The sequence below is a fragment of the Coregonus clupeaformis genome, unplaced genomic scaffold, assembly GCF_020615455.1.
Source record: "Coregonus clupeaformis isolate EN_2021a unplaced genomic scaffold, ASM2061545v1 scaf0754, whole genome shotgun sequence".
Classification (NCBI taxonomy): Eukaryota; Metazoa; Chordata; class Actinopteri; order Salmoniformes; family Salmonidae; genus Coregonus; species Coregonus clupeaformis.
The window spans coordinates 1-66,918 of NW_025534209.1; the positions used below are offsets into that span (position 1 = coordinate 1).

General features: G+C 43.7%; 3 protein-coding genes across 9 annotated transcripts; 2 read left to right on the forward strand and 1 right to left on the reverse strand.

Moving 5' to 3' along the window:
* Positions 1-2,912: 2,912 nt before the first annotated feature.
* On the reverse strand, positions 2,913-13,621 carry LOC121560177 (programmed cell death protein 10-like). Of its 3 annotated transcripts, none has more exons than XM_041873202.2 (9): positions 13,535-13,621; positions 12,433-12,620; positions 9,789-9,842; positions 9,512-9,629; positions 9,080-9,206; positions 8,902-8,980; positions 8,171-8,253; positions 3,947-4,028; positions 2,957-3,388 (listed from the first exon to the last, which is right to left on the reverse strand). In XM_041873202.2, exons 2-8 carry the CDS (start codon positions 12,520-12,522, stop codon positions 3,947-3,949), a joined length of 633 nt encoding a protein of 210 aa, XP_041729136.1. In that variant the 5' UTR covers positions 12,523-12,620; positions 13,535-13,621; the 3' UTR covers positions 2,957-3,388. The 3 variants fall into 3 exon arrangements, with proteins under 3 accessions (XP_041729138.1, XP_041729136.1, XP_041729137.1); XM_041873203.2 differs by having other exon boundaries at positions 13,547-13,567; XM_041873204.1 differs by lacking the exon at positions 8,171-8,253 and having other exon boundaries at positions 2,913-3,388.
* An 18,686-nt stretch (positions 13,622-32,307) lies between these two features.
* Positions 32,308-40,943, forward strand: LOC121560170 (inositol-3-phosphate synthase 1-A). 3 transcript variants are annotated; one of them, XM_041873188.2, is made up of 11 exons: positions 32,308-32,581; positions 36,081-36,203; positions 36,297-36,458; positions 37,235-37,367; positions 37,708-37,901; positions 38,023-38,172; positions 38,278-38,493; positions 38,767-38,931; positions 39,135-39,248; positions 39,326-39,543; positions 39,714-40,943. In XM_041873188.2, exons 2-11 carry the CDS (start codon positions 36,090-36,092, stop codon positions 39,907-39,909), a joined length of 1,662 nt encoding a protein of 553 aa, XP_041729122.1. In that variant the 5' UTR covers positions 32,308-32,581; positions 36,081-36,089; the 3' UTR covers positions 39,910-40,943. The 3 variants fall into 3 exon arrangements, with proteins under 3 accessions (XP_041729122.1, XP_041729124.1, XP_041729123.1); XM_041873190.2 differs by having other exon boundaries at positions 36,088-36,203; XM_041873189.1 differs by lacking the exon at positions 32,308-32,581 and adding an exon at positions 32,668-32,751.
* A 9,410-nt stretch (positions 40,944-50,353) lies between these two features.
* Positions 50,354-54,051, forward strand: LOC121560179 (protein ANTAGONIST OF LIKE HETEROCHROMATIN PROTEIN 1). 3 transcript variants are annotated; one of them, XM_041873207.2, is made up of 5 exons: positions 50,354-50,671; positions 51,487-52,035; positions 52,471-52,631; positions 52,815-52,944; positions 53,167-54,051. In XM_041873207.2, the coding sequence occupies exons 1-5, from the start codon at positions 50,507-50,509 to the stop codon at positions 53,497-53,499; spliced, it is 1,338 nt and encodes a 445-aa protein (XP_041729141.1). In that variant the 5' UTR covers positions 50,354-50,506; the 3' UTR covers positions 53,500-54,051. The 3 variants fall into 3 exon arrangements, with proteins under 3 accessions (XP_041729141.1, XP_041729143.1, XP_041729142.1); XM_041873209.2 differs by having other exon boundaries at positions 51,487-51,801; XM_041873208.2 differs by having other exon boundaries at positions 50,354-50,611.
* Positions 54,052-66,918: the final 12,867 nt, after the last annotated feature.

Below are 66,918 nucleotides of genomic sequence, written 5' to 3' on the forward strand. Positions count from 1 at the left end.
ATACACATAGCTTATGCTTCGGTTCCACCTTGACATCCCTGGTCTACTTGCCTCAATAAATGAATGCTAGAACATTGGTCACCAGGATTAGCTATTTGTAACAAGCCTCTTAATAATTGCATAATGGTGCAAGATAGACACGTTCATTATAGTCATACTGAGTTGTGATGCAAGGGTCGCTGCCTTGACTAAGATCCTCCAGAGAAGTACAGGGCCTGTTGCATTTATTCACATAATAATGAAGTCAGATTGATGAATGCAGTTTATTATATTCATCATCATTTTCATTAAATTACAGTATATACAGTATATCCTCTATTTTCATGTTGTGAAAAGTGTACTGCAATATACTTCATGAGCATATACTTGATTTTCATATCTCAATAAGTGTACTTCAGTATACATACAAAAAGTATACTTTCTTTTCATGTCTTCAAAACTTTTATTTAGTATACTTACAATAAATATACTAGAATATCATGTACTTCAAATTGTACTTCAGTGTACTAGATTTTCATGTAATGAGTGTGTTTACTAAAAGCAAGACCACCCTAGAAATCTGGAGAAGAATGGCATTTGTTGGTTCTTCAATGAGGAAATGCTTTCCAATATTCAACTACTTGTCTTTTCAAATAAAAAAAATATATCTGAATACTTACTTCGAAATGTATGTGAAAGTAATTGAGATATTTTAAATAGTATTTGAACCCAGGTCTGGTTCCACCTATACAATGCTTTCAGATATACAAAAGTGCTTAGGGGCTAGGGGTTAGGGGCTAGGGCCTAGGGGCTAAGCACTAGACCTCTGGAACAGAAAACATAACAAGTTTAGTTTTTATGCTGAGGCAAATGTCTGTGTAAACAGACAATAAAACGCTATCTTATCTGAAGTACTCCATTCATGGAAAATCCCATTGGGGTAAATCCCAGTAGCCTTAAAAGAAATCTCTACTTGTCTGCGTTCAATCAGAGATGAGAGGTTTTTAGAGTAAACAGTGGAAGGGCTGCACCACACTGCCATCAAGTGGCTAAAGCCTGTGTGTGTCTTCCCGTCATCGTTTGCCCAAATCACCCATCTCACCACTCTTCCTCAAGTACTCCTTTTTATGCATTCTATCCAACCCTCACCAATTCATCTCCACTCACCCACACTCTCCCATCTTCCCTAAAAACTACTCCATTTCAAAAACAAACTGCATCATTAGGAAATGATTTATTGAACATTTGCCACCAGACAAACAGTATCAGTTAAATACAGAGACAGCTTCAACCTGGAGCTGTTTCTATCCCTTCATCTTTAAACATCAGGGACAGACTCCTTTTACAAACCCTCCTCTCTCCTCAGTCATGCTCTCTGTACCTACACACACACAGTGTGGGAATGTTACTTTTTGAATCCCAAACCGATCCCTCCCTAGTCCATCCGTTCCTACCCCCACGTCCAGGAGTCTATTTGGGATTCAGCAACTCTGTGCTTTAAGTTTTTTGTTGTTTTCTGTCTTCTAATAGAGAGTAGAATAGGGGTGCATCTCAATAATCTAACAAGGTTTCCTCTCCTCGCACAGCTCCCTTCCCTCCCTCTGCACTCACCTGTAAAGACTGGACAGGTGAAAGGACATACCCAGTAGGGTTAGAACATCATATTGCTTTCTCTTAAGAGAGGGCCTAGACATTTGAGATGCACAGTAGGTAGTGAAAGCAGTCTCCGTTCTGAAAGCATGATTAAGAAGCTATAGTAGATGTAGGAGGAAGTTGCCCCTAAGCACTGGCACAGGGTCAGATACAGTGAGCTCCAAAAGTATTGGGACAGTGAATTTGTGTGTTGTTTGTTTTGGCTCTGTACTCCAGCACTTTGGATTTGAAATTATACAATGACTATGAGGTTAAAGTGCAGACTGTCATATAATAGAATATGGTTCTAAACACTTCTACATAAATGTGGATGCTACCATGATTACGGATAATCCTGAATGCATTGTGAATAAGGATGAGTGAGAAAGTTACAATGCACAAATATCAAACCCCTAAAACATGCTAACCTCTCACCATTACAATAACAGGGGAGGTTAGCATTTGGGGGGTATAATATTTGTGCGTCTAACTTTCTCACATCATTATTCACGATTTATTCAGGATTATCCATAATCATGGTAGCATCCACATTAATGTACATTAAAACATTCTATTCTTATTTACAATAGAAGTCACTCCAAAATGAAAATACATTATTTACCATTCATTTCTATTGGGCACAAAATAATCTGAAACACAACCAAAACAAACAGCAAATGCATCCAACAAATATGTAGTCACAAGCTTGATGTAGTCATTGTGTGCTATGAATATGGGACCAAATACTTAACCTTTTACTACACATACGTGAATTTGTATCAAATACTTTTGGTCCCCTAAAATGGGGGGGGGGACTATGTACAAAAAGTGCTGTAATTTCTAAACGGTTCACCCGGTATGGATGAAAATACCCTCAAACTAAAGCTGACAGTCTGCACTTCAACCTCATAGTAATTGTATCATTTCAAATCCAAAGTGCTGGAGTAGAGAGCCAAAACAACAACAAAAATGCAATACTTTTGGAGCTAACTATATTCTTCATCCCAGTAATAGTTAACATTAATATTGGGGAAAGGTAATCTGATCCTAGATATGTGGTTAGGGGCAACTTCTACCTTGAGCCTAATGTAAAGTAATCACATTAATATATATTATCAAAAATGGCAATTAGTCTGATAAACACCTCGTCTCCTCTACTTCTAACAAGACCAGGTGTGCGTTCAACAAGTAGGGCCGGGAAGATACCAGTATCACGATACTCGTTAGTATCGTGGTAAGGAAACAAAACACGAAGCGGATTTAACCTCTTTAGGAAAACAGCCCTAATGTTGGAAACAAATATCATTATGTTGTCACCTTTATTTATTTTCCAAGATATTGCACAGAATATTTTACATACAGCAGGTTTTTAAGGACCAAAGAGTTCTGTCTGCTTCATGTTTTCATTTTTGCCATGGAAAAGATATTGTCATACTGGTATTGTCACAGCCCAATCAACAAGACGGTCCCAAAACGTTAAATGTTGATTCAAACAATTAAACAGTACATAGGGATAACTAAAAAAGCTATCACATATTCAAATGTTTTTCAGCTTTTCGCCATTAAACATTCACTAACGTTAGCTAACATTTTAAAAGCTTACGTATTTCACTGCTAACATCAGCCTTGTTGAACGCACCTCAGGCGTATAAATTAAAACTGTCCGATAAAATCAAGCCTATATTTTACATTTAAATCTGGTAAAAGGTGCTCTACGATCATATGCCTTTCTGAATGTTGCTTCGTTGGAAGATCAGATGGCCTCTCCAAGGCATCCCTACACACACACGTGCAGACAAAGACAAACACAGGAGAGAGGAGGCTGTCAGTGGACATAGACACCAGCACCAGCATCATAAACAATCTCACACCATAGAGTTAGTTAGAGATCTAATCTTTGTATCTGTCCCATTATGGCTTCTGTGACAGCACGGGCAGTGCCATTGAGGCTATCTACATTTTGAAGTAGTCAATTTTCTTCTTATTATTTTGTGTTTAAAAAAAGCATAAACCTTATAATGGTGATTTACCGCCACCTGCAGTGCTGGAGTCTTGAACCAAATCTTGTGTGTCATTCATTTATTGTGGACACTAGATGGCAGTGATACAGCTTAAAGCCATTTACAAACCAGGTGACCCAATTTGATGAAGAAGTCATTGCTCTGATCATTGGCTGATCCCTCCAAACCCATAGGGATTGCCACCCTGTTGTCGACTTGAAAATGGTGGAAGCTCTCAATGGCAATGTCCATGCAAAAACAGGTTATATCCAACTAGAACTCTGTAACTATCTCCATGTCTCACACTGACACACACACACACACCACTAGTGTACCTATATGACGGTCTTGAAGGTCTGCAGAATGAGGTTGGTTTGGTGGATCAGTCTGTTCGCACTGATGAACACGTTGATCGCCCTGGAAACAAGGATGGTTCATTTATATTATTATTTAACAACTGCATATAAAACAAAAATACACTGTCAGCAAGAAAGTTGTTTCAAAATAGCCCTGATATTTTAAACCTGCTTAAATAATTGGTTTCTCGTGGACATAGTAAAATAAACAGTTAGTAAGAACATCCCCACTACTAATATTACTAGTATTAATGCACACTGAACAAAATATAAACTCAACATCGAATCAGAAATCAAATCAAATCAAATGTTATTTCTCACATGCGTAGGTAGACCTTACGGTGAAATGCTTACTTACAAACCCTTAACCAACAATGCAGTTCAAAAAATAGAGTTAAGAAAATATTTACTAAATAAACTAAAGTAAAAAATAAAATAAAATAAAAAGTAACACAATAAAATAATAACGAGGCTATATACAGGGCGTACCGATACCGAGTCAATGTGCAGGGGTACAGGTTAGTTGAGGTAATTTTTACATGTAGGTAGGGGTAAAGTAACTATGCATAGATAATAAACAGCGAGTAGCAGCAGTGTAAAAACAAAGGGGGGAGGTGTCAATGTAAATAGTCTGGGTGGCCATTTGATTAATTGTTCAGCAGTCTTATGGCTTGGGGGTAGAAGCTGTTAAGGAGACTTTTGGACCTAGACTTGGCGCTCCGGTACCACTTGCTGTGCGGTAGCAGAGAGAACAGTCTATGACTTGGGTGACTGGAGTCTTTGACAATTTTTTGGGCCTTCTACTGACATGCCTAGTATATAGGTCCTGGACGGTAGGAAGCTTGGCCCCTGTGATGTACTGGGCCGTACGCACTACCCTCTGTAGCACCTTACGGTCAGATGCCGAGCAGTTGCCATACCAGGTGGTGATGCAACCGGTCAGGATGCTCTCGATGGTGCAGCTGTATAACTTTTTGAGGATCTGGGGACACATGCCAAATCTTTTCAGTCTCCTGAGGGGGAAAAGGTGTTGTCGTGTCCTCTTCACGACTGTCTTGGTGTGTTTGGACCATGATAGATTGTTGGTGATGTGGACACCAAGGAACTTGAAACTCTCGACCCGCTCCACTACAGCCCCGTCGATTTTAATGGGGGCCTGTTCGGCCCTCCTTTTCCTGTAGTCCACGATCAGCTCCTTTGTCTTGCTCACATTGAGGGAGAGGTTGTTGTCCTGGCTGTCTCATCGTTGTCGGTGATCAGGCCTACCACTGTTGTGTCGCCAGCAAACTTAATGTTGGTGTTGGAGTTGTGCTTGGCCGCGCAGTCGTGGGTGAACAGGGAGTACAGGAGGGGACTAAGCACTCACCCCTGAGGGGGCCCAGTGTTGAGGATCAGTGTTGCAGATGTGTTGTTGCCTACCCTTACCACCTGGGGGCGGCACGTCAGGAAGTCCAGGATCCAGTTGCAGAGGGAGGTTTTTAGTCCCAGGATCATTAGCTTAGTGATGGGCTTTGTGGGCACTATAGTGTTGAACGCTGAGTTGTAGTCAATGAACAGCTTTCTCACATACAGTTGAAGTCGGAAGTTTACATACACTTAGGTTGGAGTCATTAAAACTCGTTTTTCAACCACTCCACAAATTTCTTGTTAACAAACTATAGTTTTGGCAAGTCGGTTAGGACTTTACAGCTTCCAGCAAAGTTTGATACTAGCCTACATGAGATTTCATAACTTTTAAAAACCATGATCAGAGAGCGACTGTCAAAGAATACAGCAAAGAGCTGCTGTTTTTATGAGTGAATTCATGTTAAAGTTTTTATTCAGCACTGTCAACACAGTTTTTATTCAGCACTATTACAAAACATAAAACGTACTCTGTACTACCACTCGCGCTGCAGCTGCAATGAATTAGTAGCCAAGTGTATCGATAGCCCTGAGTTTTTATTGTTATTAGCAGCTCGTCATGTCTATTTTAATATAGAGGAACATTTCTCTGGTCATAGGAACAACATGAATTTGTGCATGAGGCAGATGAGCTGCGACTGGTTTTGCCATCAGGTGGAAGACGGTGTTCCCTCTCTCTGGTCAGTCTCACCTGAGGCAAGGAAGGAGAGAGCATGGACCGTGAGAGGCGGACCCGCTGCTGCTCTCTCCCTCCCTCCGCTGAGACTAATGCTGTGTTCAAAACAACAGGGAACTCTGAAAAAAACTAGATCCGACTGGGAAGAATAGTTTTGAACTAGGAATTACAAATCGGAAACTCGGGTATCTTTCTAGAGCTCAGAATTTCCGACCTGAATATCATGGACGTCATAATTGTACCTTGTTTTTTTCAGAGTTCCCAGTTGTCTTGAAAGCGCCATTGACCATCAGACGCAGGTACCATCAGTCCAGTAAAATAAAAACGCTAATTATTTCAATTTATGCTCAGCTGTGCCTCGCAAGTGCTACACCAACTGATCCATTCTGTTATCAAAGTTTGAGTTTTGAAATATAATATGGTCTGAGAAGAACAATATTGTCAGGCCAAGCATATCGCCAATATGCTGTGATAATGTATTAGGCCTACTGCACAAACCTCATTCCTACAGAACTGTTTTTATTAGGTTGTTACATTTTAAGTAATGTTTAAAACAAATCTGAGCTTGCTTTTGACTGCAAAAGTGATCTTGACTCAGAAAAGGTTGGTGACCACTGATATAAGGAAATCAGTCAATTGAAATAAATTCATTAGGCCCTAATCTATGGATTTCACATGACTGGGAATAGATATATGCATCTGTTGGTCACAGATACCTTAAAAAAACAGGTAGGTGTGTGGATCAGAAAACCAGTCAGTATCCTGTGTGACCACCATTTGCCTCATGCAGCGCAACACATCTCCTTCGAATAGAGTTGATCAGGCTGTTGATTGTGGCCTGTGGAATGTTGTCCGACTCCTCTTCAATGGCTGTGGAAAGTTGCTGGATATTGGCGAGAACTGGAACATGCTGTCATACAAGTTGTTCCTGAGCATCCCAAACAGGCTCAATGGGTGACATGTCTTGTGAGTATGCAGGCCATTTTCAATTTCCAGGAATTGTGTACAGATCCTTGTGACATGGGTCCGTGCATTATCATGCCGAAACATGAGGTGATAGCGGCAGATGAATGGCATGACAATGGGCCAAGGTCTTGCCACCGTATGTCTGTGCATTCAAATTGCCATTGATAAAATGCAATTGTGTTCGTTGTCCGTAGCTTATGCCTGCCCATACCATAACCCAACCGCCACCATGGGGCACTCTGTTCACAACGTTGACATCAGCAAACCGCTCGCCCACACAACATCTGCCCGGTACAGTTGAAACCTGGGATTCATCCGTGAAGAGCACACTTCTCCAGCGTGCCAGTAGCCATCGAAGTTAAGCATTTGCCCACTGAAGTCGATTGCGACGCCAAACTGCAGTCAGATCAAGGCCCTGATGGAGGACAACGAGCACGCAGATGAGCTTCCCTGAGACAGTTTCTGTTTGTGCAGAAATTATTCGGTTGTGCAAGCCCACCGTTTCATCAGTTGTCCGGGTGGCTGGTCTCAGACGATCCCGCAGGTGAAGAAGCCGGATGTGGAGGTCATGGGCTGGCGTGGTTACACATGGTCTGCGGTTGGACGTACTGCCAAATTCTTTAAAACGACATTGGAGGCGGCTTATGGTAGAGAAATTATCATTAAATTCTCTGGCAACAGCTCTGGTGGAAATTCCTGCAGTCAGCATGCCAATTGCACGCTCCCTCAAAACATGACATCTGTGGCATTGTGTTGTGTGACAAAACTGCACATTTTAGAGTGGCCTTTTATTGTCCCAGCACAAGGTGCACCTGTGTAATTATCATGCTATTTAATCAGGTTATTAATATGCCACACCTGTCAGATGGATGGATTATCTTGGCAAAGGAGAAATGCTCACTAACAGGGATGTAAACAAATTTGAGAGAAATAAGCTTTTTGTGCGCATGGAACATTTCTGGGATCTTTTACTTTAGCTCATGAAACATGGGACCAACACTTTATGTTGCGTTTATATTTTTGTTCAGTGTATTTTTGCAATGGGATGAGTAACTTCTGTTTTGTGAAGAAGGAAAAAATCCCCCAATCACAATTCACTGCTTTCGATTTGCATCTATCTATTCAGCGTCCTTATGAATCTACTCTACACGACTCACTTTCCATCTTTGAAGTATGTTTTGAGGGTGTCGCTGAAGCTTTTGGAGTATTTGACAAACTCCTTCTTCTGGTGCTCAAGAGCCTGAACACACAGAAAAGAGACAGACAGATGTGAACATAGCCTTCACAATGATATCAGCTCTCCTTGCAGCCATTGATCACATTACAGATAAGGAAGAAATACTCTGAGTGTACAAAACATTAGGAACACCTTCCTAATATTGAGTTGCAACCCCTTTTGCCCTCAGAACAGCCTCAATTCGTCAGGGCATGGACTCTACAAGGTGTCGAAAGTGTTCCACAGGGATGCTGGCCCATGTTGACTCCAATGCTTTCCACAGTTGTGTCAAGTTGGCTGGATGTCCTTCGGGTGCTGGACCATTCTTGATACACACAGGAAACTGTTGAGCGTGAAAAACCCAGCAGCGTTGCAGTTCTTGACACACTCAAACCGGTGCGCCTGGCACCTAATACCATACCCAGGTTAAAGGCACGTAAATATTTTGTCTTGCCAATTCACCCTCTGAATGGCACACATTCACAATCCATGTCCTTCTATAACCTGTCTCCTCCCATTCATCTACACTGATTGAAGTGGATTTAACAAGTGACATCAATAAGGGATCATAGCTTTTCACCTGGTCAGTTTATGTCATGGAAAGAGCAGGGGTTCCTAATGTTTTGTCCACTCAGTGTATATTCCACTTGCACGTCCCTGTGTGTGTCTTACCCTACGGTTCTGGTATTGGTATTTCTTAAAGACGTTATTGACTGTATCCAGGAGCTCCTTTATAGCGCTGGCGATGTCTCTATGGAAACCAACAACCAACACCAATCAAAAGCAGGATTTCAAGGAAATGCTAATGAAGGTGTGTGTGTGTTAGTGTATACTGTGTGCGTGTACTCACTTAATTGTCTGTAGGAAGCGTACCCTGTCGTTGATCTCGTCAGGTATCTTACTGAGGATGTGTTTCAGAGCTCTGGCTTTCTCATTTAGGTCCTGAAACTCCTGCTCTGGCCTGTCCACTAAGAACTCTACACACACAAATACACACACAATTTTAGTCATTAGGACGCTCTTATCCAGAGCGTAAGTTATTTCATACCCCTGTGGAACAAACAAACCCTGATAATGAGTGCTTCCTCCCCTACCCTGGCGACGGCCCCATTGGTCTCCCTCGAAAGCTGGATTAACAAGTGGACACTAGCACTGCGATGCAGTGCCTTAGACCACACACACACAGGGGATAGGACATAGGAGTAAATGTAATAAACAACTACAAACATACTGAAGCCCTTGTAAGCAGATGCTTAGTGCTGGTACTTTTATACACACACACCTTCCACCTCATCTGCAGCCATGCGCAGCAGAGACTCTGTGTAGTTTATCTGAACCTTTTTCTTCTCCAGAATTTTCATTATGATGTCCTGAGTTAGGCCTGGGTTCTCCCTCTCCGCCTAGCAACACAAACACACAATTAGATCTGCTGATTATTCAAGCTGTCCATCCTTGATTTAGACTACTGAGATGCAAAAAGAGCCCAGGGGTTACGTAAGAGCAAAGGTCATATATTCATGAGGTAAGGGGTTAGAGGTCATGGGTCCTGTGTGTCTTACCTTGATGAAGGCTGCTCTCAGAGTCTGGGCAGCTGACAAGTTGATCCTCTCCAGCTGCCAAACCAACACACACACACATTGTTATTGGCTGCTGACAAGAACAAACACACTCGTCGAGGGGTCAACTTACAGGAATGCCCGCTGGTCCGAGGAGGTTTTGGAAACCCTCCGGGCCAGTCAATCATCCACGTCAGTGGCTATATACACTATATGTACAGAAGTATGTGGACACCCCTTCAAATTAGTGGATTCCGCTATTTCAGCCACACCCGTTGCTGACAGGTGTATAAAATTGAGCACACCGCCATGAAATCTCCATAGACAAACATTGGCAGTAGAATGGCCTTACTGAAGAGCTCAGTGACTTTCAACGTGGCACCGTCATAGGATGCCACCTTTCCAACAAGTCAGTTTGTCAAATTTCTGCCCTGCTAGAGCTTCCCCAGTCAACTGTAAGTGCTGTTATTGTGAAGTGGAAACCTCTAGGAGCAACAACGGCTCAGCCGCGAAGTGGTGGACCCCACAAGCTCACAGAACAGGACCACAGAGTGCTGAAGCACGTAGCGCGGAAAAATTGTCTGTCCTCGCCTGCAACACTCACTACCGAGTTCCAAACTGCCTCTGGAAGCAACTTCAGCACAATAACTGTTCGTCGGGAGCTTCATGAAATGGGTTTCCATGGCCGAGCAGCCACACACATGCCTAAGATCACCATTCGCAATGCCAAGTGTCGGCTGGAGTGGTGTAAAGCTCGCCGCCATTGGACTCTGTAGCAGTGGAAACGCGTTCTCTGGAGTGATGAATCACGCTTCACCATCTGGCAGTCCGACGGACAAATCTGGGTTTGGCGGATGCAAGGAGAACGCTACCTCCCCCAATGCATAGTGCCAACTTTAAAGTTTAGTGGAGGAGGAATAATGGTCTGGGGCTGTTTTTCGTGGTTCGGGCTAGGCCCCTTAGTTCCAGTGAAGAGAAATCTTAACGCTACAGAATACAATGACATTCTAGACGATTCTGTACTTCCAACTTTGTGGCAACAGTTTGGGGAAGGCCCTTTCCGTGCACAAAGCGAGGTCCATACAGAAATGGTTTGTCGAGATCAGTGTGGAAGAACTTGACTGGGCTGCCCAGAGCCCTGACCTCAACCCCATCAAACACCTTTGGGATGAATTGGAACGCCGACTGCGAGCCAGGCCTAATGTCCCAACATCAGTGCCCGACCTCACTAATGCTCTTGTGGCTGAATGGAAGCAAGTCCCCACAGCAATATTCCAACATCTAGTGGAAAGCCTTTCCAGAAGAGTGGAGGATGTTATAGCAGCAAAGGGGGGACCAACTCCATATTAATGTGGTCCTCTGTAGCTCAATTGGTAGAGCACGGTGCTTGTAACGCCAGGGTAGTGGGTTCGATCCCCAGGACCACCCATATGTAAAAATGTATGCGCACATGACTGTAAGTCGCTTTGGATAAAAGCGTCTGCTAAATGCCATATTAATACCCATGATTTTGGAATGAGATGTTTGACGAGCAGGTGTCCACATACTTTTGGTCATCTAGTGTAATTTTACTCGTTTTTGTTATTAGTTATTCACAGTGTATTTATTCCTTGTGTCACTATTTCTATATATTTTTTTTATCTTTAAAGCTGCAATATGTAACTTTTTGGGTGACCTGACTAAATTCACATAGAAATGTGTGTTATAGATCTGTCATTCTCATGAAAGCAAGTCTAAGAAGCGGTAGATCGATTCTATAGGCGATATTTCTATGCTTCCCGTTCTTAAGTTTCGTTTTTGCTTCTTTTTACTTTCGGTTTTGTACACCACCTTCAAACACTGCACCGGTACCCCCCTTGTATATAGCCTCCCTACTGTTATTTTATTTTACTTCTGCTCTTTTTTTCTCCACACTTTTTTGTTGTTGTTGTTGTTTTATTTTACTTTTTTATTAAAAGATAAATGCATTGTTGGTTAAGGGCTGTAAGTAAGCATTTCACGGTAATGTCTACACCTGTTGTATTCGGCGCATGTGGCAAATAAAATTTGATTTGAACAGCTGAAAATACATATTTTTGGTTATGGAAAATATATTTCACAGCGGTTTAGATGGTAAAATGATTCTCTACACTATACTTGCTTGTTTTGTCACAAACTGAAATTAGGCGAACTATTAGAATTTTAGCAATCAGGAAATGCGATTTCTGCATAGTGCATCTTTAACTCTGCGTTGTTGGAAAAGGACCCGTAAGTAAGCATTTCACTTTTAGTCTACACCTGTTGTTTACGAAGCATCTGACAAATAACATTTGATTTGTAGTTTATTTTTATTGTATGGTTTCCACGTGTTGCCATTCCAATCTGAATAGTTTGCGAAGTGTTTGGTCCAAGCCTGCTACGTTAAGTTAAGCACAAGCTGCACATCTATAAATTATAAATGATTTGTGTATGGAGGGTAGGTTATTATAGGTTATAGGCTAGCTTGCTCAGCCCGCAAATTAAAGATAAAATCACCTGATACTTAAATTATGCACGCATTATCCACTATTCTTTGAGATCAATATGTTTTTCATTTGGGCTAGTAGCTTACAGGTCGCACTGGCAAATTTACCTGAATCTATTAGACAAATACACTCACACACATTACCTCGTTAAAAACTGGGTACATGACAGCGTATAGCGTCATGGAGACCATGGAGTTTGTCTCGGTTTCAATCCTCATCTCTTCCATGGTCATCCTCCAAGGAGGAGCCGAGATAGGCAGCAACACACACTCACTTTTTCCTCTCTTTCACGCACTCACACACACAGAGAAGCTCCCAGAGTGACAAGAGCCTAGAGAGAGAGAGAGAGAGAGAGAGAGAGATTTGAAATGTCTTTATTCTTTTGAAACTTCTGAGTGTAATGTTTACTGTTAATATTTATTGTTTATTTCACTTTTGTTTACTATCTACTTCACTTGCTTTGGCAATGTTAACACACATTTCCCATGCCAATAAAGCCCTTAAATTGAAATTGAAATTGAATTGAGAGAGAGAGAGAGAGATTTGTGACCTGTTGCCACAAGGGCAACCAGTGAAGAACAAACACCATTGTAAATACAACCCATATTTATGTTTATTTATTTTCCCTTTTGTACTTTAACTATTTGCACATCGTTATAACACTGTACATAGCCATAATATGACATTTGAAATGTCTCTATTGCTTTTAAACTTTTGTGAGTAATGTTTACTGTTCATTTGATTGTTTATTTCACGTTTGTTTCTTATCCATTTCACTTGCTTTGGCAATGTAAACATATGTTTCCCATGCCAATAAAGCCCTTTGAATTGAGAGCGCTTTGTCTATGTTGTCACGTAGACAGACCTAAGGCGTTATTAACTTCCTCTTCTACTATGACATGATTAGCTACTGTACACAAGAACGTTACCATGTAAACATTTTCGGTTCCTAACAAGCTAGCTAGCTTAGCTGTCATACATGCTTGCTAACTTTGGTTACCAAAGTTTGGTAGCTAACTAGCTAGCTAGTTTGCCGATTATATGTGAATTTAGCCGGATCTTTAACTGTGAAAATCACCTAGGCATATGGCTAACTTACATTACCTATCAGTATCAGGCTACTGTAGCTAACATGTTAGTGAGGCTTGAGAAACTCGCAAATATGTGGCTAATGCACTGTGTCATTCAGTAGAGATGTGTCTAACGGTTAAATTGTGGTTATCTTAACTAACCACAGCTAGTTACCTTTCTTTTCACCTTTATAACTGTCTGGTTAGCTGCGCTGTTTTCATTAGCGTCTTGTCAGCGACACTAAAAAAGTACTTCCGGGTCACGGAATTTTGGAAACGTTCTAAATAAAAGTCCCCCACGTAATAGTAGAAAAGTGTCAATAACCTGTATTTATTCATGATATATTAAAAATAATCGTCTAAACATTAACAATGATTCATATTTGTTCATATTTATGCCCATGATTTTGGAATGAGATGTTCGACGAGCAGGTGTCCAATTACTTTTGGTAATTTCATGAGGATCTGAATAATATGGAGCATTGCTGGCCATTTACTGTGGTCAAACTGCTTAAAATGGAAACACTGGACACTATATGGTACAAATATTGCACTGTACAGGCAAAACAATCGACTGTGTGTCCATAAAACCATGGTCCAATCTACTCACTAGAGTGAGTATGAACAAAAACAAAGTCATAGCAAGTGTTGCTGGACTTTTAATGTGGTCAAATAGCTTAAAATGGAGCCACTGGACACTATCCAGTAGAAATATAGCAATGGGCAGGCAAAGCGATCAACAAACCAATCAGATCGCACGACATAAAGACTTGTGTCCAATGAGAGGCTATAGAGAGGCTGTTCAGTGTGTGTGTGTGTGTGTGTGTGTGTGTATGTGTGTGTGTCACTGTGTTACTGTGTGTGTGTGTGTGTGTGTGTGTGTGTGTGTGTGTGTGTGTGTGTGTGTGTGTGTGTGTGTGTGTGTGTGTGTGTGTGTGTGTGTGAGTGTGTGTGTGTGTTTGTGTTTGTCTGTTGCTTGGTTGCTCCTCTGGTGTTACATGGGTATGTGTTTTAAATGATTAATGGAACTGTTCTGGAAGCCAGTCTGTTTCTGCTGATTTACTTTCCCTTTTCTCTCTCATCCAGTCCTCTTTGTCCTGGACAGAAGATACTATCCCCACTGCTCCCTCTGCTGAGCCACTTGAAAAAGACCATTGGTCAGTGGTTTCAATAGCATACTCTGCTAGCCTACTCAAAAATGTTTGGCTATTTTTGTATTTTCTCCCAACTTCTGCCCTTCAACTAATTACCAACGGTCATAGGTCGACTTTGACTACACTGTGCTATATTTCCAGTCTGCCCTCCAGCACAGATCTAGGATCAGATAACCTTTCCCAAGTCCTGAACTCAAATCTAGCCATACTGTGAAAAAGCGCTAAACTGACCTTAGACTAAAGGAAAGGAATGGCTTAACATGACTGAACATGTCTCAGTGTCTCTAGAAGGTACCTGGTTAGTCTCCATACAACCTATTAACCCTTCACAACATCAGTCAGCATGTCAGCATTCCAGTTTACTGCCCTATCAGGTCACACAAGTAGGCCACTTGAAATACCATAGCAATCTATGGATCTGAGACTCACATGCACTAGGTCTACCCATGTCCTAACTTAACTAGATTCATGGTCCTCTGTAGCTCAGCTGGTAGAGCACGGCGCTTGTAACGCCAAGGTAGTGGGTTCGATCCCCGGGACCACCCATACACAAAAATGTATGCACGCATGACTGTAAGTCGCTTTGGATAAAAGCGTCTGCTAAATGGCATATTATTATTGTGTTATCTCAAGCCAATGTGAATGTGATCAGATTTGGTGTATATTCACACTTCAGTGGCTAGGCTACCTAGGCCTTTTTAATCCAAAAATGATTGACTGGAATTAATCAATCAACACAATGGAGATGACATGCTGTATGAGTATCTTTTTAATTACAGATGCAAAGGTCTACACCAGCATTCCCCAACTGGCGGCCCGCGGGCCGAAGGTGCCCGGCGGGTGGTTTTATTTGGCCCCCCATGTTTTCTGAGCAAAAAAATATATATATTTATTTGGGGTTATATTTTCATTGTTGGATATAAAAAACTGTAAAAACACCAGGAAATCAGCTTTTGGATCAGATTTTAATTTGGGAAATCTGTTCCCAAGTATTTCCAAGAATAATAGAGAGACACGTGATCATAAACAAATGTAAGCAAGGTTTGAAATTGTTATGTTTTATTCCAATATTATATCTGTTTGGGCTTCTTGCGGTTAATTTGCAGTCTACAAATTATTTGTAATTACGTTCCGGCCCCCTGACCATCCCTCAAGAAAAAATCGGCCCACAGCTGAATCTAGTTGATGATCCCTGGCCTACACCATGCAACCCTGCATACAGCTAGATCAGCCCTGTTCATTTTTGTCCAATCACAGTTGTTGTCAGGACAAGAACTGCGAGACCATTAAACCATATGACCTGATTAGAAAAATCATCTGGTTCCATTTTAGCCCATATAAAACCGTTTTTTTTGCAGCTGATTTATTACTATGTCATACACTACAACTAGGGAAGGGAGATAACTAGTCAGTTGTACAACTGAATGCATTCAACCCAAATGTGTCTTCCACATTTAACCCAACCCCTCTGGTGCAGGGGGCTGCCTTCATCAACATCCACAGCACAGTTGTGGGGGTTAACTGCCTTGCTCCAGGGCAGAACAGCAGGTTTTTCCACCTTGCCAGCTCGGGGATTCAAACAAGCAACCTTTCGGTTACTGTCCCAACGCTCTAACCGCTACTCTACCTGCCGCCAGAGTTGGTCAACTAGTCCGGAGTTGATTAGGTTAGCCTACTACCAGATCAGGAAAAACTCTGGAAAACAATTCCCCCCCACCACCACTCTAGGACCTGTGTGGTAGTGAAATCACCACACAATCTTACAAATGAGAAAACATATACTACTTGTATGATTTACATTTTACATGTTTTGGGTGGTTGGGATGGGCTTGAATAGTTTTAAGTGATTCAGTGCAGCCGGTGTAGCTACCCAATGAGCATGGGTAAAGATTATGGATATACTGACAAGATACATGTCTCTCTGCCCTAACAATGTGAGTCGTTGTCCACAAAGCGGCATGGGGGGCTGTCTGGCTCCCGCCTATACCTTCTTTGGATTGGTGGATACATCTCATTATTGTAATCCATTTTTAAATGAGGCTTGTTGACGTCAACCGCCTGTATTCAATGGAGAGAGATGCTATGCTGCTAGCCTCATGTCATGGATATGCATAGCCATCTCGAGACAACTCCGATATAAAGTGTTTTTTCTCAAAGTTGCCGGGTTGTCACGTGTCCTACTTATATCAGTACACTTGTAACAATTTAAGCATTACGAAACTTTTATTAGATCAAATAAACCTCTTTGCTTGGTGGGCGAAACAACAAAAAAATGCCACCTGCTGGAGGGAGACAGATTTTCCACTTCCTATCTGGCACAGGCTCCCCAATATACACAACACAGGAGGTTGGTGGAACCTTAATTTGGGAGGACGGGCTCGTGGTAATTGCTGGAACAGAATAGGTGGAATGGTATCAAATACATCAAACACATGGTTTGATGCCATTCCATTCGCTCCGTTCCAGCCATTATTATGAGCCGTCCTCCCCTCAGCAGCCTCCACTGATGCACGGGGTCCATTGTTAGCAAGGTTCCGTCAACCCTGTAGTGACGAATGACGTTGTTTTGATAGCTACGTTGCTCTACGTGGCTATATTAGCTTCAACTATGGGTAGCTACCGCAAGAGTTTGGACTTCTGTTAACGTTACATCCTTGCTAACAATGGACCACATGCAAATTGGGTAGCCCGTTATCATGCTACCCAATTCGCACAGGGTCAATAGTGATGAATGACTTCCTTAAGGCTAAGGAAGCTAGCTGTTATGGAAAACTGTTTGTCAACAACCGGAAAATAACTAGCTGCTTCCGGGGCAGGGCAAAGGACACTGTACCAGTGTCCTAGCTAGCTAGCTACTTCCCTCGTCATAACATTAACAGAAGTCCAAACTCTTGCGGTAGCTACCCATAGTTACTGCTACCGTAGCCACGTAGAGCAATGTAGCTATCAAAACAACTTCATTCGTCACTATGGATCCTGTGCATAATAGGGTAGCCGGTGCTCATTGGGTAGCCACACCGGAAGCTAGTCTACTGCGACAATTTATACAGCTTTTTCAGGTAAAAGTTCAATAAAACAAGTCTCAAATATTAGAAAAATGTCTATGCATTTCAGCTGTTTCAAAAAAGATTACCATTTATACTGTAGGAGTGTTGGCTCAATGATGCAATTCTGTTCACACTGCCCTGCTTCAAGTGGGGCAACTGTTGAATGTCCTGCGCTACTTCCGGAGGTAGTGGTCGAGATGTAGCAAGTACGCACATTTACATTTTAGTAATATGTGTAGCCGACTGTATTTTTATGACAATTGCAGTAAGTGTGAAGAAGCTCTATGTTAGCCCACTGAGCTACAGCCTAGACATTTTTAGGGAGGTTACTCATTATCATATGAGCATGGTTAGCGAAGGTGAGTGAAGGACAGCGTGTGTGGTCAGACCACATGTTGTCAGGGTGTGGTTGAGAGGCAGTAGGGAGGTGACTGGTTTGTCTAGTTTGCACACAGGATGGGCTGTGGTGGACGTGGACCTCAGTTGTGTGTGTGTGTGTGTGTGTGTGTGTGGAGGTTGGTGTAAATTATGTTTAATATAATAAGAAACTACAGTGAACAAAAATATAAATGCAACATGCAACAATTTAAAATATTTTACTGAGTTACAGTTCAAAAAAGGAAATCAGTCAATTGAAATTAATTCATTAGGCCCTAATCTATGGATTTCACAGGATGTTGGTCACAGATACCTTAAGAAAAAAGGTAGGGGCATGGATCAGAAAACTAGTCAGTATCTGGTGTGACCACCATTTGCCTCATGCAGCGCGACATCTCCTTTGCATAGAGTTGATCAGGCTGTTGATTGTTGTCCCGCTCCTCTTCAATGGCTGTGCGAAGTTGATGAATATTGGCAGGAACTAGTTGCTGAATATTGGCAGGAACTAGTTGCTGAATATTGGCAGGAACTAGTTGATGAATATTGGCAGGAACTGGAACACGCTGTAACATGTACTCTGGGAGTCGGAAAGCAAGTACAGGGAGTGAATTTAATAATAAATAAAACATGGAACAAAACAAGAAACACAAGTAGCGTACAGACATGACACACAGGAACAGAGTCAATAACGCCTGGGGAAGGAACCAAAGGGAGTGACAAATATAGAGGAGGGTAATCAGGAAGGTGATGGAGTCCAGGTGAGTCTCATAATACCGCGCAGGTGCTCGTAACGATTGTGGCAGGTGTGCGTAATGAACAGTCAACTGGCGACCTTGACTTGAGTGCCGGAGAGGGGGAGCGGGAGTAGCCATGACAGTACCCCCCCCCCCCCCGACGCGCGGCTCAATCCAACGCCGACCAGAGGGACGGTCCCGAGGACCAGGGTTGGATAAGTCGCTTCTCCTGAGACCCGGGAGCCAGTCGCTTATGCTGAGGCGTGGGAACCTGTCAAGCCAGCCGAGGCGCGGGAACCTGTCGAGCCAGCTGAGGCGCGGAAGCCTGTCGAGCCAGCTGAGGAGCCGCAGGACGACGCCGACCAAAGGGATGGTCCCGAGGACCAGGGGAGGATAAGTCGCTTCTCCTGAGACCTGGGGGCCGGTCGCCTCTGCTGAGAACCGGGAACCTGTAGAGCCAGCTGAGGCATGGGAGCCTGACGAACCGGCTGAGGCACGGGAGCCTGACGAGCCGGCTAAGGCATGGGAGGTTTGTTCGGCTGTGGCCTTCGGACCCGATGTCACCAACAAAAAACAAAACTCCCTGATGCTTCCCATTGGTGAGGCGTTATTCTGTAACGTGTACACTCGGAGTCGGGATGCAAGTACAGGGAGTGAATTTAATAATAAATGAAACATGGAACAAAACAAGAAATACGAGTAGCGTACAGACATGAAACAAAGGAACAGAATCAATAACGCCTGGGGAAGAAACCAAAGGGAGTGACATATATAGGGGAGGTAATCAGGAAGGTGATGGAGTCCAGGTGAGTCTCATAATACTGCGCAGGTGCGTGTAACGATGCTGGCAGGTGTGCGTAATGAACAGTCAACTGGCGACCTTGAGCGCCGGAGAGGGAGAGCGGGAGTAGATTTGACACACGCTGTCGTAGACATAGATCCAGAGAATCGCAAAAATGCTCAATGGGTGACATGTCTGGTGAGTATGCAGGCCATGGAAGGACTGGGACATTTTCAGCTTCCAGAAATTGTGTACAGATCCTTGCTGTGCATTATCATGCTGAAACATGAGGTGATCACGGCGGATGAATGGCACAACAATGGCCTCAGGATCTCGTCACGGTATCTCTGTGCATACAAATTGCCATCGATAAAATACAATCGTGTTCATTGTCCATAACTTTGCCATACCATAAGCCCACCGCCACCATGGAGCACTCTGTTCAAAACTTTGACATCAGTAAACCGCTCGCTCACACGACGATGTGAATCTGCCCGGTACAGTTAAAACCGTGATTCATTTGTGAAGAGTTCTCCAGCGTGCCAGTAGCCTTTGAAGGTGAGCATTTGCCCACTGAAATCAGTTACAACATCGAACTGCAGTCAGGTCAAGACCCTGGTGAGGACGACGAGCACGTAGTTGAACTTCCCTGAGATGGTTTCTGACAGTTTGTGTAGAAATTCTTCGGTTGTGCAAACCCATAGTTTCATCAGCTGTCCGGGTGGCTGGTCTCAGACGATCCTGCAGGTGTGGCGGTCCTGTGGCAGTACTGGGCTGACGTACTGCCAAATTCTCTAAAACGGCGTTGGAGGCGGCTTATGGTAGAGAAATGAACATTTCATTATCTGGTGGACATTCCTGCAGTCAGCATGCCAATTGCACGCTCCCTCAAAACTTGAGACATCTGTGGCATTGTGTTGTGTGACAAAACTGCACATTTTAGAGTGGCTTTTTATTGTCCCCAGCGCAAGGTGCACCTGTGTAATGATCATGCTGTTTAACCAGCTTCTTGATATGCCACACCTGTCAGGTGGATGGATTATCTTGGCAAAGGAGAAATGCTCACTAACAGTGACGTAAACAAATTTGTGCACAAAATTCGAGAGAAATAAGCTTTTTGTGTGTATGGCAAATTTCTGGGATCTTTTATTTCAGCTCATGAAACATGGGACCAACACTTTACATGTTGTGTTTATATTTTTGTTTCAGAGTACATTCATTAATCTGACTTAATTATTATGTGAATGCTATCTAGCCAAGGTAGCGAGCCTTGCGTCACCTCTGAATGCTACTAAGAGGCTAAGAGACAAAAGAGCTAATATCTTGCAGTCAATGTCCTAGCATTAAATGAGTTAACCTTAGCTGCACAGTTAGAGGCCAAGCATTTTGGATGTTTTAATTTACCTTTATTTAACTAGGCAAGTCAGTTAAGAACAAATTCTTATTTACAATGACGGCCTACACCAGCCAAACCCGGACGACGCTGGGCCAATTGTGCACCGCCCTATGGGACTCCCAATCACGGCCGGTTGTGATACAGCCTGGAATCTAACCAGGGGGTCTGTAGTGACGCCTCAAGCACTGAAATGCAGTGCCTTAGACCGCTGCGCCACTCGGGAGCCCACTCAGGAGATGTGTTGTGTGAATAACATTTACCATTAGACCATTCACCAAATAATAATACAAAGAATATTAGCTTCTCCGAAATATGAGGACTACGGTTCATATTCATTTAAAAGTAATCAGATGTATTACAGTTATGCAATAAGAATACAATTATTAAATGGTACATACCATACCAAAAGTCTTTAATGTCTTTAAAATATACAAAAATATCTAAAAGTCTATAGGCTAAGTTTAAAAAACACACTATAGTGTAACGGAATGCTACACCAGGAGTTGGTTTACAATGTTTCAGTTTCAAGTTGCAATGTCACATGCACCAATACAGTAAAATGCCTTTCTTGCAAGCTCTAAACCCAACAATGCAGTAATCAATATCAAAGTAATACTAAAAATAACATAAGGTAGTACAAAAACACACGAGAAATAGAAATAAGAAGAACAGGAGAAAGTAAGTCAGCATACTATATACAGGGTCAGTCAGTTCCAGTACCATATTTACAATGTGCAGGGATACTGGAGTGATAGAGGTAGATATGGGCTGCTCCAGTTTCCACTCTTCTGCCTGCAGCTATGGAACCCTGACCTGTTCACCGGACGTGCTACCTTGTCCCAGACCTGCTGTTTTCAACTCTATCTCTTTACCGCACCTGCTATTTCAACCTCTAAATGCCCAGCTATGAAAAGCCAAGTGTCATTTACTCCTGATGTACTGACCTGTTGCAACCTCTATAACCACTGTGATTATTATTTGACCCTGCTGGTCATCTATGAACGTTTGAACATCTTGGAGAAAAAGATTGCCTTAATGGCCATGTACTGTTATAATCTCCACCCGGCACAGCCAGAAGGGGACTGGCCACCCCTCAGAGCCTGGTTCCTCTCTAGGTTTCTTCCTAGGTTTCTGCCTTTCTAGGGAGTTTTTCCTAGCCACTGTGCTTCTACATCTTCATTGCTTGCTGTTTGGGGTTTTAGGCTGGGTTTCTGTATAGCACTTTGTGACATCTGCTGATGTAAAAAGGGCTTTATAAATAAATGTGATTGATTGAATTTGATTGATATGTATAGGGGTAAGGTGACTAGGCATCAGGACATACAGTGCCGTGAAAAGGTATTTGCCCCCTTTCTGATTTTCTCTGTTCTTGCATATTTTTGATACTGAATGTTATCAGATCTTCAACCAAAACCTAATATTAGATAAAGGGAACCTGAGTTTACAAAAAAAAAAAAAAGGTATACTTATTTTATTTATTTAATTAACAAAGTTATGTGACACCCAATGACCCATACACACAATAACTGGTTGTGCCACCTTTAGCTGCAATGACCGCAACCAAATGCTTCCTGTAGTTGTTGATCAGTCTCTGACATCGCTGTGGAGGAATTTTGGCCCACTCTTGCATGCAGAACTGCTTTAACTCAGCGACATTTGTGGATTTTCAAGCATGAACTGCTAATTTCAAGTCCTGCCACAACATCTCAATTGGGATTAGGTCTGAACTTTGATTAGGCCATTCCAAAACTTCAAATGTGTTGCTTTTTAGCCATTTTTATGTAGACTTGATTGTGTGTTTTGGATAATTGCCTTGCTGCATGACCCAGCTGCGCTTCAGCTTCCGCTCACAGATGGATGGCCTAACATTATCCTGTATAATTTTCTGATACAGAGCAGAATTCATGGTTCGGTTCCTTCTATTAAGGCAAGTCGTCCAGGTCCTGAGGCAGCAAAGCATCCCCAAACCATCCCACTACCATCACCATGCTTGACCGTTGGTGTGAGGTTCTTACTGTGGATGCTGTGTTTGGTTTTCACCATTCATAATGGGACCCATGTCGTCCAAAAAGTTGACTCAAGTTTGCCAAAAAGCACCTGGAAGCACCTGGATGATCCTCAAGACTCTTGGAAGAATGTTCTATGGACAGATAATTCAAAAGTATAACTTTTGGATGACAAGGGTCCCATTATGCCTGGCGAAAATCTAACACTGCATAGCTCTTTATGAACTTTTGAAACAATTCAAACATGACAATTTAATTCACACAGTAACATTCATTTCGTTGATTTCACGTTTTCATCTGTCTTCACACCTCCAACAGTGTCTGTGCTCCCAGGGTTCTGTGGGAACGTCCCTTCCTAGAGATTACCACAGATAAGGTGTGTTATACCCCTGTGATAGCCCACAGATGGTCAGCCATCCAAACAATGTCATAAATCATGATTGAGTCTTAACTCTAGGCCTCAGCGCTTGCAAGTCGCTAGTCGCGAGTATCACCTTCTCTCATTTTTCACTACGTGTGTATTGTGGTGGACCTCAGTGGAATAAACTAGAACAGGTGAGATGTCAATCTTTAAAGTTGTTCACACTTTAAAAGGGTAATATCCTTCAGCCCATTGTAGGGGATGGAAATTATCCAACCATTATGTAAAATGTATGTTGAATATATAGTAATAAACTACATTCATCAATCTGACTCCAATATTATGTGAATAAATGCAACAGGCCCTGTACATCTAGTCATGGTAGCTAGCCTTACATCACCTCTCAGCATGACTATAATGAACGTGTCTAACTTGCACCGTTATGCAATTATTAAGATAATCAAATCAAGCTTTATTTATACAGCACATTTCAGACATAGAATGCAATGCAATGTGCTTTACAGGAAAAACAAACAATGAAAAAACAATGAAAATAAAAGCTGAAATATTTACTACACAACAAACATAAGTTAAAAAAACAAAAGAATGACACAAACTGAACAACTAAAAATGACCTAAGGAAAAGCAAAGCTACAAAGATGTGTTTTAAGATGTCTTTTAAATATGTCGACAGTTTCGTCCCCCCTCAGGTTCTCTGGCAGGCTATTCCAGAGTATGGGGGTATAATAACTAAAGACTGCCTCTCCACGCCTCTTCGTCCTTGGCTTTGGGATAGTTAAAAGGCCAGTGGTAGAGGACCTGAGGGACCTATGGGTACATAACTTAAAAGCATGTCTGACATGTATTGGGTGCACAATCGTGGATTTAAAAACCAATAGAAGAATAATGAATCTTAAAATTAATTCTAACACTCACAGGCAGCCAGTGCAGATACCTTAAAACAGGTGTAATGTGTGCTCTCCGTCTGGTCTTGGAAAGTACCCATGCTGCAGCATTCTGTATGTTTTGCAGTTGACCAATGGTTTTCTTGGGTAGCCCAGACAGGAGAGCATTACAGTAGTCAAACCTGCTTGTATTAAAAGCATGGATGAGTCTCTCTATATCAGCCTGAGAGAGAAATGGCCCCACCTTGGCAATGTTCCTCAGGTGGTAGAAAGTTAGTTTGGTCACATTCCTAATGTGTGATTCGAAATTTAGTTCAGAATCTAAAATAACACCTAGGTTTTTTACCTGGTGTTTTATCTTTATTGTCTGTGAATTAAAATGTGCAGCTAGATTCTCTCTGTGCTTTGGCTCCAACAATAATTACCTCAGTCTTGTCTTGATTTAGCTGGAGGAAGTTGTGAGCCATCCAAGTATTTAAATCACTAATACAGTCTAATAATGTATCTGTGAAGCTGAAATCCTCTGGTGATAGAGAAATGTAAAGTTGTGTATCGTCTGCGTAGCAGTGAAAATGCTGTGCTTTCTGAAAATGCTGCCAAGGGCTAACATATATAAACTGAACAGTACCGGACCCAAAATCGAACCTTGTGGAACGCCATGTGATATGTATTTTCTCTGAGTTACGTTCACCAAGGGTGACAAAAAACTCTTGACCGGTTAAATAGGTCCTAAACCAATTTGGAACTGGACTGGGGAGGCCAAACCACCTCTCCAATCTGTCCAGAATGATATTATTGTCAACAACATTGAATGCAGCACTTAAATCTAAGACTACAAGGACAGAGAGCTGTTTGGCATCTGTGTTGACCGTTGGTGTGAGGTTCTTACTGTGGATGCAGTGTTTGGTTTTCGCCAGGCATAATGGGACCCATGTCGTCCAAAAAGTTGACTCAAGTTTGCCAAAAAGCACCTGGAAGATCATCAAGAGGCCAACCCACCTCTCCAATCTGTCCAGAAGGACAACATTGTCAACAATATTGAATGCAGCACTTAAATCTAAGACTACAAGGACAGAGAGCTGTTTGGCATCTGTGTTGGCTCTAAGATAATTTACCACTTTAGCTAAGGCTGTCTCTGTGCTGTGGTGGGCACGAGACTAGATACAAATAGCTAACCCTGGCCACCAAAGTTCTAGCATTCATTTATTGAGGCAAGCAGATCAGCGATGTCAAGGTGTTACCCAAGCATGTTCTATGTGTACAGTCGTGGTCAAAAGTTTTGAGAATGACACAAATATTAATTTTCACAAAGTCTGCTGCCTCAGTTTTTATGATGGCAATTTGCATATACTCCAGAATGTTATGAAGAGTGATCAGATGAATTGCAATTAATTTCAAAGTCCCTCTTTGCCATGAAAATGAACTTAATCCCAAAAAAACATTTCCACTGCATTTCAGCCCTGCCACAAAAGGACCAGCTGCCATCATGTCAGTGATTCTCTTGTTAACACAGGTGAGAGTGTTGACGAGGACAAGGCTGGAGATCACTCTGTCATGCTGATTTAGTTAGAATAACAGACTGGAAGCTTTAAAAGGAGGGTGGTGCTTGAAATCATTGTTCTTCCTCTGTTAACCATGGTTACCTGCAAGGAAACACGTGCCGTCATTATTGCTTTGCACAAAAAGGGTGTCACAGGCAAGGATATTGCTGCTAGTAAGATGGCACCTATCAACCATTTATCGGATCATCAAGAACTTAAAGGAGAGAGGTTCAATTGTTGTGAAGAAGGCTTCAGGGCGCCCAAGAAAGTCCAGCAAGCGCCAGGACCGTCTCCTAAAGTTGATTCAGCTGCGGGATCGGGGCACCACCAGTGCAGAGCTTGCTCAGGAATGGCAGCAGGCAGGTGTGAGTGCATCTGCACGCACAGCGAGGTGAAGACTTTTGGAGGATGGCCTGGTGTCAAGAAGGGCAGCGAGGAAGCCACTTCTCTCCAGGAAAAACATCAGGGACAGACTGATATTCTGTGAAAGGTACAGGGATTGGACTGCTGAGGACTGGGGTAAAGTCATTTTCTCTGATGAATCCCCTTTCCGATTGTTTGGGGCATCCGGAAAAAAGCTTGTCCGGAGAAGACAAGGTGAGCGCTACCATCAGTCCTGTGTCATGCCAACAGTAAAGCATCCTGAGACCATTCATGTGTGGGGTTGCTTCTCAGCCAAGGGAGTGGGCTCACTCACACTTTTGCCTAAGAACACAGCAATGAATAAAGAATGGTACCAACACATCCTCCGAGAGCAACTTCTCCCAACCATCCAAGAACAGTTTGGTGACGAAGAATGCCTTTCCCAGCATGATGGTGCACCTTGCCATAAGGCAAAAGTGATAACTAAGTGGCTCGGGGAACAAAACATCAACATTTTGGGTCCATGGCCAGGAAACCAGACCTTAATCCCATTGAGAACTTGTGATCGATCCTCAAGAGGCGGGTGGACAAACAAAAACCCACAAATTTTGACAAACTCCAAGCATTGATTATGCAAGAATGGGCTGCCATCAGTCAGGATGTGGCCCTGAAGTTAATTGACAGCATGCCAGGGCGGATTGCAGAGGTCTTGAAAAAGAAGGGTCAACACTGCAAATATTGACTTTTTGCATAAACTTAATGTAATTGTCAATAAAAGCCGTTGACACTTATGGAATGCTTGTAATTATACTTCAGCATACAATAGTAACATCTGACAAAAATATCTAAAAACACTGAAGCAGCAAACTTTGTGAAGACTAATACTTGTGTCATTCTCAAAACTTTTGACCACGACTGTATAGTGTATATAGCAATTACCAATAGACCTACAAAATTATAAGCTATAGTCATTCAAATAATTACTCAGTAAAACGAGGAATGCAATTACTCAACTCAACAAACAGCATTTTTAGTCATGAAATAATTAACACTCAAACAATTACAGTGTACATGAAATACATTATACATTACAGACTACTCAAGAGTAAATGACTATCACCAATAGGCTGATTTAACATGGTTACACATGTCTTCAATTCAGAATAATCTCTTAAAATAAAGAACAATGTGCATCAAATCAAATCAAATATTGCGACTCACTAACTGTAGGTCGCTCTGGATAAGAGCGTCTGCTAAATGACTAAAATGTAAAAATGTAAAATGTAATACACACAGGAGCTTGGTATCAAGTTCTCAAAGTATTAACAAATGCACTGTCCTTTAAATTCAAGCAGAAACTCACCCCCAACCTGAATTAACATTTCTTTGCACTTTGCTAGTAAAAACAAAAGACAGGAAAACACGCCCAGATTCTAATATAATCAACTCAATTTAAATGATAGGAGCGCACCGCTGTGTCGCTCCGTCTGGACTATCTGCCATCCAATTAACAAAATAACATAGTTTCTCTGTAGCAATATATCCATAGCACCTACAGTACAATAAAACATATACAAATTACTAGCTCTTTATGAACTTTTGAAACAATCCAAAAATGACAATTTAATTCACACAGTAACATTAATTTCATCTGTCTTCACGCCTCGCAGGGTTCTGTGAGAACGTCCTTCCCCGGAGAAAGACACAGATCAGCTGTGTTTGACCCCCTGTGATACCCCACAAATGGTCAGCCATCCAAACAATGTCATAAATCGTGATTTAGTCATCAGGCGGGCCTCCGGCGCCTGCAAGCCACCAGTCGCGAGTATCACAGCTGGAGGAAGTTGTGAGCCATCCAAGTATTTAAATCACTAATACAGTCTCATAATTTATCTGTGAAGCTGAAATCCTCTGGTGACACAGAAATGTAAAGTTGTGTATGGTCTGCGTAGCAGTGAAAAGCAATGCTGTGCTTTCTGATAACGCTGCCAAGGGGTGACATATATAAACTGAACTTTACCGGACCCAAAATCGAACCTCATGGAATGCCACATGTGATAGGTATTTTCTCTGAGTTACGTTCACCAAGGGTGACAAAAAACTCTCGACCGGTTAAATAGGTCCTAAACCAATTTGGAACTGGACCAGAGAGGCCAAACCCCCTCTCCAATCTGTCCAGAAGGACATCATGGTCAACAGTATCGAATGCAGCACTTAAATCTAAGAGTACAAGGCCAGAGAGCTGTTTGGCATCTGTGTTGGCTCTAAGATAATTTACCACTTTAGCTAAGGCTGTCTCTGTGCTGTGGTGGGCACGAGACTAGATACAAATAGCTAACCCTGGCGACCGAAGTTCTACCATTAATTTATTGAGGCAAGCAGATCAGCTATGTCAAGGTGTTACCCAAGCATGTGCTATGTGTATAGTGTATATAGCAATTACCAATAGACCTACTCAATTATAAGCTATAGTCAATCAAATAATTACTACGTAAAACGAGGAATGTATTTACTCAACTCAACTAATAGCATTTTTAGTCACGAAAGAATTAACACTCAAACAATTACAGTGTACATGAAATACATGATACATTACAGACTACTCAGAGTAAATGACTATCACCAATAGGCTGATTTAACATGGTTACACGTGTCTTCAATTCAGAATAATCTCAGAGAAAAAACTATGTGCATCAAATGAAAACTTGCTTCTGGGGCGGCAGGTAGCTTAGTGGTTAAGAGCATTGTGCCAGTAACCGAAAGGTCTCTGGTTCTAATCCCCGAGCCGACTAGGTGAAACATCTGTCGATGTGCCCTTGAGCAAGGCACTTAACCCTAATTGCTCTGGATAAGAGCGTCTGCTAAATGACTAAAATGTAATGTAAATGATGATACACACAGGAGCATGGTATCAAGTTCTCAAAGTATTAACAAATTCACTGTCCTTTAAATTCAAGCAGAAACTCACCCCCAACCTGAATTAACATTTCTTTGCACTTTGCTAGTAAAAACAAAAGACAGGAAAACACGCCCAGATTCTAATCTGATCGACTCAATTTAAATGATAGGAGCGCACCGCTGTGTCGCTCCCTCTGGACTATCCGCCATCCAATGAACAAAATAACACAGTTTCTCTGTAACAATATATCCATAGCACCTACAGTACAATAAAACATATACAAATTCGTAGCTCTTTATTAACTTTTAAAACAATCCAAACATCTGTCTTTAAGCCTCCCAGGGTTCTGTGAGAACGTCCCTCCCCGGAGAAAGACACAGATAAGGTGTGTTTGACCACTGTGACACTGCACAAAAGGTCAGCCATCCAAACAATGTCATAAATCGTAATTTAGTCATCAGGCTGGGCCTCCGGCGCCTCCGGCACCTGCAAGTCACCAGTCGCGATTATCACCTGCTTCAAGAGTGATGGTAACACACTTTTTGATTCACATCAGTTTAACATTATTACGACACCATGATCTGATTGTGAAATACAAAAAAGCACAACATTGTCAGATACACTGATCAATAAAGCCTAGTAATTGTTCTTCTGAATAACAATGTCCGAGAGTGTATTAGCAGTAGGGTGACATCAGCTAAATTGGGCCACTTTTTGGTAAATCGTTTGGGACAATAATACAATACCATATATGCCTTTTCCATGTGTTTTTTATGATTAATAATGACTGTTTTTGATAATTTTGTGTTGAAATTATTTAATAAAATATAATTATTTAGGCCCCTACAGTTCTTGAAACATCAGCTCTGCCAACATTTTGTTGCATGAGCAGTTTCAGGTAAAATGGGCCACAGCTTCCAGGTAAAATGGGCCAGTCAAACTCCAAAGGGAAATAGTCATTTATCATCAATTTTAATTTTAAAACACAGTTGCTTATACAGCCACATAACATTTAAACTGCATTAAACAAAAATTCATATGTGCCATTCAAAAACATTTTGGGTGCAAACCCACATATTCAAATGTGCAATTAAAAAAATCCATTTTGGAACAGCATAGATCAGTGAACTGTCAGTGGGTGTGTGTGTGTGTGTGTGTGTGTGTGTGTGTGTGTGTGTGTGTGAACAACACATTTAGAACAAAATGCATTCACAAAAATACAAAAATTCACATTCCAAATTATTAACTGATATGTTTGTGTGAAAACTTTTCAAACACAGTCTTTGCAAATAAAGGGTAGCACATGATGTGCACATTCTTGCTTTTCAGTAGCTTAATAAATTCCAGATTATAGACGTGGCTACTGTGGCCGTCAAGGAGGAGAAGATGGGGCCTGGGGTCATCCCTGGGGAGGGACTGAATGAACATTTGACCCCATTCCAGAAAGAGGTCAGAGGTAATCCAGCCATTGTCTGAACACCTTACGCTGGTGTTCTCCGGGCATCCCTGTAGCCACTCAGAACGAACACGCTTCCCCTTAAAAATAATTATTGTTCGACTGTATGTACCTTCTGCATTGAACGCTGCCAGACAAGTTGTTGTCTCCCCTTCTCTCCGGCACACACCTCCACACATGGCTGGCCAACCTGTCCAACAACCTTTGTCGAACTGAACTGGTCCTGAAGCCCAGACTCGTCACAGTTCCATATATGTGACGGTGTGCCCTCAATACCCAGCTCGACCAAAAGGTTCTCATACTGGTTAAACCACTGGCTAACCACCTCTTTGTTAAGTCCAGCAGCCCGTGCTGCAGACAGGACCTCTGGCTTGCGCATCCCAAGCTCTGGGTTTCGCTTTAGAAAGTTCTGAAACCAGTAATATCCGGCCCTTCCTGCTGTCAGGAGAAACCAGATATGTCGTTGTTGGCTGCAAAATCAAAGGCCACTTGCTGGACATCACGCTTTGTGAAGGGAAACCCCTCTGCGCCAATGTCTTGAGGGGTGGCAGCAAGCTCCCTTCCGCCTCCTCTGGAAGGTAGGGCTTCCGCCTGACACATGTTCACTGCCAGTCACCTTTCCGCTGATGCGTCTTTGCAGTGTGGATCGCGGCACACCCCATGCTCGTGATAAGAGTGCACACTCACTGTAATTCCTTTCTTCACTCCCTCCCTGTATTCATCTAAGGCACCCTTCATCCTCTCCTCTTTCCACAGATTGTAGTTGTTTGGCCTTCCTTTCCCTCCCTGTTTTATCTTTGTATCCTTTCCTCTCTGGTCCTTGCTCCTCCTCTCTTTTCTCTCGTTCTGTCTCCTCTCATTTCCTCTGCATTCCTTTCTCCTCACCTGTTCTCTCACTTCCTGTCTCCTCTGCTTGTCTCCTCTCTCATCCTTCCTTCTCCTCTCACTTCCTCTCTCTTTCCTTCTCCCTCTCTCCTCTCCTCTCGCTTCCTTCTCGGTTGCCATACTCACTGTAAATAAAATACTACCATTATTACTGTTGGGGGGTCATGGTGTGTGTGTGTGTGTGTGTGTGTGTGTGTGTGTGTGTGTGTGTATGCACGTACATACACATACAAACACAAACACACACCCTTACCACAAACTCACTCACACACACTCAAACACATGTGTATGTGTGTTTGTGAGTGACACAAATGATAGCCCATTTTAGCTGAAACCATGTGGCCCATTTTACCTCAAGGGGTTAAGGTAAATTGGGCCCCAAAAAAAGCATCACTTTTTCAAAAAAATATGTTCATATACCAAACTAACAACATTATTTCTGATTGATGCCATCAAGACAGATATTATGCATAGTTTTTTATGGGCATGTTGTTGTTTTTTACAGATTTATCATCCTTATAATAGTTTAGTTAGATTTGGTATGCCAGGCTACTCACCATGCAGCTTTCTGGTGCAGTCTTGATTTGAATTATTGCACTGCCCACCATAGCAACCATGAACCAATCAAATCACCTGTTACTTGTCAAGTACAGTTATGACAACAGTTTGAAATCCTTTGCAGTCATTGGCTCTAAATTCCAGAGGGCTGGGACCCCCAAACCTTAAATGGCCCATTTTACCTGATGGCCCATTTTACCTGATATCACCTAATAGATATTAGATAATAATAAAATATCCTTTATCAAGTATTATTTTCCATAAAGCACAAGTCAACTGCTGAAACACGTTAGGACTACTTGAATTATATGACATAATAATGTTTTACGTCTATTTTTTTCCTAATAGCAAGACTAGTCTAATTTTACTGGCGTGTACTGGGTGTACAGATATGTAAATGTGGGTATAGAAAATATTCGCCTCCCAAAGGTTATTTTGCATAGACACTCCTCTGCCTACAAGTAGCCAGTCCGGTTCTACAACTAAGCTATCTATATATGAACGGGGCTCTACATGAGATCCTCCTGCACTCGCAACGGCACTACTGGAACTTCACATCTTTATTTCACTTCGGCTTACTTGACGAATTGAAGAGGTCGGGCTGCGCATGAGAACAAGCGATTTACTAGGCTATTAGATTAAATATAACCGAAAATCGAAACAAGCAAGCCATCAAATCAACGAAGAACCGTCCGTAACCCGTTAGTTGTTTAGGAAGGGAAAGTTCCATCTTCATCTCCAGACTAACGCATTCCACGGTAGGTAGACTAAAGTGCGTAGGCTTTAAGTGCGTACTATCAAAGTTCCGCAATAGGATCTACGATGCTAATATCTGTGCATACATAGGCTACTCTCCAGAATTGTGTTTTGTAGGTATAGATGTCACCGATTAGGCTGAAACTCCATGTCATGAATTCACAATCTAAAGGTAATGATTTCACATTTTCAGCCATCAATTTTCTGTTTGTTTCCTGTAGCCTACTTGTCACTGGATCAATTGCTTTCATTTTACGCTGGCGACTCTATCCCAGTCTTGCCTGTGCCATTAGTTTTTCCCCGTTAAACACTCCAGTAATGGCTGACATAGGCTCAATGGAATACAATGTTTGTTTTGCATCTCAGACGATTTTGGGGGTAGCCCATACCGGCATTCGAACGCGGGCCCAGCGACTGTGAAGCCAACACCTGTAAACCGCTACGCCAAAAGATCCGAACCTCTTGACAAGGTGGCTAGGCATTTACATTTTACTCATTTAGCAGACGCTCTTATCCAGAGCGACTTACAGTTAGTGAGTGCATACATTTATTTATTTATTTTTCATACCCCCCGTGGGAATCGAACCCACAACACTGGCGTTGCAAACGCCATGCTCTACCAACTGAGCTACATCCCTGCCGGCCATTCCCTCCCCTACCCTAGACGATGCTGGGCCAATTGTGCGCCGCCCCATGGGTCTCCCGGTCGCGGCCGGCTACGACAGAGCCTGGATTCGAACCAGGATCTCTAGTGGCACAGCTAGCACTGTGCCCCTCGGGAGGCCCGAGGCATTCGTTAAGGTCGCTACATTACTTTCTTCTGGAGCGCTGTCCCCACGCTTCTCTATACCAGTGGTACCCAACCTTTTTCGGTTATCGGTTACCAATTTAATTTTGCTCCGCCCGGAGTACCCCTGAAGTACCCCCTCGTGCATTTTACCAGTAGGCCTATGGTCTCATGAGTCTTCTCAAGTACCCCCTCTAGAAAGGCCAAGTACCCCCAGGGGTCCTAGTGTAACAGTGTTGCTTCCGTCCCTCTCCTCGCCTCTACCTGGGCTTGAACCAGGGACCCTCTGCACACATCGACAACAGTCACCCTCGAAGCACCGTTACCCGTCGCTCCACAAAAGCCGCGGCTGTAGCAGAGCAAGGGAAACAACTACTTCAAGGTGAGTGGCGCAGTGGTCTAAGGCACTGCATCGCAGTGCTAACTGTGCCACTAGAGATCCTGGTTCGAATCCAGGCTCTGTCGCAGCCGGCCGCGACCGGGAGACTCATGGGTGGCGCACAATCGTCCAGGGTAGGGGAGGGAATGGCTGGCAGGGATGTAGCTCAGTTGATAGAGCATGGCGTTTGCAACGCCAGGGTTGTGGGTTCGATTCCCACGGGGGGCCAGTATAAAAAAAAAAAAATGTATTCACTAACTGTAAGTCGCTCTGGATAAGAGCGTCTGCTAAATGACTAAAATGTAAAAATGTCTCAGAGCGAGTGACGTCACCGATTGAAACGCTGCTAGTGCGCACCGCTAACTAGCTGGTTGGGAACAACACCTCTTTACCAAGTCCCTCCCCATTGGGCAAAAACTGGTTGAATCAACATTGTTTTCACGTCATTTCAACAAAAATAAATAAATGTAAAAGTTGAATCAACGTGGAAAACTGATTGGATTGCATTTGTAAAAAGTCATCAATGTAAGGGAATTTCATATTTTTTTCACGTACTTTTTCACCTAAATCCAAAGTCATGGTGAAATGTTTTGTTGATTTCACGTTAGTTGACAACTCAACCAGATGTTAATAAAAAATAGACATTGAACTGCTGTATGTGCCCAGTGGGTCACGTGTACATGCCTCTGCCAGGGCGCCATCCCACATCTGACACCAACTTTACCCCGGGTACAGTGACTGTCTAACAAACGCTTTAACCGTTAGGACAAGAGATCTGAACCTCTTGATGAGGTTGTGTTGGGTTAAGGTCATTACACATCTATTCAACCAGCTCTTGGTCGGGGATTTAACGCGCCATCTCGACACTTAGGCTAAATCACACACACAAAAAACAGAAGAATTATAACTTTATTTTGTATTGCTGTGTATCGATTTTTTTGTGCAATTGAAAAAAGTAATACTTTAATACATTTAAAATGTTTACAAATTAGGCTACATGCGTTGAAATGAAAGCACCTTCCGAGAAGGAACACTCGGAATTTAGTGATGATCTGATCTGGCAAACAATAGGCGTATGTAAAGTATGCCTATGTATGCTCTAGATAGGTGTAATCTAGAGCCAGGGGGGAAAAGGGGATTATAAAGAGAAAAAAGTTAATTTGACAATTTTGACAGTGTTCCGAAAATAACTTGAATATCTGAATTCCAACCAAAATGTCTGATCTCCACTCATTATTTGTTCGTGCCAGTAGGCTACAATGTTTTATGATATCTTACTCCATTGTCTTAACTGTTACATATGTCAGAATTGTATTTTTAACCTTTCAACAATTTAGACAGCGGTTGCTAATATACAGTAAGTAGGGCCATAAGACCCAATTCAATTCGGAAGACTATTAGGCCTACATCCACAGTGCGATTTCAACAGATTTAGCTGTTTATTCTAAAATTAATTAATTATTGACATTCCAACCATGTTCACCATTATCCAGTCCAATTGTGGCATGATTCCACTATTTATATCAGTTTGCATCAGTTTCAATGCAGGACTTTTATTTTGAAGGCGAACCGCTAATTCCACAATTGTTGCTAAACGCTACTGTTGCTCACTTTACGGTGGTGGCTTGTGACGCATCACTTTATCTCTACTCCGCCATGATACATGGTGCGTTCATATCCTGTCGGAGTTATCGGAAGTGCAGAGTTCCGACAGATGTTTCACTTGCACGACCCTCCAAGTCGTAATTATAAGTGGGAAACTCTGAGAAAATGTTGTTATTCAAGTTGTGACGTTTCACCACTGACCTTTCATATTTTTAACCAAAAGAAGACAACAAATCCGCTTTTGACAATTAGCCTCTAAACGTATCAATGTGGATAATGTAGATAGTTTGACCATATTGTCAATGTTAAGCAAGCTAGCTAACTTTTTTATTTGCAACATTGGCTCGCTTATCAAGCTAGCTAAAATCTTGTTGGTTGAAGAATTGGTCTGAATCCTAAAGCACTTGAAAACAGTCCTGTTGGATTTACAAATTCCCAGTTTCCCACTTCCCAGGAGCACATGAATGACCAATACAATTTCATGGGTGAAGGAAAATTCCCTAAAATGTGTTGCTTTTCCGATAGACCTATAATCAATTCAGTCTATAGTTATTTTTCATATTTTAATATATTTGTTATATTTAGGGAAATTACATTATTCAAATAAATCAATGAAGCCAAAGAACCCCTAGGCTAACCCTAGTGTTCATTTCTCCCCTAACTGTGCTGTTGCACACTCTCTCTCTCTGTCTCTATATTTGTCTCTCTCTCTGTCACTCTCTCTCTCAAGACTGCAGTCATGACTGAGAACATTCGTATCAACAATCCCAATGTGAAGTACACAGACACACACATCGAGGCTCAGTACAGCTACCACACTACAGCTGTACGCAGGGATGAAGACACACTCATAGTAAGTCTCACACACACTTACACAAACACACACTCCACCAACATCATATATCTCCTTTCTAACTGTGTAAATCTCTCCACTCCACCCTTCCAGGTGACCCCGTCCGTTAGTGAGCTGGCGTTCCGTACTGAGCGACGTGTCCCCAGGCTGGGGGTGATGCTAGTTGGCTGGGGAGGAAACAATGGGACCACCGTCACCGCTGCTGTCCTGGCCAACAGACTGGGACTCACCTGGAGAACCAAAACTGGAGAACAGGTAATGTGATGTGTGTGTGTGTGTCTCATTGATCCTGCTTTGTGACAGTTTTATGGCCTATTTTCCAAAGATATGTCTCTCCCCTGATACAGAGCTAGCTAGCAGAGCCTCATTATACCCCTGATACAGTGATGGGTTCACACACACACACACACACACACACACACACACACACACACACACTGATATGATGGGTTTAGTGGAGTGTTAAGGGCTTAACATTGACTGAGGTAAAGGCAGTCCTTTACCTTATATGTGCATCATTACTTCCCCGAATGTATCACTTTTTATAAGTTAAAAAAAAATCCCTCAAATCATTCTCCATTTAATGCAGTGATATTCAAAGTTGGAGCCATGACCCGAGTGGGGTCCCGGGGGAATTGCAGTGGGCTCGCCAAAACAAAACATTTAATAGTACAGATTATTGTATAGGATAATATACAAACGTTTTTGAGAAAGATCATTTGAAAAATAACATTTTATTGAGTAAATGTATTTATTGGTTCTCTTAATTTTGATAAGAGAGATGAAAATGTAGTGAATTGAAGGTTATTTGTTGATGTAAAAATCAAAATGTACCGATTTTAAGGTTGTCGTTACATTTTGGATGGGGTGGGGTTGGCCGAAAATCTGGTGGGAAAAAGGGGTCCCCGCTGAAAACGTTTGAATACCACTGATTTAATGTGTTGTTATTTTTCAAGACTTGTTATTTATTTTTGTTCTGTCTCTGTTTTTTTACCCTCTCCCCTTTTTCAAACCCCTCTCCCCCCTCCCAGAAAGCCAACTACTACGGTTCCCTCTTCCAGTCCTCAACGGTGTGTTTGGGGGCGGGGCCAGATGGAAAGGAAGTTAACGTTCCGTTCCGTGACCTCCTACCCATGGTGCACCCTGATGATATCGTCTTTGATGGTAAAGGAGTGTCTGTGTGTAATCAGAGAGGGAATGCTGACCCTAGGTCAGTTCTTCAGGGGCCACTCTGTGGAAAAGGAAAATATAAAAGGCTCCATGTGGAATGTCTTGTCTGCCAGGCTGGGTATTTAACCTCCTGTTTAACTCTGTCAGTCTATCTAGCACCATTACTCAGCACTGCCCTGGAGACAGAGGTGCAGTACACACCTCTGGTCCTCTAGTCTAACTGGTCCTCTGTGTGCACTTGGGCTTGTCTGGAGGGTTTTGTTTGAAGAGACATTAGGTGTGTAAACTTTAGCTAACAAATTCAACAGAGAGTGTGTGTGTGTGTGTGTGTCAGGCTGGGACATCTCGTCCATGGATCTGGGCAGTGCGATGGAGAGAGCCGAGGTCCTTGATTGGTCCCTCCAGGAGAAGCTCCGCCCACACATGAGCCACCTCCGACCCCGGGCCTCCATCTATTTCCCGGAATTCATAGCTGCCAACCAGGCGGGCCGAGCGGACAACGTTCTGACAGGGACCATGGCCGAACAGGTACGCCCAATCCAAAGTAGTGTGTGTGCCCCATGCTCCTTGTCCCCCTAACCCCCTATCTCTTACCCCATACACCCTAGACCCTATGTGTCTGAGTAGTGATTCTTCTATCTCCCTCCAGGTGGAGCAGATCAGAGCAGACATTCAGGACTTCAAGCATTCAAGTGGCGTGGACAAGGTCATCGTTTTGTGGACGGCCAACACCGAACGTTTCTGTGACCTCACAGCCGGGGTCAACGACACGGCCAAGAATCTCCTGGCTGCCATACAGGTAGAGATCTGACAGATCTATTATATCTATATACATCTATACTATTCTGTCTCTCTCTTTTTCTCTAACTCGGCTTCTCTCTCTTACACTCTCTCTCTCTCTCAGTCAGGTGGGGAGGTGTCTCCCTCTACTTTGTTTGCCGTAGCCAGTATCCTGGAGGGCTGTGCCTACATCAACGGTTCTCCCCAGAACACGTTTGTCCCTGGGGCCATAGAGCTGGCTGTGGAGAGAAACGTGTTCATAGCAGGAGACGACTTCAAGTCTGGTCAGACAAAGATCAAGTCAGTCCTGGTCGACTTCCTGATCAGTGCTGGGATCAAGGTGAGAGGTCGACCCAGTCCAGTCCATTTGATGTTTCATTCACTTTAATAGGACTTCTGTTATATGAACAGTCCCAGCTCCACTTGTATAATGTCAATGTACATAATTATACAATTACTAAGTTATTATGAAATTACTATACAACATGTTAAAACACTGTTACTACTAGAGTAATTACAACGTTACTACCCAGGTATAATGGCAATTTCGTGTGTAAATACTAGGTTAATACAAGACTGTACAATAACGTGTTGCTGTCTGTTGCCATGACAGCCCACCTCCATTGTCAGCTACAATCACCTTGGCAACAATGATGGTATGAACCTCTCAGCACCACAGCAGTTCCGCTCCAAGGAGATCTCCAAGAGCAATGTGGTTGATGACATGGTCAACTCCAACCCTATACTGTACCGCAAAGGGGAGAAACCTGACCACTGTGTAAGTATGTGCGTGGGTTCCGCGTGTGTGTGTGTGTGGTAACACAGAGAAACCTGATCTGGGTTAAGAGTTGAAAATGTGTATGTGTTTTTTCATACCTGGTAGCTATCAATTGCATTGCATTTATTTTACTAAGTGGCAGAAAGTATCCATAGTTTTTCTTGAGAAATACTTGACTCAGTTCTCTTGCTGTGTGTGTGTAGGTGGTGATTAAGTATGTGCCGTATGTGGGGGACAGTAAGAGGGCGATGGATGAATACACCTCTGAGATCATGATGGGAGGAACCAACACTATCGCAATGCACAACACCTGTGAGGTGAGTCACACACACACACACACACACGCACACTTACACCTCAACCTGCTTTTTCTAACAGAGGTGTCTCTCTCCAGGACTCTCTGCTAGCCAGCCCTATCATCCTGGACCTGGTCCTCCTCACAGAGTTGTGTCAGCGTGTGTGTGTCCGGCCCCAGGGATCAGAGACCTTCCAGTCCTTCCACAGTGTCCTGGCTATCCTCTCCTTCCTGTGTAAAGCTCCCCTCATCCCCCCTGGGGCCCCGCTGGTCAACGCCTTCTTCAGACAGAGAGCCTGCATCGAGAACATCATGAGGTCAGAACACATACCACCCTGTCTTGTTAGGGATTTGTCTTAGTGGTCACCTATCATAATGGTTGTTACTGAGCTTCCTGTCTCTCTTGTCCAATAATAACGTTGTGCCTGTCTCTGTGGTGATATGCATTCAGTTTTGCAACTGACTAGGTATCCCTTTTCCCTTTCAGAGCGTGCCTTGGTCTCCCCCCTCAGAACCACATGCACCTGGAGCACAAGCTGCAGAGGGGCTTCCTGCCTCGCCACGACAACCGTATTTACGAAGATGTGGCTACCAAGACCAAGATGGTCCTAAGCAACGGTTACCACGCCTCCCAACAGAATGGTGTCTGCACACACGTGGTGAAAGAGGCAACGATTGGATAATGGCTGCAGATTAGGTCTCTGTCATCATGGGGAAGATTCTAGAAGTGTCCACAGCCATAGAGAAACAATTACATCCATAGTTTAGTTTACTAACTGTAAGTCGCTCTGGATAAGAGCATCTGCTAAATGACTAAAATGTAAATGTATTAGGATCCCCATTAGCTGTTGCACATGCAGCAGCTACTCTTCCTGGGGTCCACATAAAACATAAAATACATGATAGAGCACAGAACAGTTATGGACAAGAACAACCTAAGATATTATTACATTAAAATGTAAAGTAACATATTGTAGAGGCACCAAGAGATAACAATGTTTTACTATTTACATACTATTCATATATACATATTCAGATACTTATATACAGTGCAGTTAAATTAGATCCATAGAAAGTTAACCAAACTCTTTATACAGCATACTGTATGATGATCATGTTTTATTTAGCCTATTTGTGTAAGATACATACAGTAGGGAAGAAAAAAAAAACTATAGTTGGCTCTAACGATTGTAACTTTTGGATGACCAGTTTAATATTCTGTGGTTTTAGACTCTTATTGCTCATATACATACAAACTGAACCAAACTCTGTTCTTGTATTTGTTCCAATGACATGTAACATGCAATGTTACCCTACCATCCCCTACCATACCCTACCATACCCTACCATCCCTACCCTGATTGGAGTAAACTAACGGACAACACTACTTATACTGCTACGTACAGCTATTTTCGCTCACATCTACGGTACCTGTATTTAAACAATTATACATATATTCCTAATTTCCTCTTTCTGTAAGTGCTGGATTTTCACCCACAGTGGCCAATCCGCCATTCATTCTGACCTTAACTCCAACCCTCCAATGTCCACAGGTTAACTAATCTTTCCCAGTATAACACCATTTTGCTATTTCGTTTTGCAGTACATCCCTCCATTTTACTATCATGTCTTATGAGTGTCCTGAACCTCCCTATTTGTAACATTTCTAACGATATTGCCCCAAAAATAAATACTTTACCTGAGAGTATAAATTATATTTCCCCTTGACTGATCGTGGTTTTTCCAGATCTAACAATACAGTTTGCAGGTCCCTGATATTATGACATAACAACCATGCCTGGATCTGACTCCAAAAGTGACCCACCGATGGACAGTACCAGAAAATATATTCTAGTGATTCTGCTTCCTCGTGCACAAGGCTGACTGTTCAATGCATCAAATATTGAGCATTCATTTTGTAGCAAGTATTTTATGTAATAGCTTAAATTGAAATGAACGGATTGATGTGTCAATTGTTGTTTTATATGTCAGTTCATAGACCCGATGCCAAGTGTGATGTCACGAGAGGCTACACAGCTTTCAGCGGGATTGCTCAAGTAGTGCCAGGAGACCAGGTTCAACCAAAACAAGGATTTTATTAAAGGTCTTGGGAAACTAACGAAAGTATAACACAATTCTGTTCTCTGGTGGCTCTTTAAGGGTTAACAGTTCAGGGATGTCTCTTCCACATCCAAAATCATAACTCTCCCTCGCTCAAATAACTTTTCCCCAGTCTTACTGTATTCCACGTTGCAGCTAGTGGCCAACCCAGCAAAACGTCCTTCCAAATGTCCCACACGTATTTCCACAGGTGCATATATCCAAAGGTGAGTATTTCCCAAAGGTAAGTATCTCCAAATCCTTATATTCCTCATGGAAGTGGACGTGCAGCACTCTTGTCCTCCAGAGAGCCCAGGTTGGAGACCGTGTGTCTTCACCCCCACCCACTCACCCCCAGTGTGTCTCTTCCCTTCAACTCATCAGCTCCTCATTTGTTTCAGCTGCGTGGGAAGATTGGCCATAGAGGGGTGGAGTTCCCGACCATACCAGCAGATGGAGCCATAGCTGTCTGGGTTTGCAGCCACCTCAGGGGGATGTAACGTCCCTCCAGGACACAGCCTCTCGTGACATCACACATCCCCCTCCTCGGGACCGACGTCCTCGTCGGGGTAAAGGCAGCGAAGAAGGCATCACGCCGGGAGAGGGCGTCCGCATTGCCGTGGTGCTTGCCAGACTGCTCTCTCTTCAACTCCTCCAACTCTAGGACCAGGGACTCCGCCTCCTGTTGTCTCTCCTTGAGTTTCTTACTGAACGCATCAGCCTTGGTTTTAGCAGAGTTTAGCTTCTGTTGAGCAGCTTTCAGTTCCTTCTCTCTCTCTGCCTCCGCATTCTTCATCTTGTTCTCCAACACCTTGTACTTCTCCTCTGCCTTCTTCTGGACCTCCTTACTACTGCGCAGGGTCTCCTCACACTCCTCGATGGTCCTGCGCAGCCTCTCCAGCTCCTCCTGTTGCTTAGGGAAGGAGCTCTGTTGGAGTTTAGCCTGGAGGATATCTAACTCTTCTGTCTTCATGTCTAACTGTTGCTTTAACAAACGATACCTCTCAGCGGTCCCCTTCAGACCAGACAGTTCTTTGTCCAGATTCTGTAGCTCCGTCTCTGTGTCGGTCTGGGCACCTGCCATCCCAATCAGAGCCCGGGCGGGAGTGAGTAACTCGGAGGATTGCACCGGAGCCTTCCCAGGATGAGTCTTGCCTCTCCGTTTCCGAGGTACTCGGGTTATCCTCTCCTGAGACTCTCTCCAGAGTGGGTAAAAGGCTGGGCAGTCTCGTCCAATTAGGACAGGGACGGGGAGGGAATCAACCACCCCCGCCGTCGTGTGTATGGTTCCCCGTGTGCTGGTCATTGTAAGTTCAGTAATGGGGTATTCTCTGGTGTCCCCATGGACACAGGAAACTGGGAGGACTTTCCCCGGGGTCAGACACGTTGGGCCCACCAAATCCTTACGCACCAGGGTGGCCCGGCTACCAGAATCCAGTAAGGCCTCCACATCATGGTGATTCACAGTTACCGGGCAGGTGGGGGGTCGATCGGGCCGCCATCTACGACTCCCAAGAGCGAGGCAACACGGTGTGTGGGTGCTGAGCTGGAGGACTCCGCAGTGGGCATAGGTTCATCGGCTGGTTTCCCACACTGCCAGGAGATATGTCCCATCTCCCCACACCGGTAACACTGTCGAGTTTCCCCCTCCTGGTGTACTCTTCTTGGACCCGCCTGGTTTCTGGCTCCCCCTGGAGCCGGGATAAGTCCTGACGTGGCTGAGTTCGAGACCTTGGGGTCCTTTGGACGGGTTCTTCCCATTTGTGGTGGGGCCGCCCTCCTGGGGTCTTTTCGGGAAGCATTCAGCATCTCCGCTGTGGCCTGGTACTTTTCCACAGCTTCCACCGTCAGATCAGCCGTGGTCAAGGCCTGTTGACTGATGAACCGTTTTGCCTCATAAGGCAGGGCGCGTAGGTAACGATCCACCACAACGGCCTCCACCACCGCCGCTGCTGTATTCCTCTGCGGATCCAGGACAAGTTCATGCATCTGCGCCCGAGGAGGTTGGTCTGGTTGGAAGGTCCAGCTGTGAAAGCGCTGGGCCATACCAAACTTTGTGAGTCCATATCTGCTGAGGATCTCAGACTTCAGGGCATCATAGTCAGTAACCTGGTCAGGGCCCAGGTCCCGGACAGCATTCAGCGATTCCCCGGTTAGAAAGGGGGGCTAACAGACCAACCCACTGTTGCTTGGGCCAGGCTTCCCTAGTGGCCGTGGCCTCAAATGCATGCAGGTATGCCTCAATGTCATCGGTAGCTCCCATCTTAGATATAAAGTCACTTGCCTTTATTGGGCGGGTATTTTGGACCACCCTCTGTCTCTGCAACTGCAATTCCTCTGCCTTCAGAAGGTTGGCTTTCTTTTGCTCCTCCAAGAGAGCCACGTTTGCTTGCATCTGGGCTTGCTGGCCAGCAACAAGGGCTTTCAATATGTCCTCCATTTCAGTCGGGCGGGGAGCCTACGGCCAACTTGGAAAACTGGGTGATCAAACCTTCGGTATCCTCCTCTGACATGCACTATTAACGCTTGAGCGTGCCTGTATTCTCCACCATCTGTGATGTCACGAGAGGCTACACAGCTTTCAGCGGGATTGCTCAAGTAGTGCCAGGAGACCAGGTTCAACCAAAACAAGGATTTTATTAAAGGTCTTGGGAAACTAACGAAAGTATAACACAATTCTGTTCTCTGGTGGCTCTTTAAGGGTTAACAGTTCAGGGATGTCTCTTCCACATCCAAAATCATAACTCTCCCTCGCTCAAATAACTTTTCCCCAGTCTTACTGTATTCCACGTTGCAGCTAGTGGCCAACCCAGCAAAACGTCCTTCCAAATGTCCCACACGTATTTCCACAGGTGCATATATCCAAAGGTGAGTATTTCCCAAAGGTAAGTATCTCCAAATCCTTATATTCCTCATGGAAGTGGACGTGCAGCACTCTTGTCCTCCAGAGAGCCCAGGTTGGAGACCGTGTGTCTTCACCCCCACCCACTCACCCCCAGTGTGTCTCTTCCCTTCAACTCATCAGCTCCTCATTTGTTTCAGCTGCGTGGGAAGATTGGCCATAGAGGGGTGGAGTTCCCGACCATACCAGCAGATGGAGCCATAGCTGTCTGGGTTTGCAGCCACCTCAGGGGGATGTAACGTCCCTCCAGGACACAGCCTCTCGTGACATCACACAAGGTATTGGGACTTCAAAAACCTGTTAGCAACGTGACTTGAATTATATACGGTATTGCTGTCAAACCTTTTGACTTCATTCAATCATTTTAAGCCATTTATGATTTTTTTATGGGGACAGACCGACTAATTCGTTAATTTCTTGTTTAAGTAATTGTCTCTTCCAATTGTGTATTGAGCATACACCTCCATACACTGTTGTTAGTTGTTTGTGTGACAATTTTATCGTTGTTGTTTACAATGTCCTTCATAAATATTATACCCTTGTACATTTCTTCCAAAAAAAAAGTCTATATCTCTATCAGTACATTGGAGTTCAGCCATATTATTTGCTGTAATATTAGATCTGCCTTTTCTGGAGGACGAAATTGTAACCAACTCTGTTAGACTTCATTTAAAAAAGGAGGATACTTTAAACAGGGATCCATTGTCAATCCAACAAAAATGTAAGGTTTTAATATGTAAAAAGACAAAGAGCCCACTCAAAAACATTGGATGGCCCTCTCTTAGTAGCTTGCTAGAAAACCAATTTGGATTTAGATACAATTTCTGTACAATGGAGGCTTTAAGAGAGAGATTTAATGCCGTAATAATTAATAGTTTTAACCCTCCAAACTCATGTTCGTTATACAAATATGCTCATTTAACTATCTGGTTTGCCATTCCAAATAATGTAGGAAAAAAGTTTTTACGCATGGTTTGAAAAAGTATTCTCCTGGAGTTGGTAGAGCCATGAATAAATATGTAAACTGCAATTTTACTAGATAATTCAATCAGGGTAATCTTCCCTTAAATGGATAAGTGATTCCCTTTCCACGGTTTCAAGATTCGATCTATTTTGCTTTCGATCGAAGTTAATAGTTGCAAGATCGCTCAACCTTTCCAGGATATGTACATGAAGCACATAAACTTCACCATCCGCCAATTTAAATCGGGAGACCACATGGCAATTTAAAGTTTGTATCTTTTAGAGACCCAATCTGTAATATAGTTGGGTTTTAGTCCAGAGAAACTGGAGAAATTATCCAGGTCCTCAATGAGTCCTTTCAAGGTTGAAGATTGAGGACTCAAGAGAACTTGAGTCATCAGCACACATTGATACTTTTGTCTCTAATCTTAACTTCTAGCCCCTTAATGTTATCATTAGATCACATTTTTAAAGCTAACAATTCAGTGGCAATAATAAATAGGTATGGTGACAAGAGGGCAGCCTTGTTTTATGACTCTTGACAATTCAAAGTTCTCAGAGCAGTAACCATTATTTATTATTTCAGTAGTTCATAAAAAGTTGATATCTATATTGGAATGCCAGAGACCAGGGGTTTTCCCTATCTGAAAGGAATCAATTGCCAACCATAGTTCATCATGTGTAATTAGACTGTCACAAAAACAATTGTGTTGCAGATAGTTTAACATGATTTTTTGGGAGAAGGATATCACAAAACATATCCTCAAGTGAGGTTGGAGAAACTTGACAAAATAACATTTGTTTAAACTATTTTACATCATCATTCAAAATCTCTATTGGTGAGATAAGGATTTCTCCATGTTTCTAAGAAATTGTTGTAAGTTATTTTTGGTCACAGTTCTATATTGAAGGTTTAGGGAAAAGTTGGTGCATTTTTTGCCATTCTCCATCCAATTTGCAGTTTTTTAGATAAATGAAACGCGATCTTTCCTGAATAAGTTCCTCAAACTCTTTTTGTTTTGCATCTGGATTATTCAGTGCTTCTGTATTACATTTATTTACACTATTGACCGATACTGTTTTTGGGATGAAAATGTAATTGAATGGCCTCTAAGGGTACATTTAAAGGCATCCCATAAGATACGTTGGTCCGCTGAACCTGTATTGTGCAAGAAAAAGTTGGTTATGAATTCCTTAATTTTTGTTAAGAAAGTAGTGTCAGTCAATAAATCCTGGTTACATTTCCAATATCCCTGTCCTCGTGGAAAGTCTGTCATAGTTACATGGAGGCCTATAAGATTATGGTCTGATCGCATTCAATCCCCAATCCGTACTTTTTTCACTTTTGGCACCATATAAAAGGATACCAGAAAAAATATATATCAGACTAGATTGATTAAGCCTCCTCCAAGTACAGTGCCTTCGGAAAGTATTCAGACCCCTTGACTTTTTCCAAATTTTGTTAAGTTACAGCTTTATTCTAAACTGGGTTAAATAAATACAAATCCTCAGCAATCTACACACAATACCCCATAATGACAAAGCAAAAACAGTTTTTTTGATCATTATTTACATAAGTATTCAGACCCTTTGCTATGAGACTCGAAATTGAGTTCAGGTGCATCCTGTTTCCATTGATTATCCTTGAGATGTTTCTACAACTTGATTGGAGTCCACCTGTGGTAAATTCAATTGATTTGACACACACCTGTCTAAGGTCCACAGCTGACAGTACATGTCAGAGCAAAAACCAAGCCATAAGGTCGAAGGAATTGTCAGTAGAGCTCCGAGACAAGATTGTGTAAAGGCACAGATCTGGGGAAGGGTACCAAAAAATGTCTGCAGCATTGAAGGTCCCCAAGAACATAGTGGCCTCCATCATTCATAAATGGAAGAGGTTTGGAACCACCAAGACTCTTCCTAGAGCTGGCCGACCGGCCAAATTGAGCAATCGGGGAGAAGGGCCTTGGTCTGGCAGAGCTCTAGAGTTCCTCTGTGGAGATGGGAGAACCTTCCAGAAGGACATCCATCTGCATCAATCCACAAATCAAGCCTTTATGGTAGAGTGGCCAGACGGAAGCCACTCCTCAGTAAAAGGCGCATGACAGCCCACTTGGAGTTTGCCAAAAGGCACCTAAAGACTCTCAGACCATGAGAAACAAGATTCTCTGGTCTGATGAAACCAAGATTGAACTCTTTGGCCTGAATGACAAGCGTCACGTCTGGAGGAAACCTGGCACCATCCCTACGGTGAAGCGTGGTGGCAGCATCATGCTGTGGGAATGTTTTCAGTGGCAGGGACTGGGAGACTAGTCAGGATCGAGGCAAAGATGAACGGAGCAAAGTACAGAGAAATCCTTGATGAAAACCTGCTCCAGAGTGCTCAGAACCTCAGACTGGGGCGAAGGTTCACCTTCCAACACGACAACGACCCTAAGCACACAGCCAAGACAACGCAGGAGTGGCTTCGGGACAAGTCTCTGAATGTCCTTGAGTGGCCCAACCAGGACTTGAACCCGATCAAACATCTCTGGATAGACCTGAAAATAGCTGTGTATCAACGCTCCCCATCAAACCTGACAGAGCTTGAGAGGATCTGCAGAGGAGAATTGGAGAAACTCCCCAAATACAGGTGTGCCAAGCTTGTAGCTTCATAACCAAGAAGACTTGAGGCTGTAATTGCTGCCAAAGGTGCTTCAACAAAGTACTGAGTAAAGGGTCTGAATACTTATGTAAATGTGATATCAGTTTATTTGTAATAAATTAGCAAAAAATTCTACAAACCTGTTTTTGCTTTGTCATTATGGGGTATTGTGTGTAGATTGATGAGGGGAAAAAACAATTTAATCAATTTTAGAATAAGGCTGTAACATAACAAAATGTGGGAAAAAGTCAAGGGGTCTGAATACTTTCACTGTATATCTTACGAGATCCGGGTTTTTAAGCTTCCAAATATCCATCAATTCTAACATGTCTATAATATTCGTAATCTCTTTGAGCGCCAGAGGGTGATAGTTGGTAGTAGTGTGATTGCCTTTTGTCACGCCCTGGCTCTGGGGACTCTTGTATGTTGAGCCAGGGTGTTAGTTTCTTTGTGTAGTGTCTATGTTTCGTTTTCTATGTTCTGTTCTAGGTTATGTGTTTCTATGTTGGCCGGGGTGGTTCTCAATCAGAGGCAACGAGAATCAGCTGTTGCTTGTTGTCTCTGATTGGGAACCATACTTAGGCAGCCTGTTGTGCACTTGTGTTTTGTGGGATCTTGTTCTGTATAGGTTTGTGTTGGTGAACCTGTAGACTTCACGTATCGTTTTGTTATTTGGTTAAAGTACTCATTAAAAGATGTACGCATATCACGCTGCGCCTTGGTCCAATCATTATGACGATCATGACAGAAGATCCCACCAATACAGGACCAAGCAGCGTGTCCAGGAGCAAACGCCGGAGGTAACGTTAGTGGATGTCCTCCTCGGTTGGGGGCAGATCAACTAGATGGGCCTCCTGAGTGGCGCAGTGGTCTAAGGCAGTGCTAGCTGTGCCACTAGAGATCCTGGTTCGAATCCAGTGGGGCGGCGCCCAATTGGCCCAGCGTCGTCCAGGGTAGGGGAGGGAATGGCCGGCAGGGATGTAGCTCAGTTGGTAGAGCATGGCATTTGCAACGGCAGGGTTGTGGGTTCGATTCCAGTAAAAAAAATTATGCACTCACTAACTGTAAGTCGCTCTGGATAAGAGCGTCTGCTAAATGACTAAAATGTAATGTAATGTTGATCACAGGGCCTTATAATTAAAAAGACCATACACACATGGAAGAAATCATATAGGTGTCCAATATGCAATAAATGCTTTGCCTACCTGAGCCATTTAAAATACCATATGACTGTTCACACAGGGGACAAATGTTACTGTGGACAGAGTGGCAATTGCTTCTCTTTCAAAGTAAACTTGAGAAGACATATGAGATGCTTTCACAACAAATAGAAAACTCATTGTGTCATAATTTTCTGTATTTTCTGTGTTCGCATATCACAACATGAATACGTTATGAATACATGAGTAAAGACGCTAAGGTCTGAACTCAGCAGGCCACTAATTTATCTCTTTCTACTTGTGACAACACAACACTACAGATGTAGCAAGAAGATGACAACTTGATAGTGCCCCTGTGTGGAGGGAAAAGCATCAGCTAGATCCAGATTTGTGTGGAGGGAAAAGCGTCAGTTAGATCCAGATTTGTGTGGAGGGGAAAGCATCAGTTAGATCCAGATGTGTGTGGAGGGAAAAGCATCAGTTAGATCCAGATTTGTGTGGAGGGAAAAGCATCAGTTAGATCCAGATGTGTGTGGAGGGGAAAGCATCAGTTAGATCCAGATGTGTGTGGAGGGAAAAGAATCAGTTAGATCCAGATGTGTGTGGAGGGAAAAGCATCAGTTAGATCCAGATGTGTGTGGAGGGAAAAGCATCAGTTAGATCCAGTTTTGTGCGGAGGGAAAAGCATCAGTTAGATCCAGATGTGTGTGGAGGGAAAAGCATCAGTTAGATCTAGATTTGTGTAGAGAGCAATGCATCAGTTAGATCCAGATTTGTGTGGAGGGAAAAGCATAAGTTAGAACCAGATTTGTGTGAAGGGAAAAGCATCAGAATCAGATTTCTAAGAACATTCTACCTTCCACTTGTAGTGACACTGCTGGCTTCTGTTAGCCCACACCACTGTGTCTTACTCAGAATATTTAGTGATTTCTTAAGACTGCAGTTCCTGCGACATATGTACAGAAAGCCCACCAAAATGGCTATTTGTTTAGAATACAGTATTTAAATGTCACATCTGTTTTTGACTCAATTCAGCAAAGTACATATCTTGTTTTATTAAAGTTGCTTTTTAATGGTTGTCGTTTGAATGCCCCCCTTTATTGTAAATTATTACTATGATGGATAACATTGGACATGTTTGATCATATCTTTATTATTTGGTGTGGTTGGTTAAAACACTGAGATCTACATCCTATTCCTAAACTGTTCGTCTTGTTATGTTAAAGCAAATCAATCAGATTTATTCAAGTACTTTTTGTGCACAAAAATAGTCTAATCTGTTCGCTATACATTTTTTGCATTAGCAGTAAAACGTTTATTTTGAAATTCATGGGAAAAACCTACCGGAAGTTCGACCTGGTGTTGTTCTAATCTTCCTGCAACCAAGTCCACCGCCCATTGCACGTTAGAACGTTATATACCTCAATGGTTAGAACCTACCTCTATGGTTAGAAATCATGTTTGCTTTTGTCCATTTGTGAGAAGCTCTTCAACTGTTGAAAGAGATTAAAATGGCAGATGAAGACAAGCTTCGGCCGTTAATGTTCCTAATGACCTATTTGCTGATGAAGCGCCGAAGAGACATAAACAACGCGGATACACAGAGACGCAATGAGGTGCAGAGACTTATCCGCCACAGACAGTACTTCTTCCAAAGGCAGAGGCGAATGCTCATGGTACTGTAATCTGATAAAGCTAAACCAAGCAATTTCTATTACAAAGTCCATTAGACTGCATTCCACGCTAACCTGGAAAGCTCACGAATAGCTAAAAGGGGGAAAGCACACAAACAAAGCAACAAGCTCTTACAGTGTCACGTCAGACGTTCAACCATGTTTCTCAAACGTCAACTTTCGAAGTGTTTAAGGTTACGTTTAGGCATTAACTCCGAATTTGTAAGGGTTAAGTTTAGACATTAACTCTGAATGGTTAAGGTTTTGGATAGGCTTAAAACAAAAATATAAAAAGCAACTTTCTATCACTGGATTAAAACATCCAACCTTTAGCACTAGAGGCAGATACTTACCCGTCCACAACGACCCAGCAAAACCTACTTAAAGGTAACAGCGCTCACTGTTGCCCATATCGGCCAATTTCCACGCCATCTCCCGACGTCCTCAGACATGGATGGACTTCTAATTAAGCAATAAGGCCCGAGGGAGTGTGGTATATGGACAATATACCATGGCTAAGGGCTGTTCTTATTCATGACTCAATGCGGAGTGCCTGGATACAGCCCTTAGCCCTGGTATATTGGCAATATACCACAAACCCCCAAGGCGCCTTATTGCTATTACAAACTGGTTACCAACATAATAGAGCAGTACAAATAAATGTTTTATCATACCCGTGGTATAGGGTTGATATACCACAGCTTTCGGCCAATCAGCATGCAGGGCTCAAACCACCCAGTTTATAATACTGATTTGTATCAAGGGTGACCTGGCTGAAAGCCGTGGTATATCAACCCTCTCCCTTGCTCTCTCTCCAGATGCTGACAGCTCGAGACGTGCGCTGCAGCTGTGACATCCGTACCCGACCCTGGACCAGCACGGAGTGCACCGATTGGTGGGAGCGGGTAGTGATGACAGAGTTCCAGCCCTCTGATTGGCTGGAGAAGTTCCGCATGAGCCGGGAGACCTTCTTCTTCCTGTGTGGCAAGCTGAAACCCCGCCTGGCTCGCCAGGACACCCACTTCCGCCGGGCGCTTCCGCTGGAGAAGCGTGTGGCGGTCGCCCTGTGGCGGCTGGCGTCCAACATTGAGTACCGCACCATCAGTGGGCTGTTTGGCGTGGGCAGCTCCACGGTGTGTAAGTGTGTGAGGGACGTGTGTCACGCCATCGTCACGCTACTCCGACCCGTCTACCTACGCTCGCCCAGCGAACAGGAAGTGGAAGACTCTGCGCGTCACTTCCTGTCTCGCTGGGGCTTCCCTCACTGCGTGGGCGCCGTGGCAACCCTCCACACCGCCATCCTCACGCCATCCGCTAACGTGACCAACTATGCCAACCCAGATGGGTGGCTCTCTGTGGTCTCCCAGGTAGGACAGGACCTCTGCTGATGCTGCTAAAGAATTATAAGCATCTTGCTAATTACTGAAAAATTCAAATTAATAGCCCGGGTGTTTATTTGCTTCAATCGCTGAACACAACCGGCAACAGGCTTCTATTTGAGTCAGGCATCTATTTTTGCTCAATAAAATGTTGAAAAGGCTACCACACCGTTTATTGTGACCAGTATGACCAGTATAAACATTAGAATAAAAAATCCTTCGCAGATCAGACTTGCAAAGACTAGGCTGCCTATCATACACCCCCCGATTTTGCGGTTCAGCACCATGGAGAGCGTGTGCCGATAAACAATTCATTTGGACACATATTTGCTGAAATGTTTGCCGATGCCCGGCTATTGAAAGGGACAGGTGGCTATTTGGGACTGTCTGGTAGTAACACTCATCTGTCTGTCTGTCTGTTAGGTGGCTGTGAATGGCCTGGGTCAGTTCTGGGACGTCTGCGCTGGTTTCCCCGGCAGCACTGAGCCGACGGCCATCTTGCAGAACTCAGCACTTTGGGCGTTGGCCTCCGAGGGCGGGCTGTCACCTGACCCACCCCCGAGCTTCATGGGAAAGCCCCTGAGGTATCATTGATGCTATTATTATTATTATTATTATTTACCTTTTTAGATAGTGCTATCATTATTACTTGCAGTAGTATAAGCAGTAGCAGTAATAGTAGTCCAGTGCTACAATTATTCTGGTTATCCCTCCGGTGACCTGTGTCGTACCAGCTGAGTTGACTGAGAGCACATTGTCTTGTCCAGATATGTGTTGTTGGGGGAGCCAGGGTACCCCCTCCAGCCCTGGCTGATGAAGGCCTATTCCATGAAGGAGGAGGATGATGTGGAGGAGGAGGAAGGAGGGCTCACGGAGTCCCAGAGGGTCTTCAACCAGGCAGGTTTTATTTTCAACAACGCAAAACAGAATCACTCCAGGATTAAACTCAAAGAAGTAACGTGTTTAAAATAAAAAATTCAGTGAACATTTCACACGTTTTACACAGTTGTGAGCTAAACTTACACATTAGACTGTAGTAGACCGAGTTTTGCTGCAGTAAAGCAGTTTTAAAAAGGAGTTTATCAACATTTAACCTGGTTACTTTGTGTCCTGCTGTAGCGATTTGTGCGGGCGTGGTGCGTGGCGGAGGTGGCGCTGCTTCGCCTGCGGGCGCGGTGGCAATGCCTGAGCAAGAGGAACGACTGCAGCCTGGACGTGGTGCCCACCATGATCCTGGCCTGCTGCATCCTGCACAACGTGTGTGAGGCCCATGGAGACGTGCTCCAGGGGGAATGGCAGGGCGAGGTGACCCAGGGAGAGAACCCCCAGCCTGGTCACACTGCGGCCCGCGCCCCCTCCCCCCCTGGAACTTCAGACCACCTCCAGGGTGAGGAGGTCAGACAATTGTACTGTGACTTCTTCCAGCAGCCGCAACTACAACAACAGGACTAACGGAATGGACGGTGTTGTGATGTGGAAGGAGGGAACATTTTGTTTTGGGGGATTCACAAGATTCTCACAACAGTATACATAGCCTTGGCCAGCATTCCAGTTACTGTTCCTACAATCTCTATCAGCCTGTATTCATAAAGCGTCTCAAAATAGAAGTCCTGATCTAGGATCAGCTTGGCCTTTTAGATCATAGTGAACAAGAATATATGGACGGGGGGGGCCTGATCCTAGGTCAGCACTCCTATTCTGAGACACTTTCTGTATACGAGCCCTGATCTCTCTCTCTTTTCAGTGTAACTCCTCTCTGTTCTGTTACTGTTTTTTTGGTTTTGTTCTCTCGTAGGTTGTTTTTCTATCTAAATAGTTTTGTAGCACAGTGTTTATGTGCATTCTGTACATATGGTGTATATAGTCATGCTTTTTATTGATGCACAATACAAGTTAAATTTTTTATCAAAATGTATTCTGTTCTGTCTGTCACTACATTTGTTTCTACGGCTGGTTACATTGACATTGTTGTATGCCCTGATTAAAAAATACAACCTTTTTCTATTTACCTAGTACCTACACTATACTTTCTGTAGCTGTAAATAAGATCTATGGTCTCCAATCTCTGTCTCTCCCTCTACTGGAAGAAATCCTATGGGAAACACATAGCAGAGAATGTGGACATTCTTGTCTTTCTGAAAAATAACTTTAAAGTAGAATATAAGCTGAAGCTGAGCAGGCCTACAGTCCATTCGGAAAGGATTCAGACCCCTTCACTTTTGCCACATTTTGTTACGTTACAGCCTTATTCTAAAATTGATCCCCACATTTTTTTTACTCATCGATCTACACACAATACTCCATAATGACAAAGCAAAAACAGGTTTTTATAAATTCTTGCACATTTATTAAAAATAAAAAACAGACTCAAAATTGAGCTCAGGTGCATCCTGTTTCCATTGATCATCCTTGAGATGTTTCTACAATTTGATTGGAGTCCACCTGTGGTAAATTCAATTGTTTGGACATGATTTGGAAAGGCACACCTGTCTATATGAGGTCCCACAGTTGACAGTGCATGTCAGAGCAAAAACCAAGTCATGAGGTCGAAGGAATTGTCCGTAGAGCTACGAGACAGGATTGTGTCGAGTCAGATCTGGGAAAGGGTACCAAAAAATGTCTGCAGCATTGAAGGTCCCCAAGAACACAGTGGCCTCCATCATTCTTAAATGGAAGAGGTTTGGAACCACCAAGCCTCTTCCTAGAGATGGCCGCCCGGCCAAACTGAGCAATCGAGGGAGAAGGGCCTTGGTCAGGGAGTTTGCCAAAAGGCACCTAAAGGACTCAGACCATGAGAAACAAGATTGAACTCTTTGGCCTGAATGCCAAACGTCACATCTGGAGGAAACATGGCACCATCCCTATGGTGAAGCATGGTGGTGGCAGCATCATGCTGTGGGGATGTTTTTCAGCGGCAGGGACTGGGAGACTAGTCAGGAACGAGAGAAAGATTAACGGAGCAAATTATAGAGAGATCCTTGATGAAAATCTGCTCCAGAGCGCTCAGGACCTCAGACTGGGGAGAAGGTTCACCTTTCAACAGGACAATGACCCTAAGCACACAGCCAAGACAACGCAGGAGTGGCTTCGGGACAAGTCTCTGAATGTCCTTGAGTGGCCCAGCCAGAGCCAGGACTTGAACCCGATCTAACTTCTCTGGAGAGACCTGAAAATAGCTGTGCAGCGACGCTCCCTATCCAACCTGACAGAGCTTGAAAGGATCTGCAGTGAAGAATGGGAGAAACTCCCCAAATACAGGTGTGCCAAGCTTGTAGCGTCATACCCAAGAAGACTTGAGGCTGTAATCGCTGCCAAAGGTGCTTCAACAAAGAACTGAGTAAAGGGTCTGAATACTTATGTAAATGTTATATCCGTTGTATTTTTTTTATATATACATTTGCAAAAAAAATTTAAAACCTGTTTTTGCTTTGTCATTATGGGGTATTGTGTATAGATTGAAGAGGGGGAAAAACTATTTAATTCATTTTAGAATAAGGCTGGAACGTATACAAAATGTGGAAAAAGTCAAGGGGTCTGAATACGTATGTGTATGTGCTGGTGATTTGAATTGATTGTGGTCTACTGCAGTTAAATGTATGTTGTAATGAACATGATTTCCCTCCTGTACCGTACACCCGTTATACACCTAGACTAGACCTTTTTACATTTGAGTAATTTAGCAGACGCTCTTATCCAGAGCGACTTACAGTTGCAATTAGGGTTAAGTGCCTTGCTCAAGGGCACATTTTTCACCAAGTCGGCTCTGGGATTCGAACCAGCAACCTTTCGGTTACTGGCCCAACACTTAACCGCTAGGCTCCCTGCTGCCCCAAAGCTGTAAATAAGGTCTTTGGTCTCTAATCTCGCTCTCTCCCAGGATTGAGTACAGCATATTTGTCTATTATATTTCTCCAGCATGAATCTGGCCTCGACCCCAGAAGACATGGTAATACTAGACTGATACACATAGACATCATAGTTTGGTATGTCCCCCCAATCCTCCTTGGAGAATTTCACTGCCCATTGGTAGGTCTCATACTCCTTAAAGACGAGTTTGCCTTTGGAGTAGAAGCCAATACAGGAGTAGTAGAAAGCGTCCTTCCATTGATCAAAGGACTTCCTGATGTAGAGTCGAGCGCAGGCGTTTCCATCTTTAGCACAGCTGCAGACTGGCTTCACAGAGCGATAAATAAAAGGGATCCTCCCCACTGGCATCGTGAAACTCAGGACCTCTCCATATCGCCTCCCTGGGGGTGGACCACCAGAACCAGTGAGAGTTCTCCTGGTGCAACCTGACCTGCAGGCCGGGATTCAGGAGCACTGAGGTGCCGTAGCTCCCAGGGGCCCCACCCCTGACCGCGGTGTAGTCAGCCTCTCTTGTTCTTATAAAGCACCAATATTACGACATGGTCCAGGAGCCTTCTAGGGATGTCCGTCCATCTGATCTGGGCTCTCCCTCTTTGTGTGGTCTTTATTACCATAGTGCACTATAGGTATGCAGGTGAGTTACGTCCTCTTAATTCCCATTGCTCTAACCCCCAAACCTAGTGGCCTATCATAGCTGAACTAGGTGCAACTCCTTTGCCCATGAGGCCCTGCATGATAGTCCTAGACCTAGAGGGTTGCTACAATATATACAAATATATAAAGAAGTATAAACTATATAGAAAATATAATACCGGTACCCTGAATCTCTTACCTAGTTTATGTCTGTAGATTGTATACAAATAGAACAAATATCATACCCAGGTCCCATACCCATCATTGATAGGTTTATACACACTGCGTCTTTCACTTGGCCTTGATTCAAATGTGTTTGTGTGTGTGGGTTTGTTACCTTGACTCAAATGTGTGGTTTATATTTTATAGCTCCTGCTGTTAATATTCAATTTGTTATTTATCTCAGCTTTTTCAGGGACCCCCGAAAGCTCTCGAGGTCCTGCCCCGTTCGAGACTGTAATTATGCAATATGGCCACACGATGTCATTACATTTATTCAAACATTTTTGCTCACTACATTTGCTTTATCTTCGTTATGATTCTGTTTAATTATTTATTCTGTGTTTGTTTTTTTATTTGCTGTAATGGTCTCCACAGAAATTGTCATCAGTGTTCAAACCTTTATTAATAATAGGGTATTAGGGGGTAACTAGCGCCCTAGGGTAACTTTTTTATTTATTTTTTATTTAACCTTTATTTAACTAGGCAAGTCAGTTAAGAACAAATTCTTATTTACAATGACGGCCTACCAAAAGGCAAAAGGCCTCCTGTGGGGAAGGGGGCTGGGATTAAAAATAAACACACATCAAGACAAAAGAGACACCACAACACTACATAAAGAGAGACCTAAGACAAAAACATAGCATGGCAGCAACACAACATGACAACAACATGGTAGCAACACAACATGGCAGCAGCACAACATAGTAGCAGCACAAAAAATAGAACAAATATTATTGGGCACAGACAACAGCACAAAGGGTAAGAAGGTAGAGACAACAATACATCACGCAATGCAGCTACAAGTGTCCAGTAAGAGTGTCCATGATTGAGTCTTTGAATCAAGAGATGGAGATAAAACTGTCCAGTTTGAGTGTTTTTTGCAGCTCGTTCCAGTCGCTAGCTGCAGTGAACTGAAAAGAGGAGCGACCAAGGGATGTGTGTGCTTTGGGGACCTTTAACATAATGTGACTGGCAGAACGGGTGTTGTATGTGGAGGATGAGGGCTGCAATAGGTATCTCAGATGGGGGAAGTGAGGCCTAAGAGGGTTTTATAAATAAGCATCAACCAGTGGGTCTTGTGATGAGTATACAGAGATGACCAGTTTACAGAGGCGTATAGGGTGCAGTGATGTGTCCTATAAGGAACATTGGTGGCAAATCTGATGGCCGAATGGTAAAGAACATCTAGCCACTCGAGAGCACCCTTACCTGCCAATCTATAAATTACGTTGGGTAGGATGGTCATCTGAATCAGGGTTAGTTTGGCAGCTAGGGTGAAAGAGGAGCGATTACGATAGAGGAAACCAAGTCTAGATTTAACCTTAGCCTGAAGCTTTGATATGTGCTGAAAGAAGGACAGTGTATCGTCTAGCCATACTCCCAAGTACTTGTATGAGGTGACTACCTCAAGCTCTAAACCCTCAGAGGTTGTAATCACACCGGTGGGGAGAGGGGCATTCTTCTTACCAAACCACATGACCTTTGTTTTGGAGGAGTTCAGAACAAGGTTAAGGGCAGAGAAAGCTTGTTGGACACTAAAAAAGCTTTATTGTAGAGCGTTTAACACACAATCCGGGGAGGGGCCAGCTGAGTATAAGACTGTATCATCTGCATATAAATGGATGAGAGAGCTTCCTACTGCCTGAGCTATGTTGTTGATGTAAACTGAGAAGAATGTGGGGCCTAGGATCGAGCCTTGGGGTACTCCCTTGGTGACAGGCAGTGGCTGAGACAGCAGATGTTCTGACTTTATACACTGCACTCTTTGAGAGAGGTAGTTAGCAAACCAGGCCAAAGACCCCTCAGAGACACCAATACTCCTTAGCCGGCCCACAAGAATGGAATGGTCTACCATATCAAAAACTTTGGCCAAGTCAATAAAAATAGCAGCACAACATTGCTTAGAATCAAGGGCAATGGTGGCATCCTTTAGGACCTTTAAGGTTGCAGTGACACATCCATAATCTGAGCAGAAACCAGATTGCATACCAGAGAGAATACTATAGACATCAAGAAAGCCAGTCAGTTGATTATTGACAAGTTTTTCCAACACTTTTGATAAACAGGGCAAAATAGAAATTGGACTATAACAGTTAGGATCAGCTTGATCTCCCCCTTTAAATGAAGGACGCACCGTGGCTGCCTTCCAAGCAATGGGAACCTCCCCAGAGAGGAGAGACAGGTTAAAAAGGTCAGAGATTCAGTGCCTTGCAAAAGTATTCATCCCCCTTGGCGTTTTTCCTATTTTGTTGCATTACAACCTGTAATTTAAATGGATTTTTATTTGAATTTCATGTAATGGACATACACAAAATAGTCCAAATTGGTGAAAGGAAATATAAAAAAATAACTTGTTTAAAATCATTCTAAAAAATAAATAACGGAAAAGTGGTGCGTGCATATGTATTCACCCCCTTTGCTATGAAGCCCCTAAATAAGATCTGATGCAACCAATTACCTTCAGAAGTCGCATAATTAGTTAAATAAAGTCCACCTGTGTGCAATCTAAGTGTCACATGATCTGTCACATGATCTCAGTATATATACACCTGTTCTGAAAGGCCCCAGAGTCTGCAACACCACTAAGCAAGGGGCACCACCAAGCAAGCGGCACCATGAAGACCAAGGAGCTCTCCAAACAGGTCAGGGACAAAGTTGTGGAGAAGTACAAATCAGGGTTGGGTTATAAAAAAAATATCTGAATTTTGAACATCCCACGGAGCACCATTAAATCCATTATAAAAAAATTGAAAGAATATGGCACAACAAACCTGCCAAGAGAGGGCCGCCCACCAAAACTCACGGACCAGGCAAGGAGGGCATTAATCAGGCAACAAAGAGACCAAAGATAACCCTGAAGGAGCTGCAAAGCTCCACAGCGGAGATTGGAGTGTCTGTCCATAGGACCACTTTAAGCCGTACACTCCACAGAGCTGGGCTTTACGGAAGAGTGGCCAGAAAAAAGCCATTGCTTAAAGAAAACAATAAGCAAACACATTTGGTGTTCGCCAAAAGGCATGTGGGAGACTCCCCAAACATATGGAAGAAGGTACTCTGGTCAGATGAGACTAAAATTGAGCTTTTTGGCCATCAAGGAAAACGCTATGTCTGGCGCAAACCCAACACCTCTCATCACCTTGAGAACACCGTCCATGTTTTTCATCGGCAGGGACTGGGAAACTGGTCAGAATTGAAGGAATGATGGATGGCGCTAAATACAGGGAAATTCTTGAGGCAAACCTGTTACAGTCTTCCATAGATTTGAGACTGGGACAGAGGTTCACCTTACAGCAGGACAATGACCCTAAGCATACTGCTAAAGCAACACTCGAGTGGTTTAAGGGGAAACATTTAAATGTTTTGGAATGGCCTAGTCAAAGCCCAGACCTCAATCCAATTGAGAATCTGTGGTATGACTTAAAGATTGCTGTACACCAGCGGAACCCATCCACCTTGAAGGAGCTGGAGCGGTTTTGCCTTGAAGAATGGGCAAAAATACCAGTGGCTAGATGTGCCAAGCTTATAGAGACATACCCCAAGAGACTTGCAGCTGTAATTGCTGCAAAGGGTGGCTCTACAAGTATTGACTTTGGGGGGGTGAATAGTTATGCACGCTCAAGTTTTTTGTCTTATTTCAAATCAAATCAAATTTTATTGGTCACATCCGCCGAATACAACAGGTGCAGACATTACAGTGAAATGCTTACTTACAGCCCTTAACCAACAGTGCATTTATTTTAAACAAAAAAAGTAAGAATAAAACAACAACAAAAAAAGTGTTGAGAAAAAAAGAGCAGAAGTAAAATAAAGTGACAGTAGGGAGGCTATATATACAGGGGGGTACCGTCGCAGAGTCAATGTGCGGGGGCACCGGCTAGTTGAGGTAGTTGAGGTAATATGTACATGTGGGTAGAGTTAAAGTGACTATGCATAAATACTTAACAGAGTAGCAGCAGCGTAAAAAGGATGGGGTGGGGGGCAGTGCAAATAGTCCGGGTAGCCATGATTAGCTGTTCAGGAGTCTTATGGCTTGGGGGTAGAAGCTGTTGAGAAGTCTTTTGGACCTAGACTTGGCACTCCGGTACCGCTTGCCGTGCGGTAGCAGAGAGAACAGTCTATGACTAGGGTGGCTGGAGTCTTTGACAATTTTGAGGGCCTTCCTCTGACACCGCCTGGTATAGAGGTCCTGGATGGCAGGAAGCTTTGCCCCAGTGATGTACTGGGCCGTACGCACTACCCTCTGTAGTGCCTTGCGGTCAGAGGCCAAGCAGTTGCCATACCAGGCGGTGATGCAACCAGTCAGGATGCTCTCGATGGTGCAGCTGTAGAATTTTTTGAGGATCTGAGGACCCATGCCAAATCTTTTTAGTCTCCTGAGGGGGAATAGGCTTTGTCGTGCCCTCTTCACGACTGTCTTGGTGTGTTTGGACCATGATAGTTCGTTGGTGATGTGGACACCAAGGAACTTGAAGCTCTCAACCTGTTCCACTACAGCCCGTCGATGAGAATGGGGGCGTGCTCAGTCCTCTTTTTTTTTCCTGTAGTCCACAATCATCTCCTTTGTCTTGGTCACGTTGAGGGCGAGGTTGTTGTCCTGGCACCACACGGCCAGATCTCTGACCTCCTCCCTATAGGCTGTCTCATCGTTGTCGGTGATCAGGCCTACCACTGTTGTGTCGTCGGCAAACTTAATGATGGTGTTGGAGTCGTGCCTGGCCATGCAGTCATGGGTGAACAGAGAGTACAGGAGGGGGACTGAGCACGCACCCCTGAGGGGCCCCCGTGTTGAGGATCAGTGTGGCAGATGTGTTGTTACCTACCCTTACCACCTGGGGGCGGCCCGTCAGGAAGTCCAGGATCCAGTTGCAGAGGGAGGTGTTTAGTCCCAGGATCCTTAGCTTAGTGATGAGCTTAGAGGGCACTATGGTGTTGAATGCTGAGCTGTAGTCAATGAATAGCATTCTCACGTAGGTGTTCCTCTTGTCCAGGTGGGAAAGGGCAGTGTGGAGTGCGATAGAGATTGCATCATCTGTGGATCTGTTGGGGCGGTATGCAAATTGGAGTGGGTCTAGGGTTTCTGGGATTATGCTGTTGATGTGAGCCATGACCAGTCTTTCAAAGCACTTCATGGCTACAGACGTCAGTGCTACGGGTCGGTAGTCATTTAGGCAGGTTATCTTAGAGTTCTTGGGCACGGGGACTATGGTGGTCTGCTTGAAACATGTTGGTATTACAGACTCAGTCAGGGACATGTTGAAAATGTCAGTGAAGACACTTGCCAGTTGGTCAGCACATGCTCGGAGTACACGTCCTGGTAATCCGTCTGGCCCTGCGGCCTTGTGAATGTTGACCTGCTTAAAAGTCTTACTCACATCGGCTATGGAGAGCGTGATCACATAGTCATCCGGAACAGCTGGTGCTCTCATGCATGCTTCAGTGTTGCTTGCCTCGAAGCGAGCATAGAAGTGGTTTAGCTCGTCTGGTAGGCTTGTGTCACTGGGCAGCTCGCGGCTGTGCTTCCCTTTGTAGTCTGTAATAGTTTTCAAGCCCTGCCACATCCGACGAGCGTCAGAGCCAGTGTAGTATGATTCAATCTTAGACCTGTATTGACTCTTTGCCTGTTTGATGGTTCGTCGGAGGTCATAGCGGGATTTCTTATAAGCGTCCGGGTTAGAGTCCCGTTCCTTGAAAGCGGCAGCTCTACCCTTTAGCTCAGTGCGGATGTTTCCTGTAATCCATGGCTTCTGGTTGGGGTATGTACGTACGGTCACTGTGGGGACGACATCATCGATGCACTTATTGATGAAGCCAGTGACTGATGTGGTGTACTCCTCAATGCTGTCTGAAGAATCCCGGAACATGTTCCAGTCTGTGCTAGCAAAACAGTCCTTTCGTAGCAGTCTATTTACCACCACAAACCGATGCTGGCACTAAGACCGCACTCAATGAGCTGTATAACGCCATAAGCAAACAAGAAAATGCTCATCCAGAAGCAGCGCTCCTAGTGGCCGGGGACTTTAATGCTGGCAAATTTAAATCTGTTTTACCTAATTTCTACCAGCATGTCACATGTGCAACCAGATGAAAAAAAAACTCTAGACCACCTTTACTCCACACACAGAGACAAATACATAGCTCTCCCTCGCCCTCCATTTGGCAAATCTGACCATAATTCTATCCTCCTGATTCCTGCTAACAAGCAAAAACTAAAGTAGGAAGTACCAGTGACTCGCTCAATACGGAGGTGATCAGATGACGCGGATGCAACGCTACAGGACTGTTTTGCTAGCACAGACTGGAATATGTTCCGGGATTCATCCAATGGCATTGAGGAGTATACCACCTCAGTCACCGGATTCATCAATAAGTGCATCAACGACGTCGTCCCCACAGTGACCATACGTACATATCCCAACCAGAAGCCATGGATTACAGGCAACATCCGGACCGAGCTAAAGGCTAGAGCTGCCACTTTCAAGGAGCGGGACACTAATTCGGACGCTTATAAGAAATCCCGCTATGCCCTCAGACGAACCATCAAACAGGCTAAGCGTCAATACAGGACTACGATTGAATCCTACTACACCGGCTCGGATGTGGCAGGGCTTGCAAACCATTACGGACTACAAAGGGAAACCCAGCCGCGAGCTGCCCATTGACACAAGCCTACCAGAGGGGCTAAATGCCTTTTATGCTCGCTTTGAGACAAGCAACACTGAAGGGAAACCCAGCCGCGAGCTGCCCATTGACACAAGCCTACCAGAGGGGCTAAATGCCTTTTATGCTCGCTTTGAGACAAGCAACACTGAAGCACCAGCTGTTCCGGACGACTTTGTGATCGCGCTCTCCGTATCTGATGTGAGCAAGACCTTTAAACAGGTCAACATTCACAAGGCCGCGGGGCCAGACGGATTACAATGACGTGCACTCAGAGCATGTGCGGACCAACTGGCAAGTGTCTTCACTGACATTTTCAACCTCTCCCTGACCGAGTCTGTAATACCTACAGTGAGGGAAAAAAGTACAAAAACATCACTGCTCTAGAGGAGATCTGCATGGAGGAATGGGCCAAAATACCAGCAACAGTGTGTGAAAACCTTGTGAAGACTTACAGAAAACGATTGACCTGTGTCATTGCCAACAAAGGGTATATAACAAAGTATTGAGAAACTTTTGTTATTGACCAAATACTTATTTTCCACCATAATTTGCAAATAAATTCATTAAAAAATCCTACAATGTGATTTTCAGGATTTTTTTTCCTCAATTTGTCTGTCATAGTTGACGTGCACCTATGATGAAAATTACAGGCCTCTCTCATCTTTTTAAGTGGGAGAACTTGCACAATTGGTGGCTGACTAAATACTTTTTTCCCCCACTGTAAGTATTTGACCCCTCTGCAAAACATGACTTAGTACTTGGTGGCAAAACCCTTGTTGGCAATCACAGAGGTCAGACGTTTCTTGTAGTTGGCCACCAGGTTAGCGCACATCTCAGGAGGGATTTTGTCCCACTCCTCTTTGCAGATCTTCTCCAAGTCATTAAGTTTTCGAGCCTGATGTTTGGCAACTCGAACCTTCAGCTCCCTCCACAGATTTTCTATGGGATTAAGGTCTGGAGACTGGCTAGGCCACTCCAGGACCTTAATGTGCTTCTTCTTGAGCCACTCCTTTGTTGTCTTGGCCGTGTGTTTTGGGTCATTGTCATGCTGGAATACCCATCCACGACCCATTTTCAATGCCCTGGCTGAGGGAAGGAGGTTCTCACCCAAGATTTGACTCTACATGGCCCCGTCCATCGTCCCTTTGATGCGGTGAAGTTGTCCTGTCCCCTTAGCAGAAAAACACCCCCAAAGCATAATGTTTCCACCTCCATGTTTGATGGTGGGGATGGTGTTCTTGGGGTCATAGGCAGCATTCCTCCTCCTCCAAACACGGCGAGTTGAGTTGATGCCAAAGAGCTCCATTTTGGTCTCATCTGACCACAACACTTTCACCCAGTTCTCCTCTGAATCATTCAGATGTTCATTGGCAAACTTCAGACGGGCCTGTATATGTGCTTTCTTGAGCAGGGGGACCTTGCGGGCGCTGCAGGATTTCAGTCCTTCACGGCGTAGTGTGTTACCAATTGTTTTCTTGGTGACTATGGTTCCAGCTGCCTTGTGATCATTGACAAGATCCTCCCGTGTAGTTCTGGGCTGATTCCTCACCGTTCTCATGATCATTGCAACTCCACGAGGTGAGATCTTGCATGGAGCCCCAGGCCGAGGGAAATTGACAGTCCTTTTGTGTTTTTTCCATTTGCGAATAATCGCACCAACTGTTGTCACCTTCTCACCAAGCTACTTGGCGATGGTTTTGTAGCCCATTCCAGCCTTGTGTAGGTCTACAATCTTGTCCCTGACATCCTTGGAGAGCTCTTTGGTCTTGGCCATGGTGGAGAGTTTGAAATCTGATTGATTGATTGCTTCTGTGGACAGGTGTCTTTTATACAGGTAACAAACTGAGATTAGGAGCACTCCCTTTAAGAGTGTGCTCCTAATCTCAGCTCGGTACCTGTATAAAAGACACCTGGGAGCCAGAAATCTTTCTGATTGAGAGGGGGTCAAATACTTATTTCCCTCATTAAAAGGCAAATAAATGTATAACATTTTTGACATGGGTTTTTCTGGATTTTGTCTCTCACTGTTCAAATAACCCTACCATTAAAATTATAGACTGATCATTTCTTTGTCAGTGGGGAAAAACATACAAAATCAGCAGGGGATCAAATACTTTTTTCCCTCACTGTACATGTTTCAAGCAGACCACCATAGTCCCTGTGCCCAAGAAAGTGAAGGTAACCTGCCTAAATGACTACCACCCCGTAGCACTCATGTCGGTAGCCATGAAGTGCTTTGAAAGGTTGGTCATGGCTCACATCAGCACCATCATCCTGGAAACCCTAGACCCACTCCAATTCGCATACCGCCCCAACAGATCCACAGATGACGCAATCTCAATCGCACTCCACACTGCCCTTTCCCACCTGGACAAAAGGAACACCTATGTGAGAATGCTGTTCATTGACTACAGCTCAGCGTTCAACACCATAGCACCCACAAAGCTCATCACTAAGCTAAGGAACCTGGGACTCAACACCTCCCTCTGCAACTGGATCCTGAACTTCCTGACGGGCCGCCCCCAGGTGGTAAGGGTAGGCAACAACACATCTGCCACGCTGATCCTTAACACAGGGGCCCCTCAGGGGTGCTTACTTAGTTCCCTCCTGTACTCCCTGTTCATCCACGACTGTGTGGCCAAGCACGACTCCAACACCATCATTACGTTTGCTTACGACACAACGGTGGTTGCCTGATCACCGACAACGAGGAGACAGCCTATAAGGAGGAGATCAGAGACCAGGCAGTGTGGTGCCAGGACAACAACCTCTTCCTCAACGTGAGCAAGATAAAGCAGATGATTGTGGACTACAGGAAAAGGAGGGCTGAACACGCCCCCATTCACATCGACGGGCTGTAGTGGAGCGCGTCGAGAGTTTCAAGTTCCTTGGTGTCCACATCACCAACAAACTATCATGGTCCAAACACACCAATAAAGTTGTGAAGAGGGCATGACAACGCTTTTTACCCCTCAGAAGACTGAAAAGATTTGGCATGGGTCCCCAGATCCTCAAAAAGTTATACAGCTGCACCATCGAGAGCATCCTGATCGGTTGCATCACCGCCTGGTATGGCAACTGCTCAGCATCCGACTGTAAGGCACTACAGAGGGTAGTGCGTACAGCCCAGTACATCACTGGGGCCAAGCTTCCTGCCATCCAGGACCTATATACTAGGCTGTGTCAGAGGAAGGGTAAAAAAATTGTCAAAGTCTCCAGTCACTCAAGTCATAGACTATTTTATGTTTTTATTTTACTAGGCAAGTCAGTTAAGAACAAATTCTTATTTACAATGACGGCCTACACCGGCCAAACCCGGACGACACTGGGCCAATTGTGCGCCGCCCTGTGGGACTCCCAATCATTTTTGTATCAGCAATTAGATATTGTTCTGGGGGGGGCGCTAGTTACCCCCTAGTACCCTAACGTCCATAAACTCCATTATCTAATAGCTTGCATTTGCAGTGAAAACCCGCAGATCATGAGTGG

Bases quoted from the DNA above. Each gene is read 5' to 3' on its own strand.
- LOC121560177 (XM_041873202.2), bottom strand. From the start codon at position 12,522: ATGACCATGGAAGAGATGAGGATTGAAACCGAGACAAACTCCATGGTC. The intron at 9,630-9,788 runs GTAAGACACACA...TTGTGTTGCTAG, and splicing joins TGAGAGCAGCCTTCATCAAG to GCGGAGAGGGAGAACCCAGG. The intron at 8,981-9,079 runs GTGAGTACACGC...TGGTTTCCATAG, and splicing joins CGCTTCCTACAGACAATTAA to AGACATCGCCAGCGCTATAA.
- LOC121560170 (XM_041873188.2), top strand. From the start codon at position 36,090: ATGACTGAGAACATTCGTATCAACAATCCCAATGTGAAGTACACAGAC. The intron at 38,494-38,766 runs GTGAGAGGTCGA...TTGCCATGACAG, and splicing joins TGATCAGTGCTGGGATCAAG to CCCACCTCCATTGTCAGCTA. The intron at 39,249-39,325 runs GTGAGTCACACA...GTCTCTCTCCAG, and splicing joins CAATGCACAACACCTGTGAG to GACTCTCTGCTAGCCAGCCC.
- LOC121560179 (XM_041873207.2), top strand. From the start codon at position 50,507: ATGGCAGATGAAGACAAGCTTCGGCCGTTAATGTTCCTAATGACCTAT. The intron at 50,672-51,486 runs GTACTGTAATCT...CTCTCTCTCCAG, and splicing joins GGCAGAGGCGAATGCTCATG to ATGCTGACAGCTCGAGACGT. The intron at 52,632-52,814 runs GTATCATTGATG...TGTCTTGTCCAG, and splicing joins TTCATGGGAAAGCCCCTGAG to ATATGTGTTGTTGGGGGAGC.